This window comes from Leptodactylus fuscus, chromosome 1 (assembly GCF_031893055.1).
Source record: "Leptodactylus fuscus isolate aLepFus1 chromosome 1, aLepFus1.hap2, whole genome shotgun sequence".
Classification (NCBI taxonomy): Eukaryota; Metazoa; Chordata; class Amphibia; order Anura; family Leptodactylidae; genus Leptodactylus; species Leptodactylus fuscus.
This window is the reverse complement of record NC_134265.1, coordinates 190,006,923-190,079,011: the sequence shown is the minus strand read 5'-3', so window position 1 is coordinate 190,079,011 and position 72,089 is coordinate 190,006,923. Positions and strand designations below refer to the sequence as shown.

General features: G+C 42.5%; 2 protein-coding genes across 5 annotated transcripts; one reads left to right on the top strand and one right to left on the bottom strand.

Annotated features, from left to right (window-relative positions):
* The first annotated feature begins 12,882 nt into the window (after nt 1-12,882).
* HOPX (HOP homeobox) lies at nt 12,883-24,107 on the top strand. 2 transcript variants are annotated; one of them, XM_075264045.1, is made up of 3 exons: nt 12,883-13,021; nt 18,454-18,650; nt 23,906-24,105. In XM_075264045.1, the coding sequence occupies exons 2-3, from the start codon at nt 18,486-18,488 to the stop codon at nt 23,981-23,983; spliced, it is 243 nt and encodes an 80-aa protein (XP_075120146.1). In that variant the 5' UTR covers nt 12,883-13,021; nt 18,454-18,485; the 3' UTR covers nt 23,984-24,105. The 2 variants fall into 2 exon arrangements, with proteins under 2 accessions (XP_075120146.1, XP_075120152.1); XM_075264051.1 differs by lacking the exon at nt 12,883-13,021 and adding an exon at nt 13,060-13,194 and having other exon boundaries at nt 23,906-24,107.
* Nucleotides 24,108-37,602: 13,495 nt separating this feature from the next.
* Nucleotides 37,603-60,081, bottom strand: ARL9 (ARF like GTPase 9). Of its 3 annotated transcripts, XR_012717196.1 has the most exons (5): nt 58,187-60,081; nt 51,671-51,842; nt 47,681-47,856; nt 38,737-41,392; nt 37,603-37,730 (listed from the first exon to the last, which is right to left on the bottom strand). XR_012717196.1 is itself a non-coding variant. In XM_075280393.1 (4 exons), exons 1-4 carry the CDS (start codon nt 59,966-59,968, stop codon nt 41,201-41,203), a joined length of 2,322 nt encoding a protein of 773 aa, XP_075136494.1. In that variant the 5' UTR covers nt 59,969-60,081; the 3' UTR covers nt 37,603-41,200. The 3 variants fall into 3 exon arrangements, 2 of the variants coding, with proteins under 2 accessions (XP_075136494.1, XP_075136495.1); XM_075280393.1 differs by having other exon boundaries at nt 37,603-41,392; XM_075280394.1 differs by lacking the exon at nt 58,187-60,081 and adding an exon at nt 55,551-55,802 and having other exon boundaries at nt 37,603-41,392.
* Between the last annotated feature and the right edge of the window lie 12,008 nt (nt 60,082-72,089).

The following is a 72,089-nucleotide window of genomic DNA, read 5'->3' as shown; positions in this document are numbered from 1 at the left end:
ATATTGCAGCCATTCAGTTGCTGAGCATCTGCCAGGTCTAAACTGCATTATAAAATGGAGATCTGGAGGGAAAGCCCTCGAGCAGCCTGCATTGATCGTGGGCATTAACCCTTCTGATGCCACTGTCAAACCTGACCACCATTTTAGGGAGTATTGCCATTCCCTGGAAGCAGGGGTAATGATTCATTACCATGACAATTGGTAGCCTATTGTCATTGGTTTACTTTTATTACAGGCTACGCTAGGCATGTCAAATTACATTTTCATAATCTAATCATTTAATAAAGCTGAATATTCAAAAAGTTTAAGTTTTTAACAAAACTGAAACTCCTCAATTCATCTAGAATTAACTAAATGCCACATGTAACACAAGATGGATGATAGAAGAGCATGGTCTCTGTGATCCCCTAGTTGGGCTTCTGGCATCACCTAACTGAATCATGAGTCAGGGGTTACAGTGCTGACATCATATTAACTGGGCAGGAAGACTAAGGCTAAGGCCCCACATTGCGGAAACGCAGCTTTTTTTTTTGCTGCAGATTTTGTTATGGTTTTTTTGAGCCAAAGCCAAGAATGTCTACAAAAGGAATGGGAAGTATATAGGAAATTAATATATAGAAGATAAAATCCAGCTTCAACTGCGATGCAATATATCCAGACGTACGTGGTATAATAAAAATTAACTTTTATTCCAATCGAAGATAAAAAAAGGTCACATATCGTCTTAGAAAATCAGCATATTTTCTAAGTTGATATTTGACTTTTTCTTTATCTTCAATTGGAATAAAAGCTAATTTTTATTATACCACGTACGTCTGGATATATTGCATCGCAGTTGAAGCTGGATTTTATCTTCTATATATTTGTATCTGTGCCTTCAAAATCCAAAATGTTTCCGTGCTTCCTGGATCCAATACTTATACAAGTGGATATGGTGAGCTGGACTAATTTGTTTTCTTTTGTATATAGGAAATTGTTACACTTCTGCCTTCTGCTCAATCCACTCCTGGCTTTTGCTCAAAAAACCGCAGCAAAATCTGCAACAAAAAAAGCTGCATTTCTACAACGTGGGCTTTAGCCTAAGGCTAAGACCCCATGGGCCAGAACCGCCGTGCTAAAGCGCTGCGGGAACAACTGCGGCGTGAACGCATTGCGGTTTTTCCCACAGCGCTTTAAACAGAAACTTCACAGAGTTTTCCTCCGTGGATTTTCTGTTACAATTATATATATGGGAACGCCGCCAGCGTTTCCGTAGATGTAATTAACATGCTGCGATTTTCAAAACCGCAAGAGTATTGGAAATCGCAGCGTGTCCGCGCTGCGTTTTTTCCGCAAAGTGGGTATGGGATTCACATGAATCCCAACCACTTTTCAAGTACTGTATAATGCCATGATTTTTCCCGCGGCGTTTCCACCACGGCCAAATCGCGATGTTTCCAGCCCGTGGGGCCCCGGCCTTAGAGACATGTTTCTGATACTGCAAGCTGACTCGTGCAGTGTGGTCTACTCTAATATTCACTGACCTGGTCACCCTTTCAGTGCTAAATCTCATTTCTTTCCAAATTTTCTTCAAATTGAGTTTCGTTTTGGGAATTTATTAGTACATTACCAAATGACAAATCCATAGTAAGGTGCAAGCAGAAAATAAGCCATGGCCGTGAAGGCACACATGTAGGAACTATGTCTGTAGATAAGTGAAATGAAATGATGTCACCAACTCATTTGGCAAAATAGAAATGGCAGTGGCTCTGGCAGGCAAAGTGAGCTAGATCAACCTACTTCTTCTCCCCATGATCTTCTTCACATCCGCATGGTCATCCACATCCACATAGTCATTGTTATTATTATTTCTATCTCATTCTTCTTCTCCTCTGTGCCAATGTCAGATATCCAAAAGGGATTGTGTTTCCAGGAAACAGCAATATGCACCCAGTCACCTTGATAGTCTGCAACTTTAACTTGCATATCATCAAATTACTGGTGGTGCAGTCACTGCTGTACCACATAGTGGATTCCACTGCATTTTGCAGACTGAGTGCAGATGGCGGATACCTAGCTGATATTATTTCTCTAGAGAAACTGTCCCTGCTTGATATGTGGACCTTATTTTGGATATGTCCATGTGGAGAAAAGTGCACTCCACTTACAACATTTGAAGCAGCTATTATGGAAAGGAACAATACAACGGATTCATCGCCTACTGCATCAATGTTTAGAGCAGTCACAATCCAGAAACCTAAGGACAGATGCTAATCGTGACACCACCATGTTGGTGCAGGCCCAGTTCCAACACCAAGACCCATCCATGTGCTCCAGTTGATCCCCCCTACACCATATACCTCCATCAACTTTATTAGGGCAAGCCAAGCCATTGCTTCCACTCCCCTTCCCTCTTTTCATGGCTGCAAGGTGAAGCATACATTATGTGGTACATGCTGGAGTATCTGGTTGAGCAGCAGAGGGCAGTGAATGGTTACTGCATGTAGCAAACGAGAGGGTCAACATGTTGTTTTGAAATCCTTCATTGGAGGGACGTGTTGTTGCCCTATGAAGCCCTATGTGGAGGTCACCAAATGTTTCAGCAGCAGGGACAATTACAGAATCAGTGTCATCCCTTTGTCATATCTTACAGGAAACACTTGCAGAAAGGCAATGCGAGGTGGAAGAAGAATAACAACTTTTCCCTATTAGTCATTGTCATCACCCTGTGGTAGTGCAAGTGGAACTGAAGTAGGAACAAGAACTGGGGCTAGATCATGGTGGTTAAGACTGGGACTCCTAAACTGAACGTCGAGGAGGAAGAGAAAGACTTTCCTTTGGATGTAGAAGGGGGGACCCTTGATAGATGATGACCCTTATTTGATTTTCTTTACATTCTGTAAATTGGCATTCCGGCAACTCTATATTGCTGTGGATGTGATGTTTGCTCCTATAAATGGATGATGGGGCAGGCCAGGTTTTATTCAGAGAAGACATTACAGCTGTTTTAGATGACAGGCTAGGCACACCAACAACGTGCAAGACAATTTTCTTCAAATTCTGTAAGTTGTCACTTTGCCAATGTTGCATTGCTGAGGAGTTTTCTTTTGGCTCCCAAGTGCTGTTCTCATGATCAAAGAATTCTTTCCATTTTAGAAGACATTTCAGGTTTTTCAGCCCATAGGTCAGGCATGCTGACTTTATCATATTTTATTCCTTAAAATTCTGCACTCCTCCAACTCCAATACTATTTTGCTGTGTCATTTGCTTCTATACAGGGATAATTTTTGGTAACGTGTTTTAAACAGCCCTTTCAACTTGCAGAAACTGAAGACATGCTGACAGTCTGCCACAGTTTTATTTTTCAAATTCTGTAGTTGCTACTTACCACTGCCACACTGTTGGTATAATAACAAAAATATAAAAAAAAATCATTGCTTTTTTCAATACAAAAGCCATATTGAAGCAGCATTCTGCTCCTATAATGGGATAATTTTTGTTGCTTTTTTCCTTGAAAGTCACTTCTTCATTACTTTTCAACCAGGCACATTGCCACAAATTTGTTTCAAAGTAACAAGTCTGTTGCACGTGTAAGTGCCCAAAACAGGCTAATTTGTTTTTTCCAATACACATACTGTGTGTGTGTTATGGGCAAGAATCTTCCCCAAATCAGGCTAATTTGTGAAGCATTTTAAATGCTAAAAAGCATAAAGGAAAGTGGCAGCGCGGTGTATGGCTAAAGTAGCAGATTGTATCCACTGTTTACATCCACTTTCCAATAGACATAACTGTCACTGTCACTTTGACATATCTTCAGCTAGAGGGTCCATTCACACTGAATATTTTGGTGAGGATTTTGGCACTGAATCCGTGTCAGAATCCACCTGGAAAAAAAAAGCCTTTCCATAGAGTTCTATAGGTTCTGCCAGCTTTTTTTCCCGCAGGCGTTTTTTTTCTGCTACCAGAAAAAAAAAGCTTCCTCCAGGCGGATTCTGCCTGCAAAAACCAACGCAATCAATGGGAGGCGGAAAATCTACGTGGAATTGGCAAAAACCACGTGAAAAAAACACTAGCGTTTTTTTCAAGGTCCATACACTGTGCTGGAGGAAAATACCATTTCCTAATTCCTGAAGCTGATTTTTTCCTGACCAAAATCCTCACCAAAAAAACTCAGTGTGAATGGACCCTGACTCCAAACAAATCTTTAGATCAAAACAACTGACCCAAAAACAAAACACATCTACAAAGGTTTGTTATTCTCTACTGCAAGGTTTAACCATGTATGTGCTCTACTTTTGTAGGATGAAATCCTGCCCTCCCCAATCCCTATTCCTTGCCCTTGAAAAACAAAAAACACATTTCTAACATATTTTAGGTTTTACGTGTCTAAAATATCAGAGAAACAATCTGCTTACAGATTATAATAATCATCAAACATGAAATACACAATTAAACATACATAGGAGAATGATATAGGCAGTGTATATCCATTTTTCCCTACTTAGTATATGTACACACAATGTTGTGTCTTTTCCATTTTCAGGTGTGTCATTGTGGGGGTGGAGTTCTACTATAATTACCGTGGAGGCTGCCAAAGTGTCATCATGTTATTTCTTTTAGGACACACCCTGTGACAGCCAGAAAGCTTCTTTCAGATCCATTTATTTGCTAAAATATGAAACAGATGTGATAATTGATTTAATAGCACATGGATGAAGAAAGCATTCATCCAGGGGAATACTCCATCCTTTATCATACTGTCAATCTGATATATATATATATATATATATTAATAATATGAATTGTACAGGAAGTAATGGACATCACTTAGTGGCTTCAAAGGCCACTAAGAAAGCCAAGGTGACCCAGTGCTTCCTTCCCACTGTGCTCTCTTTAACATAATATTTATGTAAGCCAATTTTGCCGTGGCGTGGCTGGGCAGGTTTGGTGCGATTAAGTGGCTCATAAGAAAACACAATAAAGTATATATTTACATGTATACATTTACCTATACTTTATTAAGGAAGATTTCTCTCCATATCATGCATAACTTATTGGTGCTAGGGACAGCTCCCTTAATACAAGTATGGGTAGGTAGGTGGCCCCCACTCAATTAGGGGTGATCTGAAAGAGCTCCCTTAATAACGTAGGTAGGGCAGGGGTAGGGCATCAGTCACCTGTGGGCTGGGGGCATGATTATTGTAATAGTGCCAAAATAGTGAATCCTCCCCTTCCCCCTGTGTGTGGGGAACTATTAGGGCACTATGAGGCTAAGTTCACTCTGAGTTTTTTGGTCAGAGTTTTGGCAGAAATCCGCCTCCATACCCTGAACCAAAAAACGCCTTACCATTCAAAGTGTACAAAACGCTGGCATAAAAGAAGCGAGAGGCATAAAAGAAGCGAGATGTTCATTCTTTTTTGAAGCCTGAGCGCTTTCCGGCTCATGGCTTCAATGCAAGTCAATGTGAGCCGGTTTTTCTTGCTAACATTTTTAGGTCAGAAACCTGAAGCGGAATCTGAAGCGTTTTTGGCAAAAACCTGATCAGGAAACGTTTTTTTAAAAAATATAATTCATGACCACATCCCAAGAGGAAACTCCTCGAAAAACACCTCAAAAAACTCCTCACGAAACACAGTGTGAATTTACCCTTACAGAAATATTACCTCTCTCAGGTAATAACATTACCTGTGTGTAGGGACACTATAACTGTAATAGTCTCCCCACCCACCGGTTATTAACTGTGAGGGGGAGGGTATTATTACTGTAATAGTGGCCTAATGTTGCCACCCAACAGGTTATATTCCTCTCTCTCTACCACCAACTGTTACAACTACATTATATTTACCTGGTTACTTAGGCTAAGTTCAAGCAGAGTTTTTTGGATGCCGCTTCAGGTTCCGGTCCAAATGCCTGGTAGCTGCGACTGAAAGCTGGTGCACTGCACCCGCATCCAGCCGCGCACTCTGCTCCAGATTAGGCCCGATCAATCGGCCTAGTTCGGAGAAGGGAGTGTCTTCGGGCCGAATCACGACACGACTTGGCCTGAAGAATGAATATCTCGCTTCTTTTTTCCGGGAGCTGGAAGAAACGGCTCCTGGAAAAAACTCCTGAGTGGCTCCCGTTGATTTCAATGGGATCCGTCTTTTTGATCATGGTTTTGAGGTGGATACGGCCTCAAAATATTTACCAAAAAACTCCTTGTGAACTTATCCTAATGCAGTTTTTGCACACTAGATGCGTGCTTCTTCTATTCTGCCCCACTAGAAGATACACACATCATGTGTACAAGAACAGGTAGTGGGAGTTGTATTAGTAACCAATAGGGTTGAGCGATCGGGACAAACTGTCCTGGACTGGCTTAGGGTCACCGTCACTCAGCGGTGGATTGGGGAGGTCGCTCCAGCGGCCGCCCCTCATGCTCAGGCAGAGAGCAGGTCCGTGCCTGAGCTGATGCCAAATAGCCTACAGAGGTGCATTAAGCAATCTAAAAACAGGGCCACATGAGACAAACATGCTCACGAATCTCCTACATGGAAGTTGTGCAGCAAGTTCTGCTACAAGTAATTGCAGCAAACAACACCCGACGTCTTCTCACTTGCAAGTTCCTCTACTTTCCATAGACATTTCCATTGTTTTGAAAACAGCCTCAAGCTACATTCACACGACGGTGATTAAATTCAATATTAGTAAATGTGGGCTATTCACTTCACTGTTATTTTGACAGTCCACAATATTTTTGTCTGTCTTCATAGATCCCTCTATACACACAAATGTATGGGGGTTAAGTAAAAATGGTACCCCTCCATTACAAGGCAGCTGTGAAAAATGGAAGCTTTTCACGGACGATTTGCACCTCGGTTGTCTGAATGTAACCTCAGGCTTTATTCATACGAACATAATTTTGGCAGCTGATTTTGTCAGGCTGTATGACAGCTGTTTTTGTAACACAGACATTTTTTTAACAATTTAATCGTTTTTAACCCCTTCCTTCTGGTGACATTTTTCAATTTTCTTTTTTGACTCCTCCCCTTCCAAACCACATGATTTTTTTTATTCTTCCATTCACAGAGTCATATGAGGGTTTAGGGGGCATTCACACGGAGTAACGTGGTGCTGATTGTGGCACAATAACTCAAAAATCAGCACTGAAAAAAAGACTCCCATTGACTTCAATGGGTTCCATATCACTGTGCAGTAAAAATTATAAGTCACATATATTCTATGTTTCAGTATGCTTTTGATTCAAATGTTATCAGGGGCGAAACAACGAAAAAATCAGCAGTTTGGCACTTTATAAAATATTTTTAGAAGTTTGTAGACCAGGAGTTTACGGACACAGAGATACCTAATGTGTATGTGTTTCACAGTAATTTTTTACTTTTAGGGCTCATTCACACTACGTAAACTCCAGCTTATTCTGAATGTAAAACACGTTCAGAATCAGCGGCGTATAAAGCAGTTCCCATTCATTTCTATGGGAGCCGGCATACGAGCGCTCCCCATAGAAATGAATGGGCTGCTTTTTTCACTACGAGCATTCCCATTGAAGTGAATGGAAAGTGCTCGCGAGTACGGCTCGGCATGAGCAGAGCTAGCCGTACACGCGAGCACTTTCCATTCACTTCAATGGGAGTGCTCGTAGTGAAAAAAGCAGCCCTTCATTTCTATGGGGAGCGCTCGTATACCGGCTCCCATAGAAATGAATGGAACTGCTTTATACGCCGCTGATTCTGAATGTGTTTTACGTTCAGAATAAGCTGGCGCTTACGTAGTGTGGATGAGCCCTTATATGTATTGTAGGAAATATCAACATTTGCATTTGACAGGTTGCATACAGAGGCCTGTCATACAAATGCATGCCAGACAAGCTTAGGAGAATTCAATAGGATCCTCGCTGTCATGGCTATGGAACGCTGGCCCCAGATCTCGCTCTGGGTGCCAATGATCCTTACCAAAATGGCGACATCCATGCACTACAGTTTGCAGCACCACATAGTGAAGCCCATTGATGGCAAGCAACGCCCCTAAAGCCCTTTTCTTCTCATTCGCATAGGGATAAAAGGACGATGTTTGCAAGAAAGGAGCAGTGGTCCTAAATAAGAAATACATAATTGTAAACCGTGCTGACAGCCCTACAAGTTACTATGATTAGTTTATATCTCAATTTGCTTTATGATACTACATAGTACATTAATAATGTGGATATATTGGAGTTCATGTAAAAAATGTGCCAATCTCCACAGAAGCTTTAACGTTTTCTGTGTTATTGGACAAATGTTAGTCACCTATCTTGGTCTATGCACTTTTCAAAACTGTTTAGTCGTGTAGAATCTTATCCTATCCTACTAATATTATCCTACTAATCCTATCCTCCTATCCTCCTATCCTATCCTTCCTATCCTACTAATCCTACTAATAAAATGTGAAAGTTTGGATGTTTGTTCCTCAATCACGCAAAAATGGCTGAACGGATTTGGATGAAATTTGGCACATGGGTAGTTTGTAACCTCGATTAACACATAGGCTACTTTTTATCCCTGACATGGCTTCACAACTGTTATGAATTTATGTTCACATACTACATTAAACTGTTCTTGGGAAATTTTATATTTTTGTACTTGAAAAATGACTGGCATCTCTATGCTTGCATTGTTTAGTACTGGCTGGTCTTGCCTTTCCCTTGGGAGGAAGTGCTAGTTCTGAAAAGTACAATATGTTTTTGCCTCCAGGAGAGATGTGTGTGTCAGTGTCTATAGTCCTCCAAAACACATAAAGAAGCATAAGAATCCTGTTAACTTACAGTATAGACATAGCGACTTTAAGGTCTGCTGCGCCATTTTCATACGTTCGTTACAGCAATATAAATGTTTGCATAAGGATGGCTACATCTATATGCTGATTTCTTACTTTTCCTGCCGATAATGATTGCCTTATGAATTTACATAAAATATATTGTCGAATCTGACCTTTTCCAACAATCTTCAAGTACATTATGTAACACAGTGTTAGATCAGACACATTCCAACTACTGTATGGAAGTACAGCCCTTGTTGCACACTTCTTTGGGAGAGATGCCTTGAGTTACATTGGTATTTTAATAGTGTATAATAATATTGAGCTGTCTACAGAAAACACAATTATATTGCTCCTTCGCTTATTTATTTCTACATGACTGTTTTTATGACAGTTGTGCTATTTTATTGATTTCTTTTATATGGGAATAATGATTATATGGATCCTCAATATTTTGGAAAACTCTACATACACACACCAGGAGGGCACTAGTCTGCTTTTCACATATGCCTGATATTCTGTTCCTAGAGACCTAACAACTTGTTAAGACCGTTCTGTGACCATGCGTGAATGTTTATTCCTGCAGTCTATAGGACATTGTTAATGCAAGGTTAAGTTGTGTGTTCTCAGAGAAGTCCCATGACTGAGCTTATCACTACAGTAGTAATATTTGTATGTTTCTTCCATATTTGACAATGATATTACTACAAGTCTGTGTTACAATGTTCAATTTTACTGTTTCATCTCCAGGCTGATGAATTAAGGAGACCTCAGACTAAACTGCTAAATTAACCTGACCCTAGAGAAGGCCCCTAAATTATTCAGACTGAAGATCCCTGAATAAAAGTATAATCTGAATCAAACCCTACATGCTATCATAATCTAGGCCAGACCCATAAATAAGTTCATACAGCAGGCCAGTTAAAAAGAAACCCTCGGCATTTCCTTATACTCAACACACCTTTGCTCTGGTCCTCTTCTCAGCAAGACTCTGATGTACAGAAGATCCTAATCAGGGGCATAACTACCGTGGTAGCTGCTACCACAGGGCCTGGGACATTAGGCAGCCCTACCGCTGCCATAGTGGCCCCTGCACACAGTATTATTCCCCATAGTGGCCCCTGCACACACCATTATGCCCCATAGTGGCCCCTGCACACAGTATTATTCCCCATAGTGGCCCCTGCACACACCATTATGCCCCCTAGTGACCCCTGCACACAGTATTATTCCCAATAGTGGCCCCTGCATACACCCAATATACCCCATAGTGGCCCCTGAAAACAGTATTATTCCCCATTTAGTGAGCACTTCCAGTAGTCTCATAGGGAGAGGCTACCGTGGTAGCTGCAGTAGAGGCTACCACAGGGCCTGGGACATTAAGCAGCTGCTACTGCTGCCATATTGGCCCCTGCACACAGTATTATTCCCCATTGAGGCCCCTGCACACACTATTATGCCCCATAGTGCCCCCTGTACACAGTATTATGCCCCATAGTGGCCCCTGCACACAGTATTATTCCCCATAGTGGCTCCTGCACACAGTATTATGCCCCATAGTGGCCCTTGCACACACTATTATGCCCCATAGTGGCCCCTGCACACAGTATTATGCCTCATAGTGGCCCCTGCACACAGTATTATTCCCCATTTAGTTAGCACTTCCATTAGACTCATAGGGAGAGGCTACTGTGGTAGCAGCGGTAGTGGCTACCACAGGGCCTGGGACATTAGGCAGCTGCTACCGCTTCCATAGTGGCCCCTGCACACAGTTTTATTCCACATAGTGGCCCCTGCACACAGTATTATGCCCCATAGTGGCCCCTGCACACAGTATTATGCCTCATAGTGGCCCCTGCACACAGTATTATGCCCCATAGTGGCCCCTGCACACAGTATTATGCCCCATAGTGGCCCCTGCACACAGTACTATGCCCCATACTGGCCCTTGCACACAGTATTAGCCCCCATAGTGGCCCCTGCACACAGTATTATGCCCCATAGTGGCCCCTGCACACACTATTATGCCCCATAGTGGCTCCTGTACACAGTATTATGCCCCATAGTTGCCCCTGCACACACTATTATGCCCCATAGTGACCCCTGCACACACTATTATGCCCCGTAGTGGCCCTTGCACATACTATTATGCCCCATAGTGACACCTGTACACAGTATTATGCCCCATAGTGGCCCCTGCACACACTGTATTATCCCCCATAGTGGCCCCTGCATATACTATTATACCCCATAGTGGCCCCTGCACACAGTATTATGCCTCATAGTGGCCCCTGCACACAGGCACACAGTATTATTCCCCATAGTGGCCCCTGCACACAGTATTATGCCCCATAGTGGCCCCTGCACACAGTATTATCCCCCATAGTGGCCCCTGCAAACAGTATTATTCCCCATTTAGTGAGCACTTCCATTAGTCTCATAGGGAGAGGCTCATTAGATAAAGTAGTGTAATGCAACAATTAAAACTGGTGGTGGCCAGTGTCAGGCAGGAAAATGCAAGTGGTGTGAGCTCTGACACTGTCCACTTGTGATCGGGGTTCTGAATCACGCCCATGCCTGTTCCTTTCTGACACCACCCTCCTGACAGTACAGAGCCTAAATAGCATATCAGACCCAAATCTAACAGCACTGTTTGCTCAGGAATAGTGGGAATTAGGGAAAAAAAATATAAATTAACAGTTTCTAAGAACTGTAGTTGGTGGAGATGGTGAAAGCAATGGCTTCAGGCAGCACTTCATGGAATAATCTGGAGTGCTTTTTTTTTTTTTTTTTTTTTTTTTTTTTTTTAATCGTCAGCTACTTAGGGCTCGTTCACATCTGCGTTGTGCACTCCGTACTTGAGGTTTCCGTTTCCTGCCTAAAACAGAGGCAGGAGACGGAAACCTGCCGGAGTCTTTCTCACCCATTCATTTGAATGGGTGAGAAAGCTGTCCGGCCGTGAGCGGCGGTGAGCGTTTTGCGCTCTCCGCCGCGAAACCGGGTTTTATAATCCGGACACAGAGTCAGACATGCAGTACTCTGTGTCCAGATAAAAAAAATCCGGTTTCGCGGCGGAGAGCATAAAACGCTCACCGCCGCTCACGGCCGGACCCGATCTGTGCTTTCCGTCTTCTGGCATGCAGGAGACGGAAAGCACAGAACGGAAACCAGAACGCAGGTGTGAACCTAGCGTTATTGTGTTTTTGCAGCAGAAGGAGGTCAGGACAAGAGTATGGACAGGTAAGTAAAAATTATTGGGAGTGAGGAGAAAATAGGGGTCATAAACTGTGTAGGGGACGTAAATAGGGGATCATAATCTGTGGGGGGGTTAAAAAAAGGGGGACATATACTGTGTGGAGGCCATAAAAATGGGTCAGATACTTCGGGGGGAGGAGACATATATTGTGGGGGTCATAAGAAAGAGGTGATATACTGTGGGGGGTGGCATATGAAAGGGGTCATATCTTGTGGAGGGGCAAAAAAAGCAGTCATACAGTGTGTGTGGGAAAAAGTAGGTCATATACCATGTAGGGGCAAATAAAGGGGTCGTAATACAGTGTGGAGGTAAAAAAATAAAAGGGGGGTTATATATTGTGTAGTGGTCCAGAAAAAGGGGGTTCATATACCATGTGGATGGCCAGAAAAAGGGAGTATTATAATCTTATGCTGGCAGCGCTTTTCTCTCTGTATTTTTCATGTGGAGAGGGGAACGGAATCCCCAAATGTAGAACAAGCGCTGGTGTGAACCCAGCGTTACTATAGAAGCAAAGAGAAGAGTGAAAAAATGCAGGATTTCACAGAAATGATCCAAAACTTGCTAATAAAGTATATTTCAAAACTGCCAGAAAATCAGAAGTTGTCCGATAGTTTAGTTCCACTTTAAAGACTGTGAATGACACGACAGAACAATGAGAGAAACGCGCAGGCTTCAGTATGAACTCATCCTTTTACACACGTCACTTAACACTACTTACAAGTACATTTTGTCACCTAAGTGAAAAGAGATTTTATCAGCTCTTTCATAGCTTACATAACCTTGTGCTGGGCTCAATAGGCGTGTGCTGCCTGTGAAATATGAAACACCCATTGAACAGCATATGGAAAACTCAGGCTGTGACAGGAACAACAGCTCCATAGAAACTCGCAGCGTCGGCCAGTGGAAGCAGCAGTGTGTGATCCCTCAGCTGACAAGTCATCTCGCAATTCTCAGCATCTCATTTGGCTGGGCCTGCACTGCAGGTTTTTCAGGTACCTGTGTTTGCTCACTTTTTACACGACAATGTGCGACAAACAAATAGGCGTCATCTCACAAGCCAGCAAGCCAGCTAAAAAGCTTCTTAGTACGCCACTGCTCTTTATGAAATCAAGACGTGCTGGCTGAGTGAGTGAGATCTGTTCCAAGCAACATATCCTCTCAATATGTAAGTAGATGCTTCTTCTCCACATAAGGCAAGCTGTAGTCACAGACGGAAATGATGGCTGTATGGAGAGTATGGTGGGAGCTCTATAGTACCTTTACCCTGTCATTGGCTTTTACGCCAATCTGATAGATGTAGTATTTTCTACTAGACATTCACATCTACATAAAATTCTTTGGTTTAACGTTGTATTACATAATGTTGTTTTCTAACTTACATCTTTTGTAATCTCTTTGGAATTTGACTTTGTTTTTGCAATTTCTACAAATAAGGGAAACTACAGATGCAGCCAAGTTTAACATGACTTTTAGCACATTTAAGGAAATTGTCAGCAATATATTGGTTAGAAACCAATGACAGTAGAGGCATATTTGCAAATTGTAGAATCACCTCTACAAGGTATTGTGTTGAAGTTTGTAACTATTTACCGCTGACAGACTCCCTTTAAGTAAACGGTTGCTAATCGCTTTAAGCCTAGCGGGCCTCAGCCAAAAAGCACTGTGGGAAAAACCACGACGGAAACGCTTTTCACAGAAAGTCCACAGAGTTTTCCTCTGCGAACTTTCTGCTTCAGTTTAACCTATAGAGGAACCGCCATAGGTATAACTGACATGCTGCAATTTGCATAAACACAACGGATTTGGAAATCGCAGCATTTCCGCTGCAGGTATTTTTCTGCAATGTGTTTATGGGATTCACAGGGACTCTTTATGCCATGTGGGACTTCAGCCGAAAGATTAACCCTCACAATGTGGAAAAGCTGCGCATTTTGTTGTAGCTTGTCCTGCAATTCTAGTGAAACCTCCACGGACATTCTGTGGGAAAAACTGCAATGTATCACCACTGCGGTTTTTCCCCGCAACATTTTTGTTGCTGCGGCCCACTGCATGATCAGAAAGTGAATGGAAATTTACAGAGGTATGGTAACAAATTGGCAAAAAAATAGAGTTTATTATTTAAAACATTAGTGTCAAGACAGAGGGCCATGGTTTCTATGGAGGGAATTATTTTATGTATATATGAGCCATTTAACTAGCTAAAATAAATGCTCACCATATTAATTTCATAGAACATACTGGCCATTGACGAGTTTTTTTTCAAGCTTTTATAAGTAGCACTAAGGAAAATAATAATGTACAACTTTTCTACAACCTAATCTTCATTCACATGCAGGCTCGGACTGACCCACAAGGGAGCAGATGAATCCGCCAATGGGTCCCTGACACAGAGGAATAGTGGGACCTCTAACACCCCAAGACCTGCAGGAGTACTGAATGGCACAGTACACTCACTGCACTATACAGGCAGAAAACAGCATGTCAGCAAGCCTCGGCATCCAGTCACGGCTAGCCGTTTTTTGGACCGGATTCTGAGGCGACCTCAAAATCCGGTCCAAAAAACCCTGTGTGAACCCAGCCTTAAAGGGAATCGGTCAGCAGGAAAATCAGTGCCTTGTAGGGCTAAGAATCCATTCACACGGAGTAAACGCACGCTCATTTTGGCACAATACACGTGTAAAGAATACACGTGTAAAAATAAGACTCCCATTGACTTCAATGACATTTTTTACACGTGTAAACATCGCGCCAGAAAACAAACTTTTTTTTTTAACCCAACCCACTCATTCTTTAGTAAAATGGATGTTATAAGCTGACACCTAACACGTATTGGGTCCATCAGGCTGGACATAAATAGGTAATGTCCTATTTTTAAACCTAATTCACTCTAAGGCCGGGTTCACAGAGGGTTTTCTGGTCCAGAATTTGAGGCAGAGGCTGCCTCAGATTCCGGACCAAAAAAAAAACGGTAGCTGCAATTGAATGCCGTTGCAGTGTACAGGCATCCAGTCACGGCACTCCACTCTGGATTAGGCCCAAATGAATGGGCCTGGCTGGGAGTGTCTACAGGCGGATGTTGCGAGGCGAATCCACCTGAAGAATGAGCATGCCGCTTCTTTTTTCAGGGAGCTGGAAAAGACCGCTCCCGGAAAAAAGAACCAACTGGCTCCCATTGATTTCATTGGGAGACGTTTTTTTGGTCAGGTTTTTGAGGCAGATCTCGCCTCAAAGTCCTGACCAAAATATCCTGTGTGAACTCAGCCTTAGTTAAAAAAAAAATGTGACTATTGACTCCCTTGGTTCTAAAAATAGACTGTAACTTGCATGTGACCTCAGCAGAATATAACTTTCCAGGATAATTTATTGGTGTATTGCAGTCACAGACATAGTTGAAATATGGATATTTACTAACAGAAATGTTTTCGTAAGAGTTGTCTTTAAGAAAACATTTATACATGGCAGATACTCCTATCAAGGGCCATACCTAACACTCCGCCCAAGCAAAATGATGACTGATACAAGCATCACAATGCAACATGTAAAGACAGGTTGCATCAAGAACATAAGGAATGGTAATGTTTTGATGGCTTTGTTTGTTAAGCATAAGACTGGTAATGTGGTTTGTGACTCATACTATGTTCAAGTGTTGGTAACTTTAGCTGTCTTAGTTGTACATTGTGTATCATATGCAGTCAAGAACTAGAAATGTTCCCCATAGAAGCCAGAAAAAATATGATTTTAGATTTCATTTTTTTCAAACAGATTTTTAAAATAAAAGCTGTGATTAGATTCATCGCTAGAGGATTTGTGTTCAAAAGGGTATGTTCACATTACAGAAAATGTGTCCCACACTTGTGAATGGGGTTGTATCTGCAGCATCTACAGTTTACATACATTTAGGCAAGCACTATTCAAATAATTTTAATGCCACAGCAGTTTGAAGGAGAACCCTATTAAAAATTCTGCAGTGTTTCACTGTGTGGCTTTAGGTTAAGTTCACACTGGGTTTTTTGGTCAGGATTTTGAGGTCATATTCGCCTCAAAATCCTGACCAAAAAGACAGCTCCCATTGAAATCAAGGGGAGCCGGTCATTTCTTTTTTCCGGGAGCCGTTTCTTCCGGCTCCCGGAAAAAAGAAGCGAGATGCTCATTCTTCAGGCCGATTCGCTTCACGATTCGGCCTGAAGACACTCCCTCCCAACTAGGCCCATTCATTGGGCATAATCCGGAGCAGAGTGCGCGACTGGATGCCAGTGCACTGCACCAGCATTCAGTCGTGGCTACCCGTTTTTTGGTCTGAAACCCCATGTGAACTTACCCTTAGCCTTATAGGGGTACTGGTGGCGGAGCTGACGAGGTGCCTTAGCTGATTATACAGAACAGATATAAATAGATACAACAGAAAGATTTAGGGTCCATTCACATGGATGAAAATGGCGCTTTATTTTGGGCTGAATTTTCAGCGCTGAAAAAAAAGCCTCCCATTGACTTCAATGGGTGCCGCTAGCTTTTTTTTCCACTAGCGGAATTTTCAAAATTTTTGAAAAAAAAAAGCTAGCAAAACCCATTGAAATCAATGGGAGGCTTTTTTTCAGCGTGGAAAATTCCACACCAAATTCCTCACCATTTTCCTCCGTGTGAATGGACCCTTAGAGGTGAGAGGAAGCTAGCATGGAAGCTACACAGGAAGCTACAGCAAGTAAACAAATGCAGAAGATGCCAGGAGCTGCCAGAGGACACCCAGAAATTACTCAAAACACTGCTAAGAGTATATGGGTGCATTAATTAACCTATTAATAGCACTCACAGACATCTTTTAATAAAAACATTTTTTTCACCCAGAAAACCCTTTTAAGCTCATAATAAACATGGTGCACTCTTAGGAAAGGGTTTTCTGATGCAAATTAGACCACAACTGTGGTGCCTACAATTTTGTAAATATGCCCTATTGTGCATTCTGTATATGGACTCCTGCAACCGTACAGGGTTATCAATGCTCTCCTCATTATATTACGTAATAACTGAAAATCCTCTTTTCTAGTAGAACAATTTGACTTCAACATGGAGTTTCAACTATACCTATATTATAATAAACTATATGGAAGGAATATGTCGTAGTAACAGCCCGGCATACTTTGCAGTCATTTGGTTGCCAGTAAATGTAAAGGCACTCTGGTTACCCTATAAATATTATAAATACATACAATTAGCTCTTTAACACTTGAGTACATGGAAAGTATTTTGTTGAACAAGCTATTCCATTGCACAAGAAGTCACAGTCTGTGAATCTGCAGATCTGCTCAGAACATGGGACCACTGGAATGAAGCAGAGCATTCACCTGTAAGAGTCACAATTATGTTACATAATCTGTTTTCTATATGACACATGGAATACAACAGATGGCTCTTTCTTTTCAGTTTTCGGCCTAATAAGTAAGAGGTAACAGGCAGGACAAACTTGAGTTAAAGGGTGTCAGGTTTGGAAAGTTTGTTTTCAAATATCATATTACAACATTTTAGGTTAAAGTGTAACTAAACTTCCGGACACCTATTGAATTTCTGGCAGTGTTTATGTCATTAATACATTTTGGAATATACTTTGGTAACAAATTTTGGATAATTTCTGTGAAATTCTACATTTTTTCACTCTTCCCTTTGCATCTGTATTTAGAGCTGTTTTGCCTCTCACTGACTATTACAGATAGAGAAAATGAGAGTGACGGAGGGTTACTCCAAACAGTTATATCTCAGACATTATAAAATGTACAAACTTGCCTTTTGTGTCATATGCAAGAGGACATTCTCTTCTGAATCTCCTCCTCTTCTCACACTAAGATGGTATTCACATGACGTAACGCGGTGTTGATTCTGACACGTGTCAGAATCAGCGCTGCAAAACAGAATCCCATTGACTTCAATGGGTTCCATTTAGCGCGCATAACACATTGAAATCAATGGGTTAAAAAGCCTCCCATTGATTTCAATGTGTTACGCGTACTAAACAGAACCCATTGAAGTCAATGGGATTCTGTTTTGCAGCGCTGATTCTGACACTATTTTACGTGTCAGAATCAACGACGCGTTACATCGTGTGAATACCGCCTAAGGTTGCAGTGCTGTCTAAATTATTCCCAGAGATCACACGGGTTGAAAGTAGTTGGGATTGGGATTATTCTATCATATACATTATACAGCTGCATATAAATATCCTAATCCAAATTCCAAAATGTAGTGCGGCATTTTTCACTTATCCCAGTCTTTTTCCTTGTTCTTGTTAAAAATGGATCTAGCCTGAAATGAATTCTACATTGCTAGAACCATCAACAGGCATTAACTTCATTTGTGTCACCTAAAAATTTAATTTGTGAGAAAAAAGAATGAATTCCAGACCAAAATGTTACAGGATCTATATTTTTTATTACAGTCCTGACTGGTGCATAAACATTGCTGCTAAAGATGAGCTCCCATCAGAAAGGGAAGTGTGAAAATGAAGACGGCGGTCTGAGCAAGGAACAGCTTGAGATACTTGAATATAACTTTAATAAAGTGTGCAAGCATCCGGAACAAGCTACTCTCATGCTGATAGCAGCTGAAGCTGGACTGACGGAGTCGGAAACAGAGGTATATGTAATTACTGGTGTGGTCCCATAAATAACAAGGCAGTATAAGCCCATCATATGGTATTGTTAAATATTTATTTCTATAGGATGTAGCCCCACATTGCGAAAACTCTGTGTTTTACAGTACCTGCAAAACTAAACGGGATTCTAGCGAATCCCATCCATACATTGTAGGGAGATGCGCACAGCGGAAAAGCAGCGATTTCCAAAACTGTTGCATTTTTGGAAATTGAGACATATCAATTAAAACTATGAAAATGCTGGTGGACTTTCTGTGAAAAGTTCTGCAGAACAAACCATGATGCATTCCCACCATGGTTTTTCCGATGGTGTTTTTTTTTTTTTGCTGTGGCCCGCTACGTGGGGCTTTAGCCTTAGGAGGCATTCACACTACGTATACTGAAGCTTATTCTGAACGTAAAACACGTTCAGAATAAGTGGCGTATAAAGCAGCTCCATTCATTTCTATGGGAGCGGGGATACGAGCGCTCCCCATAGAAATGAATGGGCTGCTTCTTTCACTGCGAGCAGTCCCATTGAAGTGAATGGGAAGTGCCGGCGTGTACGGCTCGGCATGAGCAGACCTTGCCGTATACGCCGGCACTTCCCATTCACTTCAATGGGACTGCTCGCAGTGAAAAAAGCAGCCCATTCATTTCTATGGGGAGCGCTCGCATGCCGGCTCCCATAGAAATGAATGGGAAGTGTTCGGCAGCCCTGCTGTAACGCCGGCGTGTACGGCTGTGATACACGCTGGTGTTATGTAGTGTGAATGCACCCTTACATGGTAAAATCTTTGTCAATCTGTATTACGCAACTAAAACACAGCTATTACTATTGAAAATCTGTTACTTAAAAAGGACCGTTTATACCCTCATATATGCGCAGGGTTATATACCATTAGAAAGCTGACTTTCCCAGATTTCCCAGTATGCACTCCGGTGCCGGAGATATCGGTGCAGTTAGTTTCAGCACTGATATTTCTCCTTTATCAGAGGGGTCGGCCTTACTGCTCAGCATCATCGCTGGACTGTGAGGAACACCCCCTTCTGACAGCACATGGGTATGGCAGAATGTCTGGAGAAGGGGGTTCGTTCCTCACATCCCAGTGATGACGCTGAGCAGTAAAGCCTGCCTTTCTGACAATCAAGAGATATTAGTGCCAAAACAACTGGCACACATATCTCCAGCACCAAGGGGCACAGCAGCTTTCTGTCGGCTTTCTAGAGGTATGGAATACCACAAATCTCTGAGGACTTGAAAGGTTCTCTTTAAGTCGGAATAATTCTAAGTACAAGCAGAGCTTTTAAAAGAAATTCATTCTTGAACAATGGATTATGATTGTATTATATTCTGCCTTCTACAAATCCCCAGAGCCAAGATGCAATACTTTACTGGATGAAATTGCCAAAGAAGGGCAATATTCTAAGGACATGTGATATGTTGTGTTCAATTTCTTTTTTTCAACTTAACCATAGACTTTAAAAGTATTGCTACTCCATTCAGACTCTTTCACCAGGGTTGTTGCAGTGAGAAGGAACATGGGCTCAGGATCTAGTACAAGTAAAAGTCCCATCATTGGGGCCTTCAGTGATCACACACTTATTACCTGTCCTATGTATTTCTTTTGGCATAAATGTGGCAGTAAACTTTCTGATAATTGCTTGTGATCGGGTGCGATAGAGGGGACAGGAGGAGGCTGAAGACCAATGGGAAAGTTATCCTTCTGTAATATAACAACAAAACTTGATCTACACAGGAATGTATAGATTCAGGGTGGTTCCCCCAATATGTTATTAGGTCACATTAGAAATCAATGAAAAATGGCTTTATTTCTCGGCATAACTATAGCCATAGCATCTTCTAAGGGGCTACAGATAATATGGGGGAACTAACTGAACTGCATTACAAAACATTGTTTCTCTTTTGGTGAATGAAAGTTATTCTATCTCTCTAGCAGTGCTATGTGGATTTTTTGGTACATGGCACTATTATCCATAGCTTTGTCTTTACTTCTACTACTGTTTCAGTTTCTTTCAAGTACATAGTGACGGTACCCCTCATTTTTATAGGGTCCTATGAATTCCACTTACCCCTCTGAAAATGTCATCACTATTTGTCATGTAGACAAGGTAATTGTCTTTCAATGTGTGCCATCCATACACATATAAGCACTTATATTGATAAGACATTCATACTTACTAGAAAAATGGATGCATGCATTTGCATGTTCACCACGTAAATGGACGCATATAAACGCATACTCACCATACCCAAATGCAAACTAAGGGCCGTTCACACAGAGTAAATGCGAGTGTATTTTGGCAAAATACACGTGTAAAAATAAGACTCTCTTGGACATCAATGACATTCTTTTACACGTGTAAAAAAAAAAAAAAAACACGTCAAAATGCACATGTAAAATGTCATTGAAGTCAATGGGAGTCATTTTTACACATGCATTTTTTACATGTGTACTTTGCCAAAATACACGCACGTTTACTCCCTGTGAACGGGCCCTTACTTAGGGTCCATGCTAGCAGAAAGAGGAACCCATTGAAGTCAATGGGAGGCTTTTTTTCAGCGCTGAAATTCCACACCAAATTCAGAACCATTTTCCTCCGTGTGAATGGACCCATAAATATGCTCACCATATACATGGACGCACACATATACACACTCATTACATACATGGATACAAAGAGGCACTCTCTGCACATATAGGTGCACTCATATGCACATACACCATGCATACAAGGGCCATAGATGTCCATAAATGAAGTTATGTGTAATAATTGAAATGACACAGAGAAAGTATTGAACACAATTAGTAAAATGTATTTAAGACTTTGTACAAAATCCTTTGTTGGTGCTGACAGCTTCAAGGTGCCTCCTGTATGTAGAATCTATTGGCACGCATTGCTCAGGTGTGGTTTTGGCTTGTTCTTCCACACAAACACTCTTAAAATCCAGGTTTGGTGAGCCGAGCAGATCTTGTTTTCTTTATTTCTGAAGAAGACTGTTCTATTATATCTAGTTATTAAACAGTTGCATTATCTTATTTTTATTAGTCCTGTTATTATTTCTACATATCCATTGTCTGATAGCTTTCTACAAAAATAAACTAGAGGGGCAGACTGTCATTTTATCTCTTCAGTAGTAAACTGGGTGGTACTGGCATTCACTGCATTTAAAAATAACTATAGACACTTGCCTTGGTTTATCATATGACCCACTTGTACAACTCAGTGAATAGTAGGCTACACATAAAGCATAGACAGATTACACATTGTCACAAACAGTTAATGTGCAGGCTCTAGATGCTTTTTGTCCAGTTATATCATCACACTGATGTTTGTTCCTTTTGCTTTCCTTGGCTGACCTTGAGTGCACAGAAAAGCATCAATTGTGTCTCCTCTTTCAGTAGCAGGGAAACTGATACATTAATGGGTAACGGTGTACCATTAACCCGCATCCATTCTCACACTGAGATGCTTGTTCTTGTATTGGCATGGAATCTCTCTTTTAGGAAATTGGTGTCTAGCTCCACATCTCTCTACCAGCAACACAATGTTTAGGATCACAGATGACATAAGGAAATTATATGAATTACTCAATGTTTACTTCAATGTTTGCCCCTAGCTACATTACAGGAAAAACAAAAGGTTTGTTGTTTCACTGCACTCCTACTGTTATTCCTTATATATTTGATATATTTAAAGGGATTCTACCATTTTAAACTTTTTTTTTTCTAGTTGACACGTCAGAATAGCCTTAAGAAAGGCTATTCTTCTCCTACCTTTCGTTGTTTTCTTCGTCCCGCCATTCGGTTAAAAATCTGTTTTTCGGCGGTATGCATATGAGTTCTCTTGCAGCACTGGGGGCGGGTCCCAGCGCTCAAACAGCACTAGGGGCGTCCCCAATACTGCGAGAGAACGCTCTCCAGTGCCGCCTCCATCTTCGTCAGCAACGGCTTCTTCATCTTCTTCTGGCGCTGGGGTCACACTTGTGCTCCTGTGCAGTTGGCTCTGCCATCGGGCCACAGGCAGAGACGAGTGCACATGCAAACAGCCATTTTTTATTTTTGTGGCCGCTTACGCGAGCATGCGCAGTACGCACTGTACTCCATAGGAGCGTACTGCACATGCTCGTGTATGTGGCAACAAAAAAAATGGCTGCCTGGGACATTAGGGGGTCTGGTGGCAGCCACTACCACTGCAGATTTTTTTTTTTTTGATAGAACGTTACCTGCTGGAGTACCTCCAGCAGATAATGGGCTTTATTTACTTACTGATCCCGGCTCCTGCTCACAGCCGCCTACGCAGAAGGGGACGCTCCGGCGGTCGTGAGGCTGCGGACCAGCGAACCCCACAAACACCACTATCATTATACCTGGCAGTCTTTTCAGAGAGCCAGGAGAGGTGAAGAAACATAAAAAAAACAGTTACTTACCTCTCCTGGCTCCTGAACGCTTCAGGCCTACTTGGTGATGTCACAGCTGTCACGTGGGCTGGACTTGCGCTGGAGCCCAGGAGAGGTAAGTAACAGTGTTTTTTATGTTTGTATCCTCCCCTAGATCTCCGATTATTATACTTGGTGGTATGCAGCTCTATGTATTTGCTAATATGAGCATTCTGAACACAGGCAAGTAAGTCACCAGGCAGTATGGAGAAGTCAGGCATGTATGAGACATTTATGACACATAAATAGATACTGGATATCCAAGAAATCCTAAGATGAGTATACCTTGTTCAGTTTAAGAACTCAGTGGGACCATTTGAAATTGTCTCTCCAAAGCCTGAATAGTTTGTTGTACTAGCAGATGAAAAATATTAGGTGAGGTGGCATATTTGTCATGGACACTGTCAGTGAATGTAAACAGCTTTAATCCACTAGCTATGGTGCCTTCTGAGTAGGTGCTATGTTTAAAGACCCAACATTTATTGTATGTGTAAAGTGAATATTAGGATGAGGTTAATAGTGTCCTTCACCTTCCATCTGTTACTTATTATACTGTATCACCTAACTGTCTGTGAGGAAATGGGATTTTTTTGTAATAATGCTAAAGTAAATGTCAGTCCGTATGGCCATAATTTCAGGCTACTATAACGATCCACATAGTAGGGTTCCTGAATCCCATGTGGTTTCAAAGCCACTGGTTTAGAACACTGCTCTATAGTTGTGTATGTAAGATTTATTAAATCAATCATTAATCGATTATACAAATAATAATAATACTTTTTCCTTTTCTCCTAGAAATGGTTCAAAACTCGGTTATCTAAATGGAGAAGATCTGAGGGCTTACCTTCACAGTGTGGCTCGGTCATGGACTAGAGGAGTTTTTTTCATATAACACATTTTATTTTTTTATACTCTATTATATATAGATAAGAACAACTTTACATATTGAAAGCAGATGTAATAAATACTTATCTTTATACTGTATACATATATATAAATATATTTACACACTAATGTAATATATTTTAAATATTTACTCTAATATTGGCTACTTTTTGACAAATAAAGAAGCTTCTATATAACATGTAGTAATGTTTATTGGTAGCAATACTAATATTTTTAAGAATTATTTAATTCTTATCATAAAACATAGCAACTGCAATATTAAAAATAACTATATATACTGCTAAATATATATATATATATATATATATATATATATATATATATATATATATAGCTATATACTGTATATACAGTTTGTCAACCAAGTGTAGATGGTATGTTTTATGATAAAACATTGATATGATGTTTAAGAGCTACACACTACATTTTGCCATTCTTTCAGATATCAGGATCGGAAGGCACTTGGGTGAATCGCAAATGTACTGCGACTTTTAGGTTTGGATCATGCACAGCATGTTAATTTATTAAGAAAGGCAAAACCTTCAGGAGTAATAGTACCGGATGCAAAATTGAGATTAGGGATTTTGTGAACTGTAAGGCTGAGTTCAGACGGGGTTTTGGGTCAGGATTTTAATGTGGAATCCGTGTCAAAATCCTGACCAAAAAATGTCTCCATTGAAATCAATGGGAGCCGGTCATTTCTTTTTTCCAAGAGCCGTTTGTTCCCGCTTGCGGAAAAAAGAATCGACATGCCCTTTCTTCAGGTTGAATCGGCCGCGGATGTCTTCCTGAAGACACCCCCTCCCGACTAGGCCTATTCATTTCGGCCTAATCCAGAGCGGAGTGCTGCGACTGGATGCTGGTGCACTGCAGTCACAGCTACCGTTTTTTTGGTCCGGAATCTGAGGCGGCATCAGCGTCAAATTCCGGACCAAAAAACCCTGTCTGAATTCAGCCTTAGACTACTGGTGTCGTCTATCTTATTTGCCCATATTCTGTCAACTATGCGGATAAAACAATTAGTCAGTTCAGACTTAGAATAAGGGACCATGTAGGGAATGTGTTGAATAGAAGATACTTGCCGATTGCAAAACATGTGTGGACTAAGCACAATAGTGTTGTAAATGTGTTTCATTCCAAGCAATAGAGCATATATGACTATCACGGAGGTGATGGGGACAATATACTACTACGCAAGGAGGTTTAGTGGATATACAGGCTCCAATCCATAAACCCAGATGGTCTTAATGACCAATTATATTTCACTTACTTTATTGGGTGATATTTAGGGTTTCGAGGGGTTTATCAGATGGTTTAGATTAGGTTGTTTCTTTCTGTCTCGGACTGATTTTTGAAGTATAAAATTGTCGGTCCTTTGTTATTTTAATCAGTATGTTCAAACATGTCCCCCTGTATTCTCCAACATATCTACACATGAAGGCATAAGATATTTACAAGTGTATACCCCACTCTATATATCCATTCACAAGATCAGTAATTCCCTATATATGCAAGGGTACATTCATAGGGAGGAAAATGACGATAAATTTCTCTTTATTTTCCGCCACTGTATTCAGCCGCAGGTCATCAGCATTCCGTCGCAGCTTTCAGATGCTGAATAGACCCCGATGAATCAGCTGCAAGACATATGCCACGGAATCTGCAGCTGAATCAGCCACAGAATTCGCAGCAAGATCAAGCAGATCACTGATTTTTTTAAAACAATGTGAGGCAGATTCAGGGCAGATTCCACCTCCAAGTCCGCAGCAAATTTCTAAGTGTGATTGTACGCTTAAAGTCCATTATATGTTTTTACACATCTAATATGGTTTACATATTTGTGATCTTAATATGTTGTCATCTCCTTTAGGATACTTTGAGATATAATACATGATATACAGTGATACTTAGAAGGATAGATTTAACTGCCAGCTCCAGCAATAAAATTAATCCGGCAAAGTATTCAAATAAGCATGGTGCTTGCAACAAACAGCACAAATCAGCAAAGCAAGAACCTTTACAATATATACTATTAGAGAACCATTTCTATTCACTTATCCCATTCCTTCCTTTGTATCTCACCCCAGTGCTGAAAGAGTACCTTCCTACATGGTGTTTTATTATTTTTTTGTTCTGCTAATAATCACATTGTGGCTGCAGTATATCGCTAGGTTCACACCTGCGTTCACGGTCTCCGTTCTATGGTTTCCGTCTTCTGCATGCCAGAAGACGGAAACCATAGACCGGGTCCGGCCGTGATTTTTTTATCCGGACACAGAGTACTGCATGTTCGACTCTGTGTCCGGATTATAAAACCCGGTTTCGCGGCAGAGAGCGCAAAACGCTCACCGCCGCTCACGGCCGGACATCTCTCTCACCCATTCAAATGAATGGGTGAGAGACTCCTGCAGGTTTCCGTCTCCTGCCTCTGTTTTAGGCAGGAAACGGAAACCTCAAGTACAGAGAGGGCAACGCAGATGTGAACGAGCCCTATTTTATATTTGTCTCTAAGGATGTGGGCATATACAGTAAGGAGAAGCCTTCCCTCTCCCCTATCCATTATAACTAGTCTGGTTTGTTTACATATAATTCTGCCACGAGTCACTGCACGTTTGCAAACAAGTAGCTGAAAATAAACCCAAGTGACCGTCATATATAAGATCCAGGAACACTGCACTGCAGCTATAGGGCAAATACATGCAGACATCACACAGAAAAAGAACAATCTATGAGCACAGTCAGGAAAGCTTCTTATTGTCTTTGAATAACATCTAATCTGTAATCACAGAATCCAGAAGTAGAACCAAGTACATGAACACTTTTCTTACATTGTAAGATGTGAGATTTGCAGAACTTTCAGGCTGAGGCCCCACGTTGCGGAAACGCAGCTTCTTTTGTTTCAGAGTTTGCTGCGTTTTTTTGAGCTAAACCTAGAAGTGGCTACAAAAGGAATGGGTGATACATGGGAAGTCCTTATACTTCTACCTTCTGCTCAATCCACTCCTTACTTTGGCTCAAAAAAGCAGAACAAAATCTGAAACAAAAAAGCTGCGTTTCCGCAACGTGGGGCCTTAGCCTCAGTCCTTTTGCTCACAGAAAGCAGGTTGCACACATGTGTGGAGGCTGTGAGGAGAATCAGCCCCTCCCCTTTGTCTACAATGTGTGAAGAGAGAAAAAAACATCTCCCTCCATCCATCTTGCATCTATGGAGACAAAACTTCCCTAGTAACAAGGGAAGACACCCTTGCTAGAAGGGAGACACCCCGTGACAAAACTTTAAACAGGTTTTTCAGTCATAAAACATCAATATTTTTAATTCAATAATTCATATAATTACTTACAATGTTTATCTCTAATGTCATTCTGTTGTTGCTTCTCCTGGTATGTATGAAATAAAGTTAAAGACGCAGAATATAATACTTTTCTTCATGTCCTGTATATGTGGGAAAGCTAGTTACAAATACCATATACAAGTCATACAATGGCCAGATAACCCTACTCTACTGCACTGTCCTTTATGATGACCTCACAAGGCAACACTTCATAGTTATCAAATGACATTTTATAACCTCACAAGTAACATGATATCACAATTGGTGTCTGTTATGTGAGGCAACCATATAATCCCCTTTAATTTTTATGGCATATAGATATCATAGTGGGTGGTCCATTGTCAGGGATCCTCTTTTGGTAGTCAACTCTATATTACCTTAAGTTCACACCTGCGTTCGGGTTTCTGATTGGAAGTACTTGTGCTTGGGTTAAGGGCAGAAAATGTGGAGAGAAAAGCTCTGCTTGTAGGACTTTTTTCTCCATTTTTAAAGCGTAATGGGGAACGGAATCCACAGGTAGAGAACGGGTGCAGGTGTGAATCCAGCCTAACACACCCTAACACACAATGCCATGGGGATAATATCACTCCTTGAGGAGAGAGCACCTTTGCAGGCATATGGAGACTTACAAAGCCATTTTCGCTCCACTGGGGGATTATGAGAAATATGCTAATCTGTTTTCCAGGATGTAATTAGGAAAACAGTTCCTCTGCTTGCTGCCCTCTAGGGACTATAAGTCTCTCATTTTAGCCAAACCAGTTTTCCCTACACTGTGCTGATGAGATCCAACCAAATCGAAACAGTGCTGTCCACAGCTGGCATTATATTCCTTTTGGAATAGATTTACTGGTTTGGCTAAACCGCGCATCATAGCATTAGGCTTGTTGAAAAAGTCATGCATGATGTTTAAGGGGGCTACCCCTAGAGGGCTGCAAACAGAGGCATTACATCCTGGAAAACAGATTTGCATATTTCCTATGAATGACATGATCAGGTGATGAGAGCCGATTGATGGATATTTCTTCAATAGACTGACTTTCAGATTACCCATCGGTGGCATCTATCACTCTTTTGATTGAACTTACCAATAAGCAATATATAAAGCATATGTAAGGATAAAATCATAGTAAACAATGGAAAATTCTATATTGTTTTTAACTCTAGAATAGGTTGTGACATTGACTTTATCCAGAACAAACTGAAATTTATAGCAATATTTTCTAGATCCAAAGCTTATGACTGTATCCAATAGAAACAACATAATAGACTTCTCTTAATAACAAGGGCACTGGAGAACGCCATACGCCTTTTAATAAATTTGGTGCATTTCTCAGCAGTCCTTGTGCCAAAACAGCAAATCTATCATGTCTGCCAGTTTGTTTGTTTTTTACATAAGAAAGCCTATTCCTTATCTTCTCATGATGTTATATTGTCATGAACAGAATTCTTTTGTAAGAATTAAAAAATATAGTTTATAGCTAACACATGGTGGCAAATGAATGGATAACCAAGTATATTATTCAATTATATAATGTACTTAGTGTTAATATTAAATATCTGAATTCATCTGATGGTGAAACAATATTGCACTACTTCACAGTTTACAAGCACATTTAGGCCTGTAGCTAGATGTGTGACAGTGACTAGTGGGCTCATTGTGCCACCCGCTGGTAAAACTAGTGAACTACTATGGTATAAAATATCTAGTGCCACCCCAGGAGCAATGTCACTCTCTGTTTACTTTTTCTGCAGTAATGAAATGTCATAAATACACATTAGCGCAGTAGCCAATTGCTGGAACACATGTCACACATGCTAGTGCCCCTGGGGTGGCCAGGGATCGACTGCAGCAGTCATGTACTTTATATTTCCAGCATGTCCAAAGAGACTACCAAAGCATTGGTGGTCAGACTGCATTAGATATGACATGTAGATAATGCCAGTTTTAATTTATAACAGTCTCCACAGGTACTTTCATTTATTATTATCTCAGACAACCAGCTTTAACCCTTAAGTACTATCATGGTGTCTATTATACACCACTACCATAGACATATCATTAGGATAGAAAGAAACCATGATAGTACTTAATGAGGAACTTTCACCATTTGGGGCACATGCGGTGTAATACACCACTAGAAAGCCGACAGTGCGCTGAATTCAGCGTACTATCAGCTTTCCCGTTCTGTGTTCCCGGTGTAAAGCTATCAGTGCCGGTACCATAGCTCTTCATTGTGAGAAGGGCGTTTCTGAGAGTCAGTCAGGAACGCCTTTCCTCACAGCAGCGTCTATTGCACTATACTGTGTGAGGAGGAGTGTTCCTTACCGCCCAGCCATGATGTCTATGGACGAGTGCTGTGAGCAGTGGCGTAACTAGGAATGGCGGGGCCCCGTGGCAAACTTTTGACATGGGCCCCCCCCATCCCAACTGACGCCGAAGACCTCGACCGACCCCCTCCTCCGCACTCTATTATGTCCCTTAGTAAGCCCCGCACACAGTATTATCCCCCATAGTGGCCCCTGCACACAGTATTATGTCCCTTACTGGCCCATGCACACAGTATTATCCCCAATAGTGTCTCCTGCACACAGTATTAACCCCGTTAGTGGCCCCTGCACACAGTATTATCCCCCATAGTGTCCCCTGCACACAGTATTATCCCCCATAGTGGCCACTGCACACAGTATTATCCCCCATAGTGGCTCCTGCACACAGTACTATCCCCCATAGTGTCCCCTGCACACAGTATTAACCCCAATAGTGTCCCCTGCACACAGTATTAACCCCAATAGTGTCCCCTGCACACAGTATTAACCCCAATAGTGTCCCCTGCACACAGTATTAACTCCAATAGTGGTCCCTGCACACAGAATTATGTCCCTTACTGGCCCATGCACACAGTATTATCCCCCATAGTGGCCACTGCACACAGTATTATCCCCAATAGTGGCCTCTGCACACAGTATTATCCCCTATAGTGTCCCCTGCACACAGTATTATCCCCATAGTGGACACCCATAAACACTTATTATACTCTGGGGTCTTTTCAGACCCCAGAGTATAATAATCGGAGACCCGGGGGAATAAAAACATAAAAAAAAAAACTGTTGCTTACCTGTCCCCAGCTCCTATGCTGTTGACCGCCGCTCACGTCCTTCTTTAATGACGTCGGACGTCACATGACCCGGGAAGCATGCCGGGTTCATGTGACGCCAGAGATGTCAGACTAGGAAGGAGGCCTGGCAGGATCGTAGAGAGGTAAGTAACACTGTTTGTTATGTTCCCTTACCTCTCCGGTCCGCCGATCATCATACTCGGTCTGCAAAGACCCCTGAGTATAATGATAGTATTTGTGGGGCCCGCGGTGTCACTTACCGATCCCAGCCCAGCCAGGATCGGCAAGTGAATAGGGCCCGTAACGGCCTATTTAAAAAAAAATGCAGCGGTAGCGGCTGTCACCGGGCCCCCTAATGGCCCGGGCCCTGTGGCAGCCGCCTCCGCTGCCTCTACGGTAGTTACACCCCTGGCTGTGAGAAAAGGGAGGCGTTCTTCCCTGCTCTCACAGTACAGTGCAATAGGCGCCACTGTGAGGAACACCCACGGACAGTAAAAGAACGCACCCGATGTCCATTTAAATCAATGCAAAATGTCATGGACACAGCTAGTGTCCGCTGCTAATGTCCGCACAAGATTTTGAACGGACATTAGCAGCAGACACTAGCTGTCGGACACCGACGGTAGTGTGAACGCTCCCTAAGAGTGAGACATACAAAGAGAAAAGATCATAGTCCAGTGTTCTGTTAGTATAAATATCTAGTTCACTTCACCTACACCACAGTGGTTTAAGAGTTTAACCATTTTAAGAGTTTTGCTTTGTAGAAGACTTCTCTATCACCTTGCTATGTCCCTCTGTTCTCAAGTGTCTGTATTATAGCAGCCTGTTTTCTTAGGTCTACATTAGGCAGCTTTAACATTATCGGTGCTATATACCACTGGAAAGCTGACAGTATACTGAATTCAGCTGTTAGCTTTCCATATACACTCACCGGCCACTTTATTAGGTACACCATGCTAGTAACGGGTTGGACCCCCTTTTGCCTTCAGAACTGCCTCAATTCTTCGTGGCATAGATTCAACAAGGTGCTGGAAGCATTCCTCAGAGATTTTGGTCCATATTGACATGATGGCATCACACAGTTGCCGCAGATTTGTCGGCTGCACATCCATGATGCGAATCTCCCGTTCCACCACATCCCAAAGATGCTCTATTGGATTGAGATCTGGTGACTGTGGAGGCCATTGGAGTACAGTGAACTCATTGTCATGTTCAAGAAACCAGTCTGAGATGATTCCAGCTTTATGACATGGCGCATTATCCTGCTGAAAGTAGCCATCAGATGTTGGGTACATTGTGGTCATAAAGGGATGGACATGGTCAGCAACAATACTCAGGTAGGCTTTGGCATTGCAACGATGCTCAATTGGTACCAAGGGGCCCAAAGAGTGCCAAGAAAATATTCCCCACACCATGACACCACCACCACCAGCCTGAACCGTTGATACAAGGCAGGATGGATCCATGCTTTCATGTTGTTGACGCCAAATTCTGACCCTACCATCCGAATGTCGCAGCAGAAATCGAGACTCATCAGACCAGGCAACATTTTTCCAATCTTCAATTGTCCAATTTCGATGAGCTTGTGCAAATTGTAGCCTCAGTTTCCTGTTCTTAGCTGAAAGGAGTGGCACCCGGTGTGGTCTTCTGCTGCTGTAGCCCATCTGCCTCAAAGTTCGACGTACTGTGCGTTCAGAGATGCTCTTCTGGCTACCTTGGTTGTAACGGGTGGCTATTTGAGTCACTGTTGCCTTTCTATCAGCTCGAACCAGTCTGGCCATTCTCCTCTGACCTCTGGCATCAACAACGCATTTCCGCCCACAGAACTGCCGCTCACTGGATGTTTTTTCTTTTTCGGACCATTCTCTGTAAACCCTAGAGATGGTTGTGCGTGAAAATCCCAGTAGATCAGCAGTTTCTGAAATACTCAGACCAGCCCTTCTGGCACCAACAACCATGCCACGTTCAAAGGCACTCAAATCACCTTTCTTCCCCATACTGATGCTCGGTTTGAACTGCAGGAGATTGTCTTGACCATGTCTACATGCCTAAATGCACTGAGTTGCCGCCATGTGATTGGCTGATTAGAAATTAAGTGTTAACGAGCAGTTGGACAGGTGTACCTAATAAAGTGGCCGGTGAGTGTAGGTATCATTGAAAGTCCATGGAGAAAAACTCTTTTTGGCTTTGGTCCGCTACGTGGGGCCTTAGCCTTGACTTTTCCAGGGAAACAATTTGTATTAATGGATCAGCAAATCAATAGAAGTTGTTTTCTCTGACAACCCCTATAAAATGAAATTATGACAGATTTTTTTGCACAAATTTCTGAAGTTATCCCAATCTGCTGTTCATGTACAAATAACTGTTCAAATGTTTGTAATGGATTTTCAATTTCAGAAATTTCAAATCTGCCCTTAGTGAATATGTACTCTAAATCAGAAAAATAAATGCATGTAGTTAAGCTTTAGGGTAAGGCCCCACGTTGTTTGTTTGTTGCAGGTTTGCTGCAGTTTTTTGAGCCATAGTCAGAACTAGATTTAGCAGAAGGCGGAAGTGTAAGTACTTTCTATATTTTTCCCATTCCTTTTTAGCCATTCTTGGCTTTGACTCCAAAAAAAGCAGAAAAATCTACAACATAAAAAGCAGCTTTTCTCCAACGTCGGCCTCAGATTTATAAAGCAATATTTGACTACCAAAGCACCGCCAATGCTATAGCAATAAGTAAATGCATTGAATCACAATAACAATACATAGAAATGTCGAAAAATTCCCTGCTACAGCAGCTTGGCCTGCGTTCAGCTATGTATAAATGAATTCAGAAGAAGCCATACTGCTGGTTGACAATTCTTTTTTTTAATGCACATAAGTTTAAAAATATGGGGGAGGATGTCCAAGTGATTTTTATTTTAAAGGGGCTCTATCAGCAAAATTTTGCTGTATGAGCCCCACATATGCGTGAATAGCCTTTAAAGAGGCTATTCAGGCACCGCTAATGTTATTTCTCCTCCCCCCTCGTTTTAAAATATAAAACCAAAAAAAAAAATATGTAAATTATACTTCTCGTGCGCGCTGGGCGGTGATGCACGGTCCAACGTCATCTTCTGGCACGCCTTCCTCTTCTGTCTTCTTCTTTCGGCGACGCCCTCCGGTCTTGGCTCTTCCCCGCCTTGATCTTCCTCTTCTTCCGGCGGGATTGGTTCAAATCTGACCCTGCACAGTATCGCTCCCTCCGGAGCGCTACTGCGCACACTCCGGCGCCATTTTTCCCAATAGCAGTTTGCGAGTGCAGTACACTCACGTATTTCTAAGGGGAACTGAGCATACTGAGTTCCCCTTAGAACTATGCAAGCGCACTGCGCATGTGCAGTAGCTTGCAAACTGCCATTGGGAAAAATGGTGTCGGAGTGTGCGCAGTGGCGCTCCGGAGGGAGGGATACTGCTCACGCGCCGGATTTGTACCAATCCCGCTGGAAGAAGAGGATAATGAAGCCGGGGAAGAGCCAGGACCGGAGGGCGTCACCAAAAGAAGAAGAAAAAAGAGGAAGGCGTGCCAGAAGATGACATCGGACTGTGCTAATAACATTAGCGGTGCCTGAATAGCCTTTTTAAAGGCTATTCAGGCATAAGTGGGGTTCATACAGCATAATTTTGCTGATAGTGCCCCTTTAAAGTCTTAGAATGTCTTAGAAAAATTATACTCACCTTACACCTGCTTTACACTAGCATCGCATATCCGTTATTTCTGGTCTATAAGAGGACCTCTGAAATAGTAGTAACACAAGGAGCCCACACACTCTGAATCATGCTCCATGCCTGACACTCGCCTATGTGTCATTACAGAGCTCAAATAGCAGATCAGGCATTAATACTGCGATTGTTGTTCAGGAACAATGTACGCTACAGAAAAAAATTCCAACTGTGCTGGAATCAGTGGAGTAGCGCCCACTAACAGATTATAAGTAAGTTACCATTACTTCATAGTTGACTTTTTGATAAGCTTGTGCTGATAAGGCTGGATTTACTTTTGTGTTGAAGTCTTTGTGTAAAGCTCTGCCTAAAATCGGCAGAGAAAAAATGAATGGGTTTTTAAACTAACCGCCGGCAAGCCATCCCCTACGTAGTTTCTCCGGGGATTACGATGGAAAACCAGAGGGTGGACAGGGGCGGACGTGTAAACGACCCCTAAACTGTGTATGCAAAACTCAAAAATTCACAATTTGTTTTTCGCACAAATTTTCACTTGCACAAAAAACTTGTTACTTTTTTAATGGCTTGCACATCCATTTTTTTTAGTACTCAAGCTCTGATAAATCAGCCCCATAGTATTTACACTGTACAAATAGGATGATGTCATGCATCCTATATAACGCCATGCATTCTATTTGTACAGTGTAAATACTATGGGGCTGATTTAAAGTGGACCTTTCATGTCCTCATGCATCTGTGGTTTTATATACTGCCAGAACGCCAACAGTATACTGATCTCAGTGCACTGTCGGCTTTCCCAGTACATGCTCCAGTGCCGTAGATATTGGTGGTGTAATTTTTAGCACCAATATTTCTCCATGTCTAAAATAATCCTGGCCCTTGAAGGTACCCCGTAAGGCTGATATGGTCCCTGGTGAAAATGAGTTTGATATCCCTGCTTTAGACAGTCACTAATTTTTCAGACAACTTAGACTGGGTTCCCACCAGCGTTCAAACTCTATTTGGGGTTTCCCAATCTCGCCGCAGTTTTCGGGCGGAAACCAGGCAGACCCCATTTTTAAGCTGATTACATTTCCGCTTTTCGAGTCCCCAAGTCTTATTTAATAGAGCATGATTATTCTGGACCAACTTGTGATGCACTTTTTATGTACAAAATTTGGCTGCTTTTTGCCTGAAAAACCTCACTTAAAGCTACTTGTCTTCCTTCTAGATATTTACAGTTAACTGCTTTGTTCCCAATGAAATACGTTCCCTAAAAGCAAGACAGTGAGGTGAGCAGGAGGGTTTTTCTGTCGTTACACAGTGAATGCAGATGAGAGAGGTTTATTCTCCTCAAAGCTCCGCACATGTCTGCAAACTGCAAGGACTGAACATTCTGCAAACCTGACAGCTTGTATTGTAAGAAAAATCTTCTATGTACTTCTGGCTGCGTGTGTGGTAACATATGGGATATTATTTCTAGACATCAAATAGCTTTCCTGACTGTGCTCATAGATTGCTCTTTTACTGTATAATGTCTGCATGGTAGATCCTAGAATGGAGTGGGTACCTGAATTTATTAGCCTTATATTTGCAGCTCAGTGTTCCTGGATCTCCAGTATGTTGCTCATTTGAGCTTTTGTCAATTATTTGTTTGTCAATTCTTGTACAGTTACTCCTGGCAGAATTACTTGTATACAAACCAAGCTAATTATAAGAGATAGGGAAGGGGGCATCCTGCTCCTTATCATACCTTACCAGAGGCTCAAAGACAAACGCAAAATATGTTTCAGCCCAAATGGGGACATAAGCAGCAGAAAAGTGATAGGACATAAGATATAAAGCTTAAACAGTCATAGATCAGACTTCCCAGCAACATCCTGCACATATTTAAACTGTTCATGAAAACTTTAAGACACACCCAGAATCCAAACACATAGAAAAGAATAATAACCCATATGACCCCTTACATTATCTGATTTTTCTATTCTCTTGTGTCATGATTACATAGCATGAAAAATAAGCAAAATATTCTTCTCTATGGCAGAAACCATGTTTTTACTTGCTCCCTCCCTAATGCTAGTGCATGTGGCCAATCCTTGCCACATAATTCTGCTATATCATGTCAGATGTGTGTGTTGAGTGTTCTCAGAATGTTGGGTTGCATGACAGGTAAGGCTGTTTTTGGGACTGCTGAGTACTAAATATACATGGAACAAGTCAGCCACAGCCAAAGTTTATACTTGTAAAATGAGGCACGGATCAGCCCTCCGGATCAGGGCGCTGCATGTGCAAAAAGAAAAAAAACAGATCCAGCTCCAGCCATAATATTCTAATAAAACATGACTTTTAATATTGTTCTCTTAAAAAAAGTTTTTTTTGTATATCTGTACAGCGTAATCACCTAAGTGCAATAAAAAATATATCAAAAATTGAAAAATGCAAAAAACATGTCAATCCAAAAAAACATTAAGACAAAAAAACACAAAACCTACATTGATACGACGATACCTCTGACGCATTTCGAGGTGTTGTTACCTCTTAGTCATAGCGATGACTAAGAGGTAACAACACCTCGAAACGCGTCAGCGGTATCGTCATGTCAATGTAGGTTTTGTGTTTTTTTGGATTGACGTTTTTTGCATTTTTTCAATTTTTGATATATTTTTTATTGCACTTAGGTGATTACGCTGTACAGATATACAAAAAAACTTTTTTAAGAGAACAATATTAAAAGTCATGTTTTATTAGAATATTTTGGCTGGAGCTGGATCTGTTTTCTTTCTTTGAGTACTAAATATACCTAAGTAAAACTTCATCTGTGCTCTGTAATTGTTCTTTAACTTAACAGATGCATCTTTCAGGATCCCAAGAAAGCTAGATCACATACCAGTGAGTCATACTGTATATTGTATATAGATTTTTCTTCAGCAGCAGTCAGTAAACCTCTTTCTAAATTATGACACAGCTAGCTAGTTTTGCCTTTCAGGAACCTGGAAAACCACACACATGTAATCCTCTCCTCCCTCTGGTGTAATGTATGCTCTGGAGCAGCAATGTTTCCATTACACTCAAGGGCACTCCAATACAGCATTAGACTCAATGGGAGTTAAGCCCCTTGCTCCCAATTTCCTGTGATATCATGCTAGTGATTGTAGCTGGTAATGGCACTACACAGAGGCAAGAATCATTGTCTGCCAAATCTATGTCTGCAACATACATAAAGCTGCATATGCAGCTTTTTCATTCTTTGTTTTCATGGTTTAGTGTTCCTTTAAGATGTTGAGTATTGAACTTAATATAAAGAACCCAGGACTATTGTATGGTAGTTTATACATACCTGTATATGGGATATAAACAATGACAACAAAATGTTTTTTGTAATTACCATAATATGCAATACATCACTATACATTAAGCATACTGTACAAGTGTGAAGAGTACTCCAAAATCTACTAGAAATATTTTTTGGTTTTATTGAGCAGTTGAGAAAGATAATAGTAAAAATTAGGAAATACACAAGAAATACTATAAAAGGAATAGCCATTACATATATGCTAACTGGGTTAGGACAATAAACTTAGGGTGGGTTCACACTACTGTTGGATATCCGTTCTGAAATTGTCTGTTAAAAAAAAAATAAAAAAAATAAAAAATGGACACCTATCATAACAGATATTAACAGATACTAACTGATGTTAATGTGTCCATTTTTTTCACTGATCCATTTAATGAGTTAGTTGAAAAAAACCCAAACATATTAGCATCAGTTAGGGCGGGTTCACATCTGCGCCCGTGCCCGCTTTAGGCAATCCTGCCCTGAGAAACTGGACAGGGGACAGAAACCCGGCAGTCAGTTTTCAAAACCATTCACTTGAATGGGTTTGCAGAGTGATCACCCGTGAGCGTTTTGTGCCTGTCCACAGCAAAACCAGGTTTTTTTAACTGGATACAAAGTCCTGCATGTCTGACTTTGTGTCAGGTTAAAAAAAAATGTTTCACCGTGGACAGGCACAAAACGCTCACGGGCGGTCACTTTGCAAACCCATTCACGTGAATGGTTTTGAAAACTGACTGCCGGGTTTCTGTCCCCTGTCCAGTTTCTCGGGGCAGAAGATGGAAACCGGCAGGATTGCTTAAAGCGGGCATGGGCACAGGTGTGAACCCGCCCTTAGTGTCCATTTTTATACAATTAGTTTTTTCCTTTTCTTTTATTTCTGTTTTCTGAGAATGTGCAGAAAAAAACTGACAATAATAACGGACAGTATAATGGACAGTCCATTAGCCATAGACTCTAATGTTAAAAAGAAACTGACGCTTGACGTCCGTCACAAAACCATTGTATATACACAAAAGTCCTGCATGCAGGTTTTTTGTCCGCAAAAAAATAACAGACATGTGAGAGATACAGTATGGTGTAAAAGGACATTAACGGTTATGAACGGACTCAAGATAAAATCCCATTGAAATCAATATAACTGTTAACGGGTTTGGGACAGGCTCTGCTAATCTAACGGAAATTAGCAACGGACACCGCTGAAGGTCGCCAATGGTAGTGTGAACGACCCCTTACTATAAAAAAAACAAAAAAACCTATAGTGCAATTTCATAGCTTTCAGTGCATTCATCTATCTCTTTGGTGAGGTGTCATATCTGACCCTGAGTTATAAATAGTCTGTATCTGGAATTCACAGATAGTTGGTATAGAACTGTAAAGCTAGATATGTACAACCTGATCCTGTTAAAAGTAGTTTGGTTTTCTTGGTTAAGGCCTCATGTACATGGTAAGTAATGTGTAGGAGACTGTACAGTGACTCTGTGTCCCAGACGCTTTGTAATACAGATCCATAGGCACTTCATGTACAGAGCAACATGATATTACGCTATATGTGGCACTGTATTCACTTACAACTGTATTATTGTTATTTCTGTTGTTCTGCTCATTATAGAAGGAGAATAGCGAAAATAATGGAAATGACAAATTTGCTGCATGACAGACACCAACATTGCCTTAGCGACACTTTGACTATAGTGGGGTTGATCGCTTTTCCAATCTAGAACCCAGCACTTAGTGCTTTGTACATCCCTGAAGTTGTACAGAAACAAAATCCGACCATGTGCATGAGGCCTGAGTGTTCATATGACTTTCAAATGTCAAATGAAATCAGCATGTAGAAGTCAATTACGCTAGGTTCACACCTGCGTTCAGGGTCTCTGTTCTATGGTTTCCGTCTTCTGCATGCCAGAAGACGGAAACCATAGACCGGGTCCGGCCGTGAGCGTTTTAGGCTCTCCGCCACGAAACCGTTTTTTTTAATCCGGACACAGAGTACTGCATGTCCGACTCTGTGTCCGGATTATAAAATCCGGTTTCGCGGCGGAGAGCCTAAAACGCTCACTGCCGCTCACGGCCGGACAGCTTTCTCACCCATTCAAATGAATGGGTGAGAAAGCCTCCTGCAGGTTTCCGTCTCCTGCCTCTGTTTTAGGCAGGAAACGGAAACCTGAAGTATGGAGTGCCGGCGCAGATGTGAACGAGCCCTTACAGATACATAGTGACCTATTTAACCTACAGTTTAGGGTAATGTTATTTTCTACATAGGAAAGCAAAAGAAACGATTTTGATGGTTTAACAAGCTAAGGGAGCTGCAGAAACTATAGATTTGTTGCCAAAGTCTTTTTTTCTGTTCCTTTCCATACCCCATGCCAGTACCAACACCACCAGTGAAATCCTACACAGTACTATATATCATAGTGGTTTATCACTTAGCAATATTAAAGTGGTTGTCCCACAGTCAAAGGATAGGTAATAATTATCAGATCTCTGGCACTGCTCACAAAAACAGGGGTTCAATGTCCTATATTTAACTGGACCAATGGTTGTTCATGTGTGCTGACTCTCCATTCAAAGAAATAGACTTATGAAAAGTGGCGCTATTAACTGCAGTCTTATCAACCTCATCACTAGCAGAGGGTCTGCCCAATAGTCCCACTCCCTGCAGACCACACCATACTACCTTTTTGGGAAAGTAGCAAGGGCAGAACAATTTAATTGCGCAAAAACCCAATATACATAAAAGGCATAATAAATGTGCCCCAAAGTGTATGTAATATAGTCAAGCGCAGGACTAGGTTCCCCATTTTAGGGAATGGTGGGGTCTCAGCAGTGGCAATACCAGTGATCAAACCTTTGTCACCTCTTCCGTTATTGTGGGACAACCCCCTTACAGTCAAGTAAAACTGTATTATGCAACAAAAATACATGTTTTTAGGACCTCTCATAACAACACTCAAGCTATTATTTTTACTATCAAAGATTATGTTCACATCAGTGCCAGCGTATCCGTTGTTCTTCTCCATTGAAAAACCAAAACAGACAAACATTTCACTCCAACAATGACTCTGACACAGATGTGAACTGCCTTATTTGACCTGTTTTAACAAAAAAATATCAGTGTACTAGCATTAGCCTATATTTCTCTGGAAACCAGTGACATCACTCAGGCACCAATTGAAAAATATTCTATAAACAGACTGTGGTGTCCTGGTTCTTAGGGTGCACTTTAATAAATACCAGAGAAAACCCCAAAATGGGTTACTACAGTATGTGCAAGGTTGGCTTTACTATACAATACCAATAGGAAATGTTGCCCCTTTTGCATTACCTGAACACCTTTGGCCAGTATTTATCTGGGGTATCTTTATGTCTTTGGAACATCTGCATTTAAAATTTTAAAGCATCAAATTCAGGCCCCTTTTTAGCCATGCCCCTTTAGGTAATGCCCTGGTGGGCAGTCCATTCCTGTTTAGAACATAACAGTGCTAATCTCTGGCATTCACCGAAAATCAGTAGACACGTACACGGATGCAATGTTTCATTTTCCCTCCAGTGCATTTACAGCATGCTTAAGCAAAGACAGCATCTGATCACTGGATCTGTGAGAATCACCAGTGATCATATACGCCAGAGACTTAAAATGAGACAAGTACCAAAATGAATGATGTCCTGTTTGGATAAGTGATACACTTGGTGGATATGAGAAATCTACTTATTGCATTTCAGCAGAATGCTCTAAAAGCAGCTGTGCAAGAAATTCCTTTGTGTCTTGGATCCCAGAAGAAATCTCAGAGCCATCATTCGTCGCATATGTTCCAATTAAAAATAGCTTCCGTTTTTCACAGATCTCGGACAGTGCAAGGGCATCATGAATCTCAGGGATGTGGTGGGCATTTTGTAGGTCCTAACAAATAAAATAGAAAAGTTGATAAGTTTTTCTGGATATTATTACCGCTCAAAGTCGATACCCAACACTTAAAACAATGTATACATTACATTATAATGTCTTGGGTATTATAAAAACTATTAAAATTGTCTTGCGATAGGAGCTGAAAAGGATGTAGGCAGTGTACTTGAATGCACTGAATAAATTGGATTTTGAAGGTTGTGGCTATATTTTTGTGATCAGCACATTGATATTGTGAAATTTTTGAAGATTGATCAAATTAAGCAGATAATTCAAAAACTGAATCCTGAAACAGTTGACAGGTCAGGAAATCTTGGCAGACTACATTTCCCAAGATTCATCAGCCTGCTCTCATACCCCTCCCTTCTCCACTCTCCCCTGCAATTAAATCACAGGTAATAAATCACATGATACTGTGAGGTTTCATTTGCAAGCTCTCTCCTCCCATCCCTCTGTGAACAGCAAACACAGAGCGAGAACAGGTAGAAGAATTATTGGAAATGTAGTTTGTTCTCAGATTCACTGCATGTAAATCACAGTGATAGCAGGAACAGCAAATAAAATATAGCCAAGCAAAGGGAACTATGAGTATTTAGCACAGCTCTGTATGTATATGCAGATCATTTTTGGAAACCTTATAACCCTTTTAAACCTCTTTCACCATAGCCATTTTTCATTTTTGTGTTTTTGATTTTTATACCGCACCTTCCAAAAGCCATAACTTTTTTCTTTTTCTGTGCACACAGCCATATGAGGGCTTATCTTTTTTGGGACAAATCATACTCTATAAAGGCTGTGCAATGTATTGGGAAGCTGAAAAAAAAGTTAGAATGGGTTAGAACTGAAAAGACAATGCAATTGGCCCATCAGAAAAGCTCCTGGCAAACCCTGGAAAGCAGGAAGATCAGGCAGTCGGTACCTTATCCACCAGGCCAGAATCGCCAATTGCAGAAGGTGTGAGTGGAAATGAGCATAAGGTATGGCCATGAAGGTTAAAGGGGTATTCCCATGTACATAATTATTTTAAAATTTGTAGATAATTAAAAGATAAACATTTTTGCAAATATAAGTAATTAAAAATTCTACAGAGTTTTAAAGATTTTCTCTAACTTTCTTAGTGGTGACAGTCTGTTATCTTGATCGGTTGCCAGTGGATATGACCACCAATGCAGAAACTTTCTAAGGTCAGAAAATCGGCCATGATTTCTTTATTGCGGCCGGGATATCTTCTGATACATGTAGAGTCCCTGCATGATAACCCGGCTACAATAAGAAAATCATAGCTGGGTTCCTGACAAGTCCCAGACCATAGAAAGTTTCTGCATTAGTGGTCGTATCCATGGCAACCGATCAAGATAAAAGACTGTCACCACTAGGAAAGTTAGAGAAAATCTTAAAAACTCTGCAGAATTGTTAATTACTTATATTTGCAAAAATGTTTAACTTTTAATTATCTACAAATTTAAAAATAATTATGTACATGGGAATACCCCTTTAAGATCATCATACCTAGGACACGCATGCAGAGATGAAGGGAACACAGAGAATTCCTCCAAAGGCAGAAAACAGCAGGTTGGAGAGCAAAGATCTTGGACTCTGGGAGAAGAATCTTAGCCTGATGAGTATCAATGATTATGCCCAGGAATTCCATGTGCTGAGAAGGCACGAGACAGGACTTTGCCTCCTTGATGAGCCAGCCAAATTGGCAAAGGAGGTCCAAGGTAATCTGTAAGCTAGTCAGATTGTCCATCTTGGAGGCGACTTTCACCAAAAGGTCAACCAAGTATGGAATCATGGCAACTCCTCTGGAGCGGAGGATAGCCATAAGGGAAGGCATTGCAAATGTCGATGGATCACAGGAATTCTCCGGTCTTCATAGAAGACACCACAGACCGCAGGGACTCCATGCAGAATCTGCAGAAATGGACAAACTTGTCGAGCACCTCAGGTCCAGGATGGGGTGAAGAGAGCTGTCCTTTCTAAAGATGGTGAACAGGTTGGAATTAAAGTCCTAAAAAGCTCTGAAGCTGGATGGGAATTATGACGCCAAGCTGTTGTAGAGCGGACATAGCCTGAAGAAAGATGGCTGCTCAGGCAGGGAAAGAAGGCAAAGTGGACATAAAAAAATCTTCCATGATGAAGGGAAGAGAACTCAGAGTAGCCGATGTAACACCTCTTGGACCCAGGCGTCGTCGATGCTGGCAAGCGAGATCTCCCGGAAGGACAGCAGCGTTTCCACACACAAGGGGGAAAGACCTTCATACAGAGAAGGGTTTGAAAGAGATGACAGGCAGGTCTGGTCTTGAAGCAGGGCTGATTGGAGCAGGAGTCCTGGGAAGACTGCTCTCCAGAGCAAGAGGTGGAGCTACAAAAGGAGCAAAAATGCTGAAAACGGCTGGAGGAGGATGGCTTGTGCTTAGAACACTTAAGGGAGGAGGGAGCATTTTCATCCTGTAGCTTTAGAGATAAGCTTATCTAGGCCTTTCCCAAAAGCTGGTCCTGTTCGCCCCGACAGAAGGGAAAGGCCAAGTCCACCTTCTTAGAGGCACATTCATCATTCCACAAACGTTATGATGGATTGCCACTGTGCTGGCGACTGCCTTGGCAGAATAGTGAGCTGCTTCCAGAGAGGCATTTCACAGGTACTTGGAGGCACTCAGGATCTGGGAGACAAGAAGCTGGTTGTCCTGGAAGGGGGCTCCAGAAGAGAAGCCCTTCTGAAGCTGTTTGGCCCAAGGAAGGCAGGCCGTACTGACCCAAGATGGAGCAAAAGAAGGCCAAAGAGAGGAAAAAGTCATCATAAAGGCCGGCTTGGAGACATGGGCCATCCTCTTGTCCAAGGGATCGCTGAGAGAAGAGAAGTCTGCCAAAGGCAGAATGACAGCTTGGCATGGCCTGGTTACCACAAGATCCACAGCGAGAGACTCTGACCACTTGGAGACACACTGGTCTGGAAAAGGAAACAGGATGTTTGACATCTTAGTGGAAGGCAAGGGAAGGTCCAGGCGAAGCCAATCTTATATAATCAAACATCCCATGGTTGGAGAAGAACAGAAGAGGGCAGCAATTGTGGCGGAAGGAGATGTCCTGTTGGGAGGTGGATTCCTTGTTTTCTGAGATATGGAGGATATCTCTGGCCACACGGATGAGCTCCTGTGTATCAGCCAATATGGATGTGCTTAGTTGAGGTTCAGAGTCGAAGTCAGAGGCATCGGCAGGAGAAACAAACAAGGCAGGGGAGACAAGGTTCTGCCTGTTTGAGTGGAGCCATGAAGTGCAGCCCTATCTGGGGAATGCCCAGCAGAAAGGGAGGAGGACAATCACCTGTGGGAGGATTTTCTGGTCCTGGAACTGGAGTGAGGAGGGTGCCCATGGAGGAGGCCAATTGAGCAGCAATCTAGGAAGGCAATCATTCCAGGGTCTCCACCATAGACTGGTTAAGTCAGACAAGGTCGTCTGTGGCATGGACGAGGAAGATGTTCAATCTGGAGGATGGGCGACGAGGGGCTGAGGAGGCTTTGGTGGAAGGCAGTGAGAGCAGAATAACTCAGGCTGTTCGCATGGCAACTTTTTATTACAACGGGCACACAAATAGAACATGGCAGCACCATGAGGTGGTGGTGGTGGGGTCTTTGTGAGAGGACATGGTGGAAAGGTCCCAAGGAGAAATAAGAGTAACTCAGGGGGTGTGACTTACAAGACTACTGGAATGAATGTTCAATTGTCAACAGCTGTGGAGAGGCAGCATAGAGAAGGTTCCCCAGGTGCTGTGTCCCTCAAGACGGGTGGATATCCTTGAGTAGAGCAGCAGGAGATTGCAGGTGCTGCTGAAGAATGAGAAACACAGGAAACAGAAAAAAAAGATTTTTTGATCAAAGGCAAAGTTCTCCCACGGGTGTTTCCTGGATTCACAGCAAGAGGGACCTCCCCTAGGCCAAAAGGAAGGGTTAAGAGGAGTCTGTAGGCCGACGTCTTTGGATGTTGCAGGGTTACTCCTTCGGTGACCTCTCACGTAGGAGTGGGGTCACCAGCATTCCATCCACGGATGCAACAGTGGGAACTGGGTGACTGACAGGGCGCTTGAAAAAGCATAGCACTTGCAAGGGGTTGCGACTAGTATGGCATACATGTATGGCATCCATGTTTTACTTAAAGGGATTCTATAATTGGATATTCTTTTTTTCTGACTAACACGTAGGAATAGCCTTAAGAAAGGCTATTCTTCTCCTACCTTTAGATATCTTCTCCGCGTTGCCATTCAGTAGAAATCTGGGTTTTCTTCGGTATGCAAATGAGTTCTCTCGCAACACTGGGGGCAGTCCCCAAAGCTGCGAGAGAATTCTCCAGCGCCACCTCTAGCCCACTCCCTGTGGTCTTGTAGACACTAGGCTAAAACTGGCTAGCATAGTGTCTGTGGGGAGGGTATATCCCAGAGGCAAAGGTAAGATGTTTTGTTATTCCTAGTATCAGCCTCCTAGTGGCCAGGTCAATACACATGGTGTTGGGTTCCCCAATGCAATGAGCGAGAAAAAACAAAATCACAAAAATGAAAAATGGCTGTGTTCCATAAGGGCTAAATCCCGCAAGTTGTTTAGTCCATGTTTTACTTAAAGGATCCTATTATTGGATACCCTTTTTTTCTGACTAACACGTAGGAATAGCCTTAAGAAAGGCTATTCTTTTCCTGTGTAAACAAAGTTAAGGACTGGGGAAAAGGGAAAACACAGCCCACTTACTTGAACCTTTTGTTGCACAGTTCACAGTGTGTGAATGCCAAATGTCCTAGGACAGAGGGTGCACAGAATTCAATCCCATCGGCTGTGGGGTGTGTCCAGAAAGTATACAAAGAGATAAAAAATGCCAGCTCCAGTAGATCTTTCCCATATTTGAATATGTTCGGTCAGCATACATGTTCGTAGGTAAGAGTAATTTATAGGGGTAAAGCTGGTCGTTTTCCTAATTTTTTTTTTTTTTAATGTTATACCATGCGGCACAGATATATGATACTGTTTTGATATCAGTATGCATAGATTTCAAGTGGGGATGGAGTTAGTATGGGCTATCTTTGTCTATGGACATTTGTCATGTGTGTATTAACAGACATGATATGCTCAATCTGTACATACACGGGATGTGCAGGTTGTTCTTGTGGTGTTTTTTTTTTGTGTAGAACTGCCATCAGCATTCAATATATTTGTCACAACAGAGAAAGGATTCCACTTCTGATGTTATACAGCATATATATCACTTAATATTGTAATGAATGATTTTGCATTTCCTAAGTGTTTTTAAATATGTTTTAGTTTAGGTATATTAGAGTTGTTCCTAAGGGTTAAATTGTTGTCTTTACTTGGTCAGTTTTCTGAGTACCACAGATGGTTGTAATTACACTGAAAGGTATTTATAGCAGCCTCTGGTAGTACATAGCTAGGCTACGACTAAGAGGACGCGCTGTCCTCGAAACGCGTTAGGGAGTCAAGCATATCCAAGGAATGGAAACATCATAAAAGCAACAATGGTTATGAACATGCATTGAAATTTTAACTAACGTCAATAAAAGCTACGTTTTAAAGGACCCTGGGAGTGGAGCTGGGATTTTTTACCTCTTTGTATATATTCTTTTCCTACCTTTAGATGTCTTCTCCGCACTGCCGTTCGGTAGAAATCCGGGTTTTTTTCGGTATGCAAATGAGTTCTCTTGCAGCACTGGAGGCGGTCCCCAATGCTGCGAGAGAACTCTCCAGCACCACCTCTATCTTCTTCTTGAACACCCTCTCCCTCTGTCTTCTTAAGTAAGCTGTGTAAGTGGCCATTTTCTAGTGGCTGTGGGCATACGCAGTTGGCTCTGCCCGAGGCCTGATTGCAAAGCTGACTGCGCATGCCTAGAAGATTGAAATCCAGGATGGAAGAGACTGCAAGAGAACTCATTTATATACCGAAGAAAACCTGGATTTCTACCAAATGGACATCTAAAGCTAGGAGAAGAATAGCCTTTCTTAAGGCTATTCCTACGTGTTAGAAAAAAAGGGTATCCAATGATAGGATCCCTTTAACAAGATATAGCAAGAGAATAATTTGTGTTGGGATGTCACTAATGCCATATTAGGTTTCTCTCATTATTCCTATAAATACTTTCCATTGTACTGACTATTACATTTTCTTCCCTCATATTCTCTATAGTAAAATATGTTATATGAAATATTTACAGAGGACTATAAATGGCCATATTTAACATTTATAAACTGGTTCTACAAATACATTCTTAAGCACATGCACTGTTGATACCTGTTTATTAGCAAGTACTATCAGAGGAAGGGCAGAGTCTTGCTGGATTACTTGATGAAGATGTCTTTTAGCAAGTGGAAGACGACCATGATCAGAAGAGTCCACCACAAAAATGACAGTGAATGCTCTAGACAGGTACATTTTCCAATAAGGCCGAAACTGCTCACTTCCTCCAACTGTAAAAGATAAGACATAGATTATAGATTTAGAGACTGTAGATAAATAGTAGCTAATAATAATAATAAAAAAATCAACTTTCTTATTACAGTGTATTCAATCTGCCTTGACCATCGTATTTAGATCTAAGGCTAGGGCAGGAAGCTGATGCTTGCCTAAGAGGAAAAAAAAGGTTTGGTCCTCGCTAGAGAACCAATACAAACGTTAACCCCGTTACGCTGCAGACAATTTTTGATTTTCACTTTTGACTCCTCACCTTTCAAACCCCATAGCTTTGGTAGTGGCTTAACATTTGTGGAATAAATTGTACTTTGTAATGGTCCCATTTAATATTCTGTACAATGTACTGGGAAGCTGGAAAAAAATTTCAGAATGGTGGAGAAAAACTACCGTATTTTTCGGACTATAAGACGCACTTTTTTCCCCCAAAATTTGGGGGGAAAAGAAGGGTGCGTCTTATAGTCTGAATGTGGCGCCTGGCACCCGCCGTAATAGAGAGGCGGAAGCCGGCAAGTGATAGACGCTGGCACAGGTGCCGGGGCCTGCGACATCGCTGCGCTCCTCTGCCCTGCATGAAGCCAGCAGCGGGAGGAGTGATGCTATTCTGCTCCTCCGTCCCCCCCCGCCGCTGGCTTCATGCAGGGCAGAGGAGCGCAGCGATGTCTCAGGCCCCGGCACATGTGCTGGCGTCTATCCCTTGCCGGCATCCGCCTCTCTAGTACAGCGGATGCCGGGTCTGCAGTCTGTATCAGCGGCCTCTTCTCCCCCGGGGCCGGTCCCCACCGGCCCCGTACCTGTAAAGTTGCAGGCCGGCTCCTGCGCGGCGATATCGCAGGAGCCGACCTGTTCGGGTGACAGCCGGGAGCCTAATGAGGCTCCCAGGCCTGTCACTGCTATATATTAGTATTGCGGCTGGGTCTATGACCAGCCGTAATACTAATAGACAGAATGTCCCATAGACGGAAATACAGTTGTATTGCCGTCTATGGGACTTGCAATCAAGTGACCGCAGGTTCAAGCCCCTGGGGGGGGGGGATAAAATAGTAAAAAAAAAAAAAAAAAAAAAAAAAGCTTTAAAAATATATAATAAAAATATGAAATAAATAAAAGTTTTAAATCACCTCCTGTCCCTAGAATATATATATAAAAGTAGAAAATCATATGTCATAAACCACCGGGTTTTTTTTCAATAAAAGGTGATCTAAGCAATAGATATTCCCCAAAATGGTATAACTAAAAAGTACTTCTGGCCCCGCAAAAAAAACCACTCTATGCGTCCCCGTACAGCTGCAGGGTCACCTGTCAATGTGGCCTTGCAGCTGTTGCAAAACTACAACTCCCATATATTAAATATTTTACCATTTTTTGCTTCAAAATTTTTTTCCCTATTTTCCTCCTCTAAAACCTAGTGCGTCTTATAGTCCAGTCCGTCTTATAGTCCGAAAAATACGGTACATCTGTGTAGCTAAAAATGGCATGTCTTTTTTATTCGATGGACCGGTACGATTCTGGGTATACCAAATTTATATAGTTTTTTTTCACATTTTAACTTAAAAAATCCAAAACTTTGCAAAAAAAAAAAATTTCTTGGAGTCGCCATATCTTGACACGCATAACTTTTATATTTACATGTATGGGGATGCATAAGGTTTTCTTTTTTGCGAGGTCAGATGTAATATTTAGTTATACCATTTGGAGCAATGTCTGATGTTTTGATTGCTTTTTATAGGAGGTGAACTGGTAAAAAAAAAACAAAAAAAACAGTGGTTTGGCTCTTGATTTTTTCCCCTACTACTGCGTTCACCATATAGGAAAAATACTTTTATATGTTTGTAGATGGGCGTATTTAAACATGGGGATGTATAATTTGTTTATTTATCTTTATTTCAAATCTAGGCAAAGGGGTGTGATTTGAATTTTTCGTTTTTTAAAAACATTTTACATTTTTTTTTTTTACAAATTTATTAGCCCTCCCTAGGAGACTTCAACCCGCAGACTTCAATACAACTGTTGCTGGAGCTCCAGAATGACAGGCACTTTTTTAGGGTTCTGACTCATCTTTCAACTTCAACAGTGACACAGACTATTCCAAGGCAAGACGATTGACTCTCTGTGGCAGGCGGTATCCGCCATCTTTAACCACCTACTTAACAAACCTGAGGACTCCGCCATTGAGAGCTAGACAGGATCCATCAGGTGCCTGGTCTGAGGTCCATCAACCAGGGACTCCCTCGAGATGTCCTGTGCAGAGTGCATGTTTTCCAAAAGAAGGAATTCATCTTGTGAAGGGCCTTGGAAGTAGTGGACTATGAGGTCTCCCTTATTACCCTGCTACATGACGTCTCCAGACACCCTGAACATGAAGTGGCAGCTGAAACTTCTCCTAGACAAGGCCAGAGAGATGGTCACCACATAACATTAGGGTCAACCCTTGCATCTAGTACTCTGCAGGAGGGGGCTGAATTCCTGGTGCATTCTTCTGATGATCTCGAGGGTTCCTTCTCATTCCTGGATACTACACCAGTTACCGTTTCTGACAGGACCCTGTCAGTGGAACCCCCTTCTGTTGCAAGGAGTCCTTAAAGGGGTTGACCCATCTCAAGGATCCTATCTATTTTGCTAGCTTATGTGTATTTAAGACTTTTCCTAAATACATTGCTTCATCAAAACTGCTTTGTTTGGCCGCTATCTGAGATTATTCACTTCATTGTTTACACTGTGTTTCCGTAACCATGGACCTGGGGATGGTCTTATCTCTCTGCCTAGGACAAGTGAAGTAGATCCCTGCTCTCAGGGAGGGGAAGGGGAGCTGAGTAATCGGTGACTGTATTTCTGAGCTCTTTATCTCTCCGCGCAGGACAAGTGACGTAGGTCCCTGCTCTCAGGGAGGGGAGGGGGAGCTGAGTGCTCCGTGCTTGTATTTCTGAGCTCTTTATCTCTCCGCCCAGGACAAGTGACGTAGCTCCCTGCTCTCAGGGAAGGGAGGGGGAGCTGAGTGCTCCATGCTTGTATTTCTGAGCTGTTTATCTCCAGCTCTTCCAGTTATCAGTCAGCTAATTGAATTTTGCTGAGACGGGGAGTCTATTAAACACAGACTTAAAAGTGAGTATATTGCAAGCTGACTCGTGGTCCTGTAGCATATATGTCTGGTATTCTCATTACCTAACAAATCCAACTCTGCTACATCAGCTTCATATTGTGCATCTTCCAGTGATACTGTGCTAATTTATTTACAACCATCCCTTATTACTGACTGCAAAGATGTACTGCTATGAAGAGAGCTAAGCAGAGCTGGCTTTTTCTGGGAGACAGCAAGTGAAACCCCGCCAACCAATTTACCGAGAAAACCAGGAAGTGAACAGAGCATACAATATACATGACTTGACAGCTCAGCTGAATGACCATTACCAAATCTTTATGAAAATGTGGCATTACTGGATCCTTTAGCGAAAATTCTGATGAATATAAATCTATTATGCTGTCAGCTTAGAGGTGGCCGACAGGCAGATCCCTTCTCGGCAGGTGCCCTTCTAAACCAGCACCCTATCCCCTCTTTATTTTCTCTCTTTCTCATCCCCTGTCTCTCTCTCTCTCTTTATCTTCTCGTTGCTTCCTGGGCCTTATTATGTCCACTGTTCCACCCCTCACATCACATATGAATCTGTTCCCCTGAAGCCTTTTTCTATAGGCCCTATAAGGTCCTCCCTGTATGGAGTGGCAACCTTACTGAGACACATGTTCCATGTGCTGTTTTACATTTCTGTTCTGAAAATGTTATAAATGAAACATTTTATAAAAACACTTTAAACTTACTTTCCAAAAATTCCATTTTTGAATTGCCATTGCTGATGCACATCGCATTAACTCCTTCGGTAGGTGTGGTAATAACTTTTCCTTTATTGGCTGCAATAGAGTTTAAGATACTTGTCTTCCCAGATCCATCCAGTCCAAGCACTAAAACATGCTTACATGGTACATGTTTTTCCTATTAAAGAAGCAAAGTGAGAAGGTAGTCAGCAAAGACACATATTTCAGTTAAAAATTTACAGCCTGTATATCTATCGTATCTACTTTATATACAAAAATACACTGATAGTACAAGTACTTGGCAAATACGCACTAAACAAAAGTGCACATAGAAGCAGGGGCATAACAATAGGGGGTGCATAGGTAGTAGTTGTTACCGGGCCCTGGCCTCCGAGGGGGCCACAAAGGTCCCTCTGTCATGTAAAATATATTACCATTCTAAATACCAAAAAGAAGGGAAAGGGCCCCATTATAAAGGAGCTTCAAGTCATGCCTCTGCATTCAAGGTATAAATGTTGAGCCCATGTCCTAGTATTGCGGATCTTCTTTTAATGCTACTCATATATGACCTGTTTACAACACCCAATGTAAGTCCATTTAGCACTCCATGACATGGTCTTTATTATCTGTTTTGGCAAAATATTGGCAAAAGAAACTGGTGTACGTAGGATTTCCATAGGGTGGAGGGTGGGGCAGGCAAGCTCTCCACATTTTCTATAATGCCCTCTTATGTTAAGGCCCTATGTTGCTAAAAACGCAGCATTGTTTGTTGCCGATTTTGCTGCATTTTTAAAACCATGAATGGATTTAAAAGACGGAAAACGTCTTTAAGGGCTTCCTTTATATTTTCCATTCCTTTTCAAGCCACTTGAAACACTCTGTGATGTCTACACAAATATAAGTGGATGGAGTTACACTACAAACCTGAGGGAGCTGTGACTGTGACTTCTTATCACAAAAATCTAGCAGTACTCAATGTTTTTGTGACAAGAAGTCGCAGTTGCAGCACCCTTACAGTCGTAGTTTAACTCCATTTACTTACATGGAGGTCACAGGGTAGCACCTTTGGTCTTGCAAGAGGAGTCGCAGCTAAACGTGTTGTTCAGCCCTAGCCTTAATGGAGCATATGATTCTAGACCAAAACTTAAAGGGGTTGGCCACTTTCAGACCAATATTGAGAGACAAATGTTATGGTTTGTATTATAAAAAGTTATACAATTTTCCAATATACTTTCTATATCAGTCTCTCACAGTTTTCTAGATCTCTGCCTGCTGTCATTTATTCTGCTTACCTCTAGTGCAGGGGTAGGGAACGTACGGCTCTCCAGCTGTTGCAAAACTACAACTCCCAGCATGCAAACTTGCTCTGCTGTTCTTGGAACTCCCATGGAAGTGAAAGGAGCATGCTGGGAGTTGTAGTTTCACAGCAGCTGGAGAGCCGAAGGTTCCCTACTCATGCTCTAGTGGATGAAACTCTGACCATGGTCATGTGGTGAGTACACAGGTGCTGCTCATTATAGTCACAGCACAGTAATCAGACATCTGCCTGGTAATCAGCTGTGTACCTGTGTGCTCATCACATGACCATGGACCGTAAATCATATGACCATGGTCAGACTTTTATCCACTAAAATTAACAGAATGAATGACAGCAAGCAGAGATCTAGAAAACCGTGAGGAATTGATACAGAAAGTATAATGGAAAATTTTATATCCTTTTATTGTACAAACAGTAACATTGGTCTCTCAATATTGGTTTGAAAGTCGCCAACCCCTTTAATGCACATTGTTTAAAAATGTTGCTAGAGAAGGTCTGTCTTTTGAAACCAACAAGTTCTTTCTTTCCAGCATGTCCATGTCTATATATAGATCTGCTGCTCTGTGTTCCTTGCCTGTACACTCCTCAGAGAAGTCTGCAGATTCTCACAGCCCCAGCAGCTCTTTCTCTCTATAGTAAGATGCTGTCATACGCTGCTGAATACAGAACCTGTGTGGGTCTTGCCAAACATCAAATACATGAAAAAGATCCCTTGCATGATTATATTGGCAGAAAAATTAGCAGTTAGATTTTTAGGGTTAAACATCAAGTGTTACTATACTGCTTGCGACAAATCTTCAATAGACTATGGTACAGCAGGACCTATTTGTCCTGTCTGGGTCGCGCTCTCCCTTTGTTGTTGGCTGGAGTACAGAGCTGGACAAATTTTCTCAACCACATTAGGACTGGGCCATCCTCCATGCACAAGACTGGACTTTTTTTTTTTTTTTTTGTACATGTGCAGTTTTGAGGGCTATAACAATTTTTTTTCCCTTTCGGTGATAAATAGGACTGTATTTTTAAGTTTGTAATTTTTGTATGGGTTTTCTTTAACCCTTTCCCGACAATGGAAACTCGGGGATACTCACTGATTGGGGGCATAAACCTAAGAGTGCATTCACATGGACGAAAATGGCGCTGAATTCGGCATGGAATCCGTGTCACATTCAGCAATGAAAAAAAGCCTCCCATTGACTTCAATGGGTTCCTTTTTCTGCAAGCAGACCTGTGCAGAGATCATTGTGCAAACAAGGGAGTAGATAGGCTGTCACCATCAATCATTATGAATAGTGGTCTTTATGTTTTCTATCTATGGAAACAAACTAATAAGCAGCACTCTATACAGTCATATGGTAGGTGCCAGCAACTGCATCCTTACATATTTCTGCTCCAGGTTCCAGATGCAAAAGCAAGTGTTGCTGTCCAAAACAAGACATAAATATTCAATCTCCTCACTTATTCTCTATATCGTTTGCACTTTGTACATGCAGTTGGAATAACCATTCCACGAGTACATTTTATGTGAGAAAAATGATCTTGCTAAAGTCTTACCGTATATACTCGAGTATAAGCCAAATTTTTCAGCAAAGTTTTTGTGCTGAAAAAGCCCCCCTCGGCTTATACTCAAGCAAAAAAAAAATAATTTTTTTTTTTTTTTTTTTGGAGGGGGTCTATGACCAGCCGCAATAGTAATGTATAGAATCTCCCATAAAATAGTGAAAAAAAAGAAGCTTTAAAAAAATATAATAAAAAAATAATAAAAGTTCTAAATCACTCCTTTCCCTAGAATACATATAAAAGTAGAAAATGACTGTGAGACATATACACATTAGGTATCCTGTGTCTGAAAGTGCCCGGTCTACTGAATATAGGGTATCTGCAGTTCTCCTGTTCCGTCGGGAAGGGGTTAATAGAAGCACTGCAGATACCCTATATTCAGCCAGGCTGAATTCCAAATGAGGGAAAAAAAAAACAGTCCTCAAGCTCAGGGAAGGGGCAGACAGACAACCAAAACACCCCCTCCCCTTTCCCAGCAACTACTGCACCCAAAAACTTTCGACCATTTTTATTTTTGAAATTTTCCAGTAGCTGCTGCATTTCTCTCCTCGGCTTATACTCGAGTCAATAAGTTTTCCCAGTTTTTTGTGGTAAAATTAGGGGCCTCGGCTTATATTCAGGTCGGCTTATACTCGAGTATATACGGTATATAACAAAAGTCTGCAATACTGGATTTTTCTTTGCTAGTATGCCCATTTTGTTGCCCATTACAAAAGCATGCAGGGAAAGGTTTCTCACTAACAAAATTTATAAAAAGTCAATTAACATTCCATAAATGTATGGTCAGTGGTATATCCACAAATTCAGTCTAGTGAATAGTTTATAATATTACATATATTTGCTAGTAACAAATATGTTAATACATAAAAGTCATAATAAATGTATAAAGATCGTAATTCAGAAGGGATAACCCTAGGTATATATACATATGTATGTCCATAATTCTGTTTAAGAGACATAAACATAAGCATCACCATATCACATAATATTGAAGAACAGACAAAACATTACCATTCTTTTCTTCATTCCTTCCTTCCTGCATTAATAACCAAGTAATGTTCTCTCGTACTTAAGACCATAACAAAGCTCAAGTACAAAACGAGTGGGAGAATGCAAATATAGTGACGTAGGTAATGAGAGCTGCCATTAATAAGATTTGGCTAATGCAGTTAAATCTAATCCAGCTCTGACCTAAAAGAAAACACACCTTTACGTACCTTGATATATACTGCAGCATGTTAGTAGAAGGAAAAGACATGTAAACGCAAGACTGGTGAAATTATCAATAATAAAAGATGATATTTACATGCACCTACCTGGATATCGACATGAGATAGATGGATAAATATACAGATAAAGTAGCCTTGACTTGCAACTAATGTGCTATATTGTTCAAGTGAAGGGTGAGAATGCATACACATCAATAACCCATAACATTATTATTCTAGTTTTTTGTGAGTTCCAGTGGATTTTAGTAAAATTTTTACTGCTTTGTATGGTAGATTCGGTATTGAATTTGTTTTCTGATAACATAAAAGCAGCTTGGGGAGTCTGTCAGCAAGACAACAGATCAAGACGTCCATAAATCAGACTTGCTTTTCTAGCACATCATATAGATGCTTGATCTCACTGACACCTGGGGAATCAGGATGTCAAGTCAACCAGACACTATTCCCTGTCCTGTGGATAGGGGGTAAATGTCCATAACAGGACAACCCTTTTAAGCTTCACATGAGTGCAAGAATTCAATGTTTCCCAGCAAAACGTGGCATCACACATAAGAATCTTGATGCCATCTCTTACCCAGTTAAATTGACACACCTGGTCGTTGACTCATTGTAAAAAAATGAATGTTTCAGCTGATCAGTCCAGCTTGTTTCTCTGATCTATGGTGCAACTCTGGTGCCTATCACTGGTGAACAGGGTGCAACATAAGTACTCCAAATGGCTATGGAACCCTATTTGCTGTGACGCAATGTGAATTCTGATACTTTCTCACAGCAAGACAGCTACAAATATTCTGTTCTCCCTTGGAATTGAAGCCAAACAAAGTTCCTGTAGCAGTGAATGACATTTTCAGCCTCTGCCTGTGCCAATGTTATCTATAGGCAACTCTCCAAAACCTGACCCCACCAATTTGCAGATCTATAAAAAGATTATTTCTGCATTGCTTCATTAGTATATAGCCACAAAGGAGACATAAAAAGTTATTGGCGTCAGAATATGCACATGACCGATGAGGCCAATCAGTGAAGGGCCTGCAATGGGAGGGGAGCACTCACGTCTTCCCGCCCTGTACCTGCCCACACTCTCCTAAGCCACAAGCCCCGCCTTCTTCCTAGGTCTGTAACACTAACCTGGGAGGCAGGGGCAGCGAGAACAGGGGGACTGGACCAGCGGCAGTGCTTCTGTGCAGGTAAGTGGACACAAGGGGGGGACTAAGTAGCCAGAGAATTTTTTTTTAATCGCTACACAGCGTGGAGTTTAACAATTAAAGTGTTCAATTTTTAGATTCCATGTTGTGTAGTGAATAGAATTGGTTAAAATCCGATCTTCGATTATTAAAAAAATCCCATTGACTTGCATTGGGATTGGAATTGGGATCGGGTTCGAAAGGAAAATGATCGGAAATTGTATTTTAAAAACGATCCTGAAATCTCAAGATCGGCTCAACCCTAATCCTAAGTGTTCATCCTATACACATACAGAAGCAGAAAGCCAGGCATTGTCACTGCAAGCTCTCACCTCACTGATTTCTGAGTGATGAGCTGCAGAGATAGAGCCCGGTCGCTATATAGGGGAAGGAGTTTTCTGCTCCCGGCCCTGTATAGTATATAGGAGGGGCATCAGGTGTGGCTCTGCACATCTGATCGATCTGGGGCCAGCTTTTAGTCCCCCACCAATCAGGTATCTATAGCCTATTCTGGGGATAGGCCATAATAGGTTAAACCCATACAACCCCTTTAACCCACTCCCCCAAAGACAAGCCAGTTATCAAGAGGTTGTAGCCTCTTTATAATACTTGTGCTTGTCTGGAGATCCTGCATGTCTGAACTCAGACCTAGGCTAGTCAGGAATTGGTGTAGATCACTGGTGTGACCCACCTCAGTTTTCAAACGTGAATATCCGTGACTAGATTTTTGTCTCTTTATAGGTACAGGCGTAATAGTAAGTATAGCCAAAGAATACAAAATACTAGTGTAACATTGTCATCCCACCAAAGTTTTAAAATACCAGAGGAAACATGCTAAGGCTATGTTAACACCTGCGGAGGAAAAAGTCCTGCATGGAGGACTTTTTACCCTGCTGGTTACAGTTTATAGATGATGGACATTCTACCGCCCCCATTAAAGTCAATGGGGTCTTTTGGGCTCCGTGTGCAACCGCTGTTTCAGCAGTCCACGTTTTTTTTTTTTTTTTTTTTTTTTTTTTTGGGGGGGGGGGGTCCACTGACGGTTCTGAACAACAGAGATGCATAGCTAGTATGAGCATAGTGTAAAATTAAGAGAGTCTGTTTAAAAGTCATATATTGAGGTGTCCTATTCAAAGCCAAAAGGACCACCAACCCTAAGTTTCCCATATCTTGTCTTTATTAGCTTCTAGTCATGATTACTAAAACAGATTAGTGTATTTCTGAAGCTTCTCACCTTATGCTGTATTTCAGCAGATGACGCAGTGTCAAACATCCCTTTTTCCACAGTTGGATCTACAGATAATCTAAGTGGCTTTAATGGCTCCTCTTTGGTATGTACTGAGGCAGTTTTACATTGTTCTTGTAATATTGAGCTTTCTGTGTGATATTTCTCCTGTAGTACTAAAGAATCCTCCTGTAATGCATCAGAGTTTGGGTATGCATTCTCTTTCTCCCTATGTGTAATTGAGGTCACTGCAGCTGCTGCACTCTTCTTCTCCTCCGGTATCATAGATGCGACTGCAGCTGCTGCACTCTTCTTCTCTTCTGGTATTATAGATGTGACTGGAGCTGATGCACTCTTCTTCTCTTCCAGTATTATAGATGTGACTGGAGCTGCTGCACTCTTCTTCTCTTCTGGTATTATAGATGTGACTGGAGCTGATGCACTCTTCTTCTCCTCCGGGACTCTGGATGTGACTGCAGCTGCTGCACTCTTCTTCTCCTCCGGGACTCTGGATGTGACTGCAGCTGCTGCACTCTTCTTCTCCTCCGGTATTATAGATGTGACTGCAGCTGCTGCACTCTTCTTCTCCTCCGGGACTCTGGATGTGACTGCAGCTGCTGCACTCTTCTTCTCCTCCGGTATTATAGATGTGACTGGAGCTGCTGCACTCTTCTTCTCTTCTGGTATTATAGATGTGACTGCAGCTGCTGCACTCTTCTTCTCCTCCGGTATTATAGATGTGACTGCAGCTGCTGCACTCTTCTTCTCCTCCGGGACTCTGGATGTGACTGCAGCTGCTGCACTCTTCTTCTCCTCCGGGACTCTGGATGTGACTGCAGCTGCTGCACTCTTCTTCTCCTCCGGTATTATAGATGTGACTGCAGCTGCTGCACTCTTCTTCTCCTCCGGGACTCTGGATGTGACTGCAGCTGCTGCACTCTTCTTCTCCTCCGGTATTATAGATGTGACTGGAGCTGCTGCACTCTTCTTCTCTTCCAGTATTATAGATGTGACTGGAGCTGCTGCACTCTTCTTCTCTTCCAGTATTATAGATGTGACTGGAGCTGCTGCACTCTTCTTCTCCTCCGGTATTATAGATGTGACTGGAGCTGCTGCACTCTTCTTTTCCTCTGTTATTATAGATGTGACTGGAGCTGCTGCACTCTTCTTTTCCTCTGGGATTATAGATGTGACTGCAGCTGCTGCACTCTTCTTTTCCTCTGTTATTATAGAAGTGACTGGAGCTGCTGCACTCTTCTTCTCTTCTGGTACTTTAGATGTGACTGGAGCTGCTGCACTCTTCTTTTCCTCTGTTATTATAGAAGTGACTGGAGCTGCTGCACTCTTCTTCTCTTCTGGTACTTTAGATGTGACTGGAGCTGCTGCACTCTTCTTTTCCTCCGTTATTATAGAAGTGACTGGAGCTGCTGCACTCTTCTTTTCCTCTGGTATTAGAGATGCGACTGAAGAAGCTGTACTCTTCTCCTCCTGACATACAGGTGCGGTGCCTGCGGGCACATTCTTGCCATTCCCTTGTGAGCCCACTCTGTCTCCTGCATTCTGTACCGTAGATACACTCTCACTCTCCTCACCTATAATGGAGGGTTCTGGTTCTTCAGTGTCCTGAGCAGATACACCCTCCACAGTCCCTTCCTTCCTCTCTGCCACTGCTTCGCTGGGCTCTGCACTCTTTTGTCTCTTGGCAGACAGATACCTCCAGGTCACTAGAGCCACTCCTCCGGTAGCAGCTAACAGAGCTGCAGGCAGACCTAAGCTCCGGATAGCAGACATCTTCCCCTCAGCTTCAGTACAAATCCTATAGAATATACTACATTCAAGCTATCAGCCAAGCCAAAAATAAACTGCTCTATGTTATGGGTAGAGGCTGGCTGAAGGACCTTTGATGATGTCATGACCATGTGATATGTCACATGTCTGGGAGGATTCAGACTCTACACTTTGTCATTATCAGAAGTGCCAGCAGGAAGACTGGCTTCTAGGGAGAGCGCACATGTGTGTCAGACTTGTTGCAGAATATGTTGTGACCGAAAATGTATTTCATACATCTAAATGGGGGAGGGTCTGTAGTATGTACAGTGTTGGCCAAAAGTATTGGCACCCCTGCAATTCAAGATAATACTCATTGTCTTCCAGAAAATGATTGCAAGCACAAACTGTTTGGTATTAATATCTTCATTTATTTTGCTTGCAATGAAAAAACACAAAACAGAATGAAAAAAAAAGTCAAATCATTGATCATTTTGCACAAAACTCCAAAAATGGACCTGACAAAAGTATTGGCACCCTCAGCCTAATACTTGGTAGCACAACCTTTAGACAAAATAACTGCGAACAACCGCTTCCAGTAACCATCAATGAGTTTCTTACAATGCTCTGCTGGAATTTTAGACCATTCTTCTTTGGCAAACTGCTCCAGGTCCCTGAGATGTGAAGGGTGCCTTCTCCAAACTGCTATTTCTATGGGATTCAGGTCTGGACTCCTTGCTGGCCACTTTAGAAGTCTCCAGTGCTTTCTCTCAAACCATTTTCTAGTGCTCTTTGAAGTGTGTTTTGGGTCATTGTCCTGCTGGAAGACCCATGACCTCTGAGGGAGACCCAGCTTTCTCACACTGGGCCCTACATTATGCTGCAAAATTTGTTGGTAGTCTTCAGACTTCATAATGCCATGCACACGGTCAAGTAGTCCAGTGCCAGAGGCAGCAAAGCAACCCCAAAACATCAGGGAACCTCCGCCATGTCTGACTGTAGGGACCGTGTTCTGTTGATGCCTTTTCCCAAAAAGCTCTACTTTTGTCTCACCTGATCAGAGAATGAAAGATTATGTATGATTTGTGAAAACGAGGATGTGGGGAAAGGGAAACTACAGCCCACTTACTTGAACTATGTTCAGATGAATAAACATTGGTAGTTGATGATCTTTAAGTCCCGGGACGGAGGTTGCACTCGGAAACTGCCCATCGGCTGTGGGGAAAGATCCATACGAAACGAAAAAAGAATCCAGCTCCACTCCTTGTGTCCCTTTTGTTTTTAAAACATAGCTTTTATTTTTTTCTTCACATAAAAAATCCAGGTTATGTCACAGGCATGGATCATGTTAGCTATGACTAAGGGGACCACGGTCCTTGAAACGCGTTAGCTGGCTTTTCTTCTTTCCTGAACCATGGGAATATAACATGATCCATCATACCTGTGACATAACCTGGATTTTTTATGTGAAGAAAAAATAAAAGCTATGTTTTAAAAACAAAAGGGACACAAGGAGTGGAGCTGGATTCTTTTTTCGTTTCGTATGGATTATGTATGATAATCTGTTTTCCCTTAGCCCAAACAGCAGCAAAACTGGGGTATTCCTGCCCCTATGAGCTGTTAGGACAGGTGGAATTTTTAATTACCTAACAGCTTTGACCTGTATAAGAGGCCGGAAGACCTACTCCCCCTTGTGTTAGTAGCAAGTATAATAAACAGGTATAAGTTATGCAAGTAACAAAATTTAGTACAATAGTACAGCATAGGGAGGGAGCCTTGTGCTGCTGTTTGAGCTAAGGGAAAACAGATTATCATATATAATCTTTCATTCCCCCTACGCCCAACAGTAGCACAACTGGGGATTTAGCAAGTATCGCTTTACCCTAGGGTGGGTGATCCTGGCAGGCAGACGCTAAGACAGTGTCCAAATGCTGTAGAGACCATCGTCCTCCAGCCCAACCTATAATGTTTGGCAAAAGTTAGATGCGAACTCCAGGAAGCTGCGGCACATATCTGCTCCAAAGAAAGAGAACGCTTTTCAGCCCACGACGTTGCCACTGCTCGGGTGGCATGGGTGCAGATGAAATCCGGCGCCGTAAGGTCCTGGGCCCTCAGGGAGCAGATGATGGCTTCCTTGATCCATCTTGATAAGGTTGGTTTCGATGCTTTGGCACCTCTATTGTGGCCAAACACGTTAATCAGTAGATTTTCTGACTTCCGGAAAGGCGCAGTGCGCTCCAGATAAATACATAATGTTCTCACCAAGTCCAGTTTGTGCATTCTTTCTTCCCACTCGGAGACCGGAGAGGGAAAAAAGGCCGATAAGACAATCACCTGGGTGATATTCCGAGAAGTGGGTACCTTTGGCAAGAATCCTGGGACGAACCTCAGCTGGACTCGGTCTGGAAAAAAAGTTATGAAGGGTTCGGAGGCCGCTAAGGCCTGTAGCTCGCCAATTCTTTTGGCGGAGGTTATTGCCAACAGGAAAGTTACTTTGTATGATAGGTACCTCCAGTCCACCTCAGATAGAGGTTCGAAGGGGGGTGCACAGAGCCCCTGTAGAACCACTGCTAGGTCCCAAGTAGGGACAGGTGGCTGCACCTGAGGGCAAAGCCTGGAAGCCCCTCTTAGAAATTGTTTGATTAGAGGATCTAGTGATAACCTGGTCTCCAGGAGAGCGGACAGAGCTGAAACTTGAACCCTCAGGGTAGCGAGTGCCAACCCTCTTTACAGGCCGTCTTGTAGGAATTCCAAGACTGCATCCCTGTTAGAGTCGCGCTGGTTGCTTGTACACCAGTTCTGGAATATTCGGGCAACCCTTTGGTAGCTCTGGTTAGTCGATTCTGCTCTTGAGTGCGCCAACGTCCTTAGCACTCCCTGAGACAGTCCTCTTTCGCCAGCTATGGGCTGGTTAACCTCCAGGCAGTGAGGTTGAATCTGTCCAGGCCCTGGTAAGGCCAACTGTTCCGGATTACCAGCTTCTGCACTGGTGGAAGCCTCCAGTTGTTCCCCCGACTCATAGGAATGAGGTCGGTGAACCATGCCCTTTTTGGCCAGAACGGCATGTTCCCTAATACCGACGTCTGGCCCTGCCTGGGTTTTGTCAATACCTTCGGAATCATTGGAGTGGAAGGAAAAACGTCTACTAGTTTGAACCTCCAAGATATTGACAGGGCATCCAACGCCAAAGGGTTGTTTCCCCTGGACAGGGAGTAAAACCTTTCTACTCTGGCGTTGTATTGGGTGGCCATCAGATCCACCCCGGGGAGACCCCACATCTCGGAGAGATGGTGAAAGGTACCCTGGCGTAGGGACCACTCGCCTGAGGTAGCCAACCTGCTGAGTTGGTCTGCTAGGATGTTTAGGCAACCTGGGATATGAACCGCTGATAGCTGGGAGATATTCAGTTTTGTTCGGGTGATGACTTGTAGAAGGAAGGGGAACCTGGTTTCCCCCTGATTGTTGATGTGGCGGGCTGTCATCAGATTGTCCGTCTGTAACTTGACCGTCTTCTTCCACGGAGGTAGTGTAGACGTCAGGACTGCCATAAGCTCACACCAGCTGGGTGAGCGCGTTCTCTCCAGGTAATTCCAGGTGCCTTGTACCAGGGTCTCCCTCAGATGAGCTCCCCCTTCCGTGAGGGAGGCATCTGTAGTCAACAGGTTCCAGGTAAACCTGGCCGAGGACTTCCCATCTTGGAGACGGGTCCACCAGGCTAGATATAGCCGGGTGCTGATGGTTACCTGGAAAGGCTCTTGTAGTCCCGAAGGACAGTGATTCCGGACTCTCAAGATCTCATTTAGTAGTGAGCTCATGTGCCACCGGGCCCAGGGAACTTCTTCTTTGGGGGCGGAGCGATGATGAACCGCCCAAGCAATTCTTTCTCTGCGAGAAGTGGGCGAAGAGATCATTCTGGTGAGAGAGTCTCTGGTGAATCCCCGGAACTAAATTCATACTGATGGAATCACAAGTGGCTCGGGCCAGTCCTTTAGCCAGGCCAACTGGCGCCATCAAGCTACTGCGGTCTGAACCTGCGTGGCGAGGACCTCCTTGGATTGGGCTCTGAGAGGCCAGACGTCCAGATGAGGGACTCCGAGGTCTCCTTAAAGGCGCAGGATGGTAGTGACCGGAGCTATTACCTCTAGGAAGGTATGGCGGGCTGAAAGTCTGCCGCTTGGGAGGGTGGAACATTGAAGGTGCCGCATCCTTCCATAAAAATGTACCGCCACTGATGGAAACTTCCTGCGTGCAGTGAAGTTGGGGGTGCGCAGATCTGCAACCCTCAATTCCAGGGTAATAAAATGATCTCCGGGCAGTAGAAGGGGTTACACTGACCTGACGGCCTTCCTGCAGGCATGTATCCTGTGGCAGAACCGAACCAGGCTTCTGAGATCGGTGATCATACGCCATCAGTCTAATGTCCTGGGTACCAAGCAGGCCGGAGAGCTGATACCCTGTCACTGCACTGTTTGAAGGACGAGCTGTAGGGCGGCTTCTTGTAGGTGAAGTTGTTTGGTGCCCTGAAAAGGGCGAGATGTTACACAATAGCCCACAGTGGGGGGGGGGGGTGAACTTTGTTCCGTACCCGTCCAGGATAGTTGGGATGATCTTGAATGAGCTGGCATCGGGTGCCTTAAGGATGAGAGGGACGCCCGCCCAGCTCTGGAGGACTAGTGATGTGGAGGGCTTAGTCAGAGGTCCTTCTTGCGCTCGCGGGAGATGCCACGCCCCCTACCCCTGGACTGGGGACCAGCGCGCCTCTGACCCCTAGAGCCTCTAGAGGAGGATCCGCGGCCTCGAAAGGGAGCCCTTCTCCTTTCGAGCTGCTGAGGGAGATTTTTTGTTTTTGTGTCTGCCAGACTCTCCATAATCTTGTCAAGCTCCCTACCGAAGAGCCTCCCTGGCTCGAACGGAAATGTGCAGAACCCAAATTTAGAGGTGTTGTCCACCCTCCATGGCTTCAGCCATAGTGGCCGCCTGGCTACAGTGGAGAGGGCCATCGCCTTTGCAGCTAACCTTGCCTGCATTCGTGAGGCCTCTGCCAGGTGGTCCACCATTAGATTTATGTCGGACATAGCCGACAAGAGGTCGCTAGATAGGGACACTAGGTCAGCCCGCAGGCCTGAGACCACCTCATTGGCTGCAATGGCTACAGAGGCCTGAGAGGTGGCAGTAGAGTATGCCCGCCTTACGGATCCTTCCACCCTGCGGTCCAATGGATCCTGCAGACTATCCATATTTCCATCTTCTGCGGAAAGGACAGTACGGTGGGACAGTTTTACCGTCGCGATATCCGCTTTGGGTGGCGGTCTCCAGACCCCCTTCTGGGACTCTGATATCGGGAGTGGAGCTCTAAAGCAAGTAGATGGTGCAAAGGCTCTCTCTGGGTGTCTCCATTCTCCCTCCATGACGTTAATCAGGTCTGAACTGGCTCTGAACGTTTTCGAACTGCGACTCGGTCCCTCGCCGGACTCGCGGTCCCTGGGCCTAATGGCCTTAAAGAGCCTGATCATTTTCTCCAGGGGGAAAATTTCTTTTTCTACCTCCTCAGAGGCCTCATCCGAGGACTCCACCTCCCCGATATGTAATCTTTCTAAAGCAGGGAGGGAGGGCTCGGCCACATCTAGCCGGGGCCTTTTTGCCAGATGCGAGATGGTGTCGTCCATCTTTCTCATTGAATGGGAAACAAAATCCTTAACCCATGAGTCTACTTCCCTGATAGGGGTAGTCTCAGAGGGGGGAGCCCTACAGCCTTGACAGAATCTGTACTTGCAGGCATCTGGGAGGGGGATTCTGCATTTGGCGCAAGCCAGATGTTTTCTTTTAGACGTGGTCTTCCTTCGCAGCAGGGCGGATGATGATGAGGAAGACATACTGTAAACAGAGGAGAAACACACATATGCAAAAAAAAGGCCCTCTGTCTCTTTAAGGAGAAACCCCCTCCAGTCCCACTCCCTCCACCAAACCTTTCACAGAAAGGAAACCCAACTTTCACAGCGGATACATTTCTTGAGGCAGCAGCACTCAGAACAATGCCTGCAACCGAAGCGACAAGCAAAGGTGAAATGGTGGAGGGGGATTAAATAGGGAGTTATGGGAGGAGGGACGGGATTGGCTCCACCCCCTCTAAGGCTTGGCATCTACCCGAGCCAAAAAGCCTCTGTTTCAATTAGTTTAATCCTCCCCTCCGTGCTACCCACCGGAGGGGGACAGCAGTAAAAGAACCTGGTTACTTACTGTCTGTTTTTCATTCCCGCAGCCGCGGCCCCACCAAAGCGGTCCCCGGCCCGGCCGGAAGCCTACCGCAGCTGAAAGGTTCCTAGGGTCGGCCGGGGAAAGTAAACCCCCCCCTCATCTGAAGCATCCGGCACCCAGCGGAGTGCCGAACTAGCCGATGCTGCTGGCAGGAACTCCCTGCACACCGCAGACCTGCACGCAGGGAAGAGGAGAGAAGCCTCACTGTCAGCTCCCAGCCATGCACCAGGAGTAAGGGATGAGCCACGCATAAGTAGGTAAGTAGAGAGGGGGGAGAGGGGACCCCTATAGGAGGTCAGAGCACCTCTCCCCCAACCACCTGTTAGGGACAGTTAAAAAAAAAAAAAAAAAAAAAAAAAAAAAAGGGGGAGTAGGTCTTCCGGCCTCTTATAGGGGTCAAAGCTGTTAGGTAATTAAAAATTCCACCTGTCCTAACAGCTCATAGGGGCATGAATACCCCAGTTGTGCTACTGTTGGGCGTAGGGGGAACATTCTTCCAAAACGTTTTTGGCTTTCTCAGGTAAGTTTTGGCAAACTCCAGCCTGGCTTTTTTATGTCTCTGGGTAAGAAGTGGGGTCTTCCTGGGTATCCTACCATACAGTCCCTTTTCATTCAGACGCTGACGGATAGTACGGGCTGACACTGTTGTACCCTCGGACTGCTGAGCAGCTTGAACTTGTTTGGATGTTAGTCGAGGTTCTTTATCCACCATCCGCACAATCGTGCGTTGAAATCTCTCGTCAATTTTTATTTTCCGTCCACATCTAGGAAGGTTAGCCACAGTGCCATGGGCTTTAAACTTCTTGATGGCACTGCGCACGGTAGACACAGGAACATTCAGGTCTTTGGAGATGGATTTTTAGCCTTGAGATTGCTCATGTTTCCTCACAGTTCTTTGGTCTTCTTTCTTTTCTCCATGCTCAATGTGGTATACACAAGGACACAGGACAGAGGTTGAGTCAACTTTAATCCATTTCAACTGGCTGCAAGTGTGATTTAGTTATTGCCACCACCTCTTAGGTGCCTCAGGTAAGTAACAGGTGCTGTTAATTACACAAATTAGAGAAGCATCACATGATTTTTCAAACAGTGCCAATACTTTTGTCCACCCCCTTTTTTATGTTTGCTATGGAGTTATATCCAACTTGGTTTTTTGACAATTATTTTTGTGGTTTTCCATTGAAGATAAATTAAATGAAGATAATAATACCAAAGAATTTGTGATTGAAATCATTTTCTGAAAGAAAATGAGTATTATCTGACAGAATTGCAGGGGTGCCAACACTGTATGTGGATTAATGCAAATGTACCACCTCTCCCAAGCATAGTCAACTGTCACCGCCATACTACAGAGCACATTACACTGATAAACAACAGACCTTTGTTATGTCGGTCACTTTAGTTGATTTCGAGAAAATAACTTGAAATTCTTATGTAAATTCTTAAGGTTAGAGTTGATCCTCCCAGTGCAATGACATAACCCATCCTACTTGAGCAGGAAGAGAAGCATATATATAGAAGAGAAGTATATATATATATATATATATATATATATATATATATATATATGATAATCCTTTAATAGTCCCACAATGGGGGAAATTTCAGTGATATAGTTTCATGGATGGTACAGTAGTATATAACAAGAGAGGAACACATACAAGCTCATGGCAGATAGAGAAATACTAGGAATCATAGCAACTAAAAAGAAAGAAACAAAGACACACTGCAGGATCATTTAGTTCTCTGTGTGAAGTGATGTTGATAATACAGCTCGACCGTGGTTGGAGGACAAGAGGAGGGGGGTCACAGCATGTAGATATAACAGGCAGAAACGTTTTTTTTTACAGAGGTGGGGGACATATCACGATAACATGTCGTAGTTCTTTGGTAGGTAGTGAGATCTTATGCTCACAGCTGATAGTTCGGTATCTTGCATCAGCACTATTGTTCCTTAACCACAAAAAATGTCCCAAATGTCCTTCATCACAAGCCCTCCTCCTTTCTTCTTACCAATGTGTTCTACTGCCCAAAAAAGTCTGAAGCCATCCAGGTAGACAGGGTGCTGCTCTGTTGCCAAGCTTCCATAACTCATGGGGTAGGTGGGTGATTGTAGGTTCCCAGGCTGTGACAGAGTCCCACGTGTCCACAGTAATAGAAAGAAATACCAGTCAGCTGTAGACATCTTCACACACCAGCAATAGACGCCAAAAATCATCTAATTGAAAGAAGAAGTCCACACTACATGCAGGTTTCTCCTCCATGTTTTGTCTGCCTCATGGTGACCATGCTGTCCTTAGCTCGTGGGGGGATGGTAACAGGCACATGTGCACACAGGAAATTGCAGCTGATCAGGTCTTGAGTCTTGTCCATGCTTTAACAATAGAAAGAAAGGAAAAAAAAAACTCCACAGGGTCTTCCATTCAATTTATAGTTTCTAATTGATAGTGCTAGTTTGCTTGCGTAGAGGATTCTTGAAGATACAGATAAAAAGTGAAAAAGGAAAGATAAAGGTTGCTCTCAGCTTGGAGCTCTGTATCAAGGCAGCCACTCATGCGGCGCCATCTTGGAAAAAAAAAATATATATATGTTTGAGGAAATTACCAAAACATGGAAATACATTTTAAATGACCAATACAAAACATATGGATGTGATATTATATGGGTTCTGAATATATTATGAATATAAAAGCTATGCCCCTTGAGTAAAGATACTCCCACTTGTGAATTCACACTTTGTCTGGATTTACATAGTGCTTATTTACTGAAGAACTGCATGCAGTTATTATCTGCAGTTATGAGTAGCACAACTCTGCTATGCCAATAAGGGCTTATTCACATATCCGCATGATTCATGGATTGCAGGTGTACCTGTTGCTGTAAACATATGTCTATTCTTATTCTACAGACCTATGGTTCGAGGAATAAAAATGTAGAAATGGTATATCTTGATTTGTTTCATGGAGCTCCATTAAAGGGATTCTACCATTATTGGTATAATAGTAGATTATTATTGGATTATACCAAAATCTATTTTTTTCTCGTTGGCACGTAGGAATACCCTTAAGAAAGGCTATTCTTCTCCTACCTTTAGATAGATGTCTTCTCCACGCTACTGTTCGGTATAAATCCTAGTTGTCGTCGGTTTGCAAATGAATTCTCACGCAGCATCGGGGGTGGGCGCTAGCACTCAAATGCGTCTTCTTCCGGGAGTTGGCTTCAAACTTCTAGGCCTTGGACCTAGGGCAAATCCGACTGCGCATGCTCGCCGGCCAAAAGAAAATGGGCACTTTCACAGCGGCCATCTTCTTGCGGCCGGCAAGAATGCGATAATAGGGAGGGATGCTGGCCACGAGTTCAGGCACTCTTTTGCTAAATAAGGATCCCTCTGCTGCTAGCGAATCGAGCCTGTAGTCCTTGATAAATGTGGATAAGGAGGACTAGGTTGCGGCCCAGCGTGACTATACTTTTGCCACTTACTTGGGCCATAACGTTTCAGGAAAAAAAATTTCCATTCTCTTAACGCTTTTGGTTCTCTACAAATAGATAAGGAGTGTTCTTTTAACATGTAAAGAGTGCCACTTTAGTTTCTCCTCTCCCTGAGGTCGAGGGTAAAACACTGGCCAGGCTGATATTTTTGAAAGAGTACCTTAGGAAGGAAGCCTGACATGGTCCCAGATAAGACTGTTTGCAATAGAGAGCCTGTAATTAGCTTATAGACCTGGTAGATGTTATGGCGACCAAAAAAAGACTTTGAAGGTTAACAATTTTATTGAATATTTTTGAAGAAGCTCAAATGGAGACTCCATCAGTACAATAATGACCACTGCAGGTCCCATAAAGGAGCTGTTTTTTTGTGACAAAGGACTTAGATTCTGTAATGCTTTGAACAAGGTTCTTACGAGGTGGTGACCAAAAATGTATTTTCAATTGAATTGCAGTGAATTGGACCTTGAGGGTATTAAGCTTATTAGTACTTTGTTAAACCCTTCTTGGAGAAACTGAAGCAGCAAGTTTATAGTAGATGGCTGTAGGGAGGATTTGGAACACTAGGTTTTATAAATATCCCATATTCTGGTGTAGACCTTCACAGTGGATGGTCTTCTGGCCTCTAGAAGGATACTTATTACCTCAGGTGGGAGCCACAATTCTCCTAAGTTTTCCTGGTCAGTCCCAGGCCGTTAGATTTAGATGATGTGAGTTCGGGTGAAACATTCATTTCTGAGATAGGAGACCTGGAAATACTGAAAGCTTCCAATATCTCACCCTTGAATGAGACCAGGCTAGTGAGAACCGGCCCAAAATGGAAGAACTGCCATGACTTCTGCTTTGTTGGATCTTTTTCAAAACACAAGGAATTAGAGGAGGAGGAGGGAAAACATATAGGAGTTCTTCCCCCAAATGAATGGAAAATCCATCCATTACAAGTACCTGATGATCTTGACATAATGTGCAATATTTCTTGCTCTTGGCTTGTCCTTGGTCACCATTATATTTAGTATTGGGGAACCCCATTTCTTTGTCAATTTGTTGAAAATCGATTGGTTCAGACTGTATTCCCCTAGATGAAGTGTGTTGTGGCCCAAGAAGACTGCAGTGTGTTTCAGTACGCCCTTGATGTGGGTAGCTGCTATGTTCAAGGTGTATTGTTCTGCCCAACTCACAAGAAGTCTGCACTGTCTGGACATAGATGAACTCTTTGTGCCTCCCTTCTTGTTTGCACAATAGACCATGGAAAAGTCGTACAAGTTGATGATGTTGGATGAGAGTGATTGTTCCTCTTGCATCCAAAACGTCTTGCACCAAAGGCTGCTCCAAAAGAGCATCCCAAATCCAAGCAGAAGCATCTGTATGTATTATCTTCTGAATTAGGGGAGCTATGGTTTTCCCCTGACGAAGATTCTGAGGAGTAAGCCACCAGAGAAGATCTCTGCGAGTATATGCTAAGATTTTGATTTTCTGGATAGACACTTTGGGATGGTAAAGAAGAAATCTAACCTCCATCTGTATGGTGGCAATCCTTTCTGGTGACAAAGAAATCTACTTTTTTCTGGAATTTATCATGAACACATCCCGTCTCCTCAGGCCCATAGAGAGAAATAAAAAATTACAATGTGTCTTTGCTTCCTTAGTTTTATAGGATAGGCCCTTGTTAATTGATTGATTGGTTGTTTACTGTGGCTAACTTATGCTTGGTTCACACATCAGTATGCACATCAGTATGCCATCAGTCCGTTTGAATTCAGTTTGACACTTTAAACCGGACTGATGCACATACTGTTTGTATACTGACACCTTTTTATGCTGATAGCAAAGGCTGTCCGTCCCCTAGAGGACAGATAAGGGGATTAAAAGTAGAAAATTGTAAACAGAGTAGAGATAAGGACATATAATAAATGTCCTTATCTCATATAATAAATGTCCTTATCGCTACTCTGTTCACAATTTTCTACTATTAATCCCCTTATCTGTCCTCTAGGGGATGGACAGCGTTTACTATCAGCATAGAAAGGTGTCAGTATGCAATCAGTATGTGCATCAGTCTGTTTTAAAGTCTGGAACTGAATTCAAACGGACGGATGGCATACTGATGTGTGAACCAAGCCTAACCTGTCTCTCTGGTTGTACCTAGGGGGCTAAAACCCTTGTGTAATTGTGCTGCCACAGGACGTCAAGGAAAACAATGGTTTCTGATATGTACAGAAGGCAAATAGAAAGCTGTTTAACAACTCTGTATATGTTAGATATCTCTAGTATCAATTTTTTTTTTTTTTAGCTATATATAGCATACATGTAGAATAGCTGTGTGTGTATACCATTATGCAGTGTGTGTAATATCCACTCAGCAGAGATATGTTTGTAAGGTGTGCACAGGAGAGCTATAGATGAG

What these genes read in the sequence shown, in the direction of transcription:
- HOPX (XM_075264051.1), top strand. Translation starts at nt 18,486, where the DNA reads ATGAGCTCCCATCAGAAAGGGAAGTGTGAAAATGAAGACGGCGGTCTG. An exon ending in TGACGGAGTCGGAAACAGAG is followed by an intron (nt 18,651 to 23,905) that starts GTATATGTAATT and finishes CTTTTCTCCTAG; the next exon opens with AAATGGTTCAAAACTCGGTT.
- ARL9 (XM_075280393.1), bottom strand. Translation starts at nt 59,968, where the DNA reads ATGTCTGCTATCCGGAGCTTAGGTCTGCCTGCAGCTCTGTTAGCTGCT. An exon ending in CTGCTGAAATACAGCATAAG is followed by an intron (nt 51,843 to 58,186) that starts GTGAGAAGCTTC and finishes CTTCTTTAATAG; the next exon opens with GAAAAACATGTACCATGTAA. An exon ending in TAGTACTTGCTAATAAACAG is followed by an intron (nt 41,393 to 47,680) that starts GTATCAACAGTG and finishes TTTATTTGTTAG; the next exon opens with GACCTACAAAATGCCCACCA.